The sequence below is a fragment of the Tripterygium wilfordii genome, chromosome 17 (genome assembly GCF_013401445.1).
Source record: "Tripterygium wilfordii isolate XIE 37 chromosome 17, ASM1340144v1, whole genome shotgun sequence".
Lineage (NCBI taxonomy): Eukaryota > Viridiplantae > Streptophyta > Magnoliopsida > Celastrales > Celastraceae > Tripterygium > Tripterygium wilfordii.
In genome coordinates, this window is record NC_052248.1 from 5842007 (window position 1) to 5895760 (window position 53754).

A 53754-nucleotide genomic window follows, 5' to 3' on the forward strand; every position below is an offset into this window, starting at 1 on the left:
TTTTAGATTGTCCTTGTTGGAATACAACTTTTAAGTTTTGTCCTAAGAGCATCCACATCAGATTACCTAAACATGAATCTGTCTGTAAAATAGGAAAAGATTATAGAGATTTTGTCAAAATAGAGCTCTGCATCAGATTACCTAGAGGTTCCCTATTTTACAGAATATGAACAGTAGTTCCCTACATCTAGAGAACCACTATTCACTTCCCTAAACATAAAATAACATTTTTTACTACTTTACTTTCTCCTCTCTCCTCTCTCCTCATTTTTTCCCTCCTCTCTCTCTTCACTCCTCTCTTTCTCACTCCTCTCTCTCTCTCCTCACTCTTTCTCTCTCCTCACTCTCTCCTCACTTTTTCTCTCTCTCCTCACTCCTTTCTTTCCCTCTCTTCTTTCTCTCTCATCTATTTCTCTCTCCTCTCCTCACATTTTGACTCCTTTCTCTCTCCTCACTTTCTCTCTCTCTCTCTTCTTTCTCTCTCCTCTTTCTCTCTCTTCTTTCTCACTCCTCACTCTCTCCTCTCTCTCTCCTCACTCCTTTCTTTCTCTCTCTTCTTTCTCTCTCATCACTCATCTCTTTCTCTCTCCTCTCCTCACTTTTTCACTCCTTTCTCTCTCCTCTATCTCTCCTCACTTTTTCTCTCTCTTCTTTCTCTCTCCTCAATTTTTTTCTCTAATTTTTAATAACATTAATTTATTATTTTAATTAATATATTGTTTTAAATGTAATTAATTTATTATTTTAAATAGAAGTAATTTATATGAATAGAATAAATAAAGGAAAGAGAAATAAATATTATTTTAATGCAATAGAGAATATGATAGGTAATCTGATGCAGTGTTGATTGGATAGGGAATCTGTAAAATAGGGGAAAGTGGCATTTTATCTGTATTTTAGGGAATCTGTTAAGAGAAACTGATGCAGATGCTCTAATAAATAAAAACCCCTTTTTTTACAATGTTTAGTTGTTAACTTTATAACGTGTTTCTTCATCAATGTAGCCATTTTTTCCCGTTATTACACGTTGGACCGTTTCATGAATTGAAAGGCTTTCCCATAATGATTGACATTATAATTGTTAGCTGGTAAGAAAAGCAATTGATTTGAGCAAAATTGACCATGAGAACAATTATGGTATTTTTTTTAACAATAAACAGAAGCTATATAATTAGTATTTTTTTGTGTAGTAAGGAATAATTCTGATCACATTTTCTACATTTATTACAGTTATGATCAATATAGCCTCTAAAATTAACGGAAATTGCATGTTAATCATTTAATTTAATTGGGTTATTGGGTTTATGTCCATTTGTCACTTTTTTTTTATCACATTTATTTCAGTTATGATTATGATGTCCACTAAAATTCCTTTTATAACGGAAATTGCATGTCAATCAATCATGGGAGCAATTAATTTAATTGGGTTTTTGTCCATTTGTCAATACTTTTTTGATCACATTTATTTCAGTTTTGATCATGATGGTCTCTTAAATTCCTTTTATAATGGAAATTGCATGTCAATTATGGAAGCAATTAATTTCATCTATACAAATGTCCAATTGTGAGGTTTCAAAGTCGTTGACGTGGTGGCATAGAATCACTCCAAAATTTCTCTCAGCTTCAGTAATACATTTATGTATTAGATTAGATTAGATTAGATTTAGAGCACATATGTGCTATATCCATTCTTATTATTATCAGCCAGTCAAAATATTAAGGTGACAGTCAAGCTAAAGCTTGAATGAACAAATAGGCGAGTATCTGACAAATGGAGAGAGAGTCAGAGAGAGGAGGTTTTGCATATGAAGGCCAAAAAATAATTTATTAAGTTGATTTGTCTATCACTTAAATTGTCAATATTGTTAAATTTTAAAAGTAAAACAATACTTTTGATCTATAAAAAAAATATTTTAAATTATTTGTCTTTATTAAAATATATATTATAAAGTTATGAATCTTATTAGTTAAAACAAGTTAGAGTGACTATTGCAATAAAAGTTTGTTTTAACCCTAAAAATTACCCACAAGTTCTTTTTAAATTTTTTTTTTTTGAAGATCTATAATAAATGTGGAAATGTATCTAAAAAAAGTGTGGCAATGTCTTTTCATGTTTGAGGAGAATGTAAAAGATGATTAAGCAAACAATAAATTCACAGATTCATAACAATTTTTAAAATTCACTAGTACAAACATGAACACAATAACGATCTAACTGATCAAGTATATTTTTCCAGACTGTGCAAACAGGTAATAAATTGCAAAAAAATAACTTGTCTCCATACCACCTCAGAGGGAATTCGCTAGTTATTGGTGTTAACCAGGAAAACTGGAAGTCAGGTACTATCATCACTCCATTGCCCATTCCGATGACAACTTCAAAGAAGCAAAACATTAATGAAGCCTCACTTCTTAAACAAAATCTTCCGGAACTCATCATTTGATTTTGGCTTCTCATCACTCTCTTCCTCACTTCTGGGGTTTTTTGATGTCCAACCAAGTGGCCTAACGTTTCTTGGCACAAATAGTTTGTTTTCCTTGCGCTGGATGTTGCTATCCTGCTTATTAGTCACAGATTCTTTAGATGCAGATCCCCCATCAGGAACATTGGGCTTGGTAATGCGAGCTGCACAAAATTTTATGTTTTAAATGAGAAAAGAAAGAAAGGAAAATTAGTAGCTAGAGAATGGAAACTCGGCTTTTGAGTACATAACGTGAACGTGATAAAAGAAGAGGTCACAATATAGAGGTTACGCCTTTACTATGACCTCGATTTGTTTGTTTTCTTCATATATAAGGAAGACATCATGATTTCATAAAAATAATAAATGGCATGTTCGAAAGTTTCTCGAAAAGATTTTAATATATTGCAGAACCACTAAAACTGCCATGGAACTATGCAGACATTTCACACCCACCATCTAAAGCAAGAGGAATGAAGGGGATGGGGTACCAAGCAGCAAAGTTTGCTTACCCTGTTCCTTCGGGGCATTATGGCCAACAGATTGCTTTCTCTTCTGATTTGGATTTGAACGTGCTATGCTCAGCTTCTTCCCAAGTAGCGTTTGCTTGTTCCTTGCTACTGCAGCAGCAAGGTGTTCATCATCGGAGAAGTCCACGTATGCCAGTCCCTTGTTACAAAATCAAAACACAGTATTAAACATACATCTCCAAAGTTATAGTAGATGCAGCAATAGAAAATCAAAACAAAGAAAAGGAAGCACCTATAAAAGAAAGATACTTTTTTTTTGGCAAGCAAAAGCAAGATACAAGATAATGCCATAAATATGTTGATTTAGCAGAACCGTTTTTATATGCATAGTGAATTAGGAGGCACACCAGGGTTCCTCAACCTTACCATATATGCTTTTCAGAACGCATGTTTGTCTCTAGTGTGTGTCAAATACATGTGAGGACTGAGGCACTATACCACATTAAAGTCTAGGTAATAGGAAACATTCAGTTAGAGCGCATTCAACAAGTCAAGATGCTAGGGCGATGAGACAGAAGAAAGCATAAATCACAAAAGAAAAGGGAAGGGAGGAGAGATAAACCCTTGATTTTCTTGTCAATTTATCACGGAGTATCCTTATAGAGACAACCCCACCTACATCACTGAAAAATTGACGTATATGCTCTTCATTCGCCTGCAAAATTTGGTCGACATATGCATAATTAGCCAAAAGGAAATTGTAGTAGAGATGTTTATCTTTATCTTTTTTCCCTTTCCCTTCTTTTTCGGCATCAAAACACTTGGGAAGTAAAGCATCTACCTACCTGAAGGCTAATATTTGATATAAATGCAGTACATTGGTCCGTATACACTTTTCTTCTTTGAGGTTCAGAGTTTTCAATTGGTCGCTTAGGGCTATCACCCACCTTCGCATCCACACCATTGACGTCTTCCACTTTTGATTCCTCAACTGACTTTTGCACTTCACCTTTATCTTTTTCAAGCATCTTTTCTTGGGCTTGAGTCGTATGTTTTTGGCGCTTTGCTGGGGACTGTTCATTAGCAACATTAGAAGCTGGTTTCCTCTTTTCACGGGCACTTTTCTTCACATGATTCTCTCCCTGATCAGTTGATCCAGCCATCATTTTGGATTCCTGCTGTAGCCTAACAAGCCGCAGTTCTTCCAGACGTGGCATAACCTGAGGAAGAGGAATAAAGAAAAGCATCTCTCTCTGTTAAAAGATATACACAAAATAATGCACCAAAGTTCCGTTACTTTCGCACAAAGTTATGCAGGTACAATATAGACTGCCAAATGAATCAGTAGAGAAAAGTGTATTAAAATGACTAAAGAAATACACAAATACAGGACATGCACACACGAATAGGCTGAAAGCTACAAGCAAAAACATCTATGCACATCTAGATCATCCATATTGTTGGCGCCAACAGAAGTGTGGAATTAATGGCATAAAGTATACTAATAATAAACATGAAAATAAGAGCACCAATCTGATTGCACAAATCATGGACCAACAATTAGGAAAGTAAACCCGACACCATAACACTGCACTATTGATTGACAAATAATCCAATCAACTTTTTAGCAATTGGAATCCATAACCAACATCAATTGTAACGAGTTAAAATCATCAATTAAATTTTAAACAAAAAAATTGTGCATTTGGTGGGGATGTGTACCTTTTGTGCAGCATGATCCAAATCTTCCAGTGTCCCAAATTCCCTCTCAAAGCGCAACCATGAATGCCAAATGTCCTGAATGATTCTGTTTTTTAGGAAAGGAAGGTATCATCTAATCTACAATGCATAACATAAATATTCACATCCCTCATAGTCATGTGTCCCGAGGACACCCGAGAGCCACTAGTTGAAGTGGTAAAGATGGTGTATATCACCCTGATGACCAGGGTTCGAATCCTCTCTCCCCGTTTCAAAAAAAAAAAAAAAAAAGTGTGTCCCGAGGAGTATTTGCAGCCAAAAAAATTCTACAAAAGTCTTTGACCAATTTAAATGCCTTTTGTTTTCAGCAATTTAAATGTTAAAAAGAAATAAAACCAAGCCAAATTAAAAAAAAATAATAAACAAGATGATTTGTCCTAGATTGCAGTGATAAATCTCAACTAAAGGCAGTGAAATTTGACCATAACATTTGGCAGTGAAATTCAAATTGTTTCTTATTTTTGGTGAACCAAAAAAATCAACCATGGAAATTAGTTTTAGTAGGGTCGAGATTTTTTTTTTTCAAACAGCAGCTGGTTTGGAGAGATTTTACTAGCAGCACTTATCAGATCAACTAAAGTGTTTCTGATGACACATCTGACCATTCTAGGTGACACACCTCTAATAAGAGGAATTTAGTCATGAATCTTGGTGATAACGGTAAACGTTAACAAAGTTGTGAAAGAATCACATCATTTACGTTTGAAGCAGGTTAAAATAAGCAATGGCAAGTGTGTCAAGACTTTCATTCCTATTTATGAATAATCAAGCATGGCATAGAAGTCCTTAACATCTTTCCAACACTCAATGGGCACACGCACTCATACACAAGCACAAAGCCCAAATACTCAAAAATTTATGGAGATCCTAAATTTAAAAGAAACCTTAATAGGCTATCAATATATGGTTATGAAAAGAAATCCTATGAAAAAAATGATAATCAGCACACAGAGAGAGAGAGAGAGAGAGACCTCGGAGCCTGTTCCAGGAAATCGTTTACTGTAGCATCTTTTATAAATGGATCGAGCTTCATTTATGTGACCCAATTCTATTTCCATAGCAATATAACCTAGCCAGCCTTCCAGCATAAAACCACTGCATAAAAAAGGCAGCAAGCTAAATGTTTGCATTCCTAGTAACAACAGAAGAGAGATAAATAAACAATCAGATAGTAAAGAACTAAGTTCTGTTAATTCTGGAATGGAGTTATGGTCACCATATCTTAAGGAAGCTCTCCCAAATTCCACGAGCTGCAGTTAGATCTTTTCTCAATTTTAGCTCTAAACGAGCCCAATAAGCATGCAATCGCAAAAAGCCATCCGTGTTCTTCAGGTGTGGTGAGAAGTAATCAGATGCACGCTGAAAGTTAAATTAAAGAATGTCAAAATTCAAACACTTAAGTGAATACACCTTATTGGCAACTTACTAGCTCTAGATCGAAAAACATATAATTACAATGATTAAACAGAACCCTGTCTAGAATTTATTCTTTCATGTCACTACTGATATTCAATCTATATCTCCAACTTTAAAACAACTGCATCCTATGGTCAGCTACTTTCCAGATACCAACAAATGGCACAGCTACAGTAAAACATAAATGCTTCCCATGACAAAAGATAACAAACCAGCAAAATGGGAAGTAGTACAATAGATAAGATAATGTACTTTAATGTATCATTTAAAAAGCAACTGATATACCAACATCAACAAGTAGTAAAAGCAGCTTCAATTATACCAACATCAACAAGTAGTAAGTAGTTTTTGACAGCAAGCTATAGGGCGAATAAAGATAAAACCTGGAAGGTTTCTCTTATTACTGAAAAATCCAAGAGACTGTCTGCTTCATCAGCAAATGAAATTCTTCTCCGCAAGCCATCTATTCGTGTAAAAAACAAATCTAGGTACTGAAAAAATTAAGTTCAAAAGAAACCACAAAAGTGAGGATGCAAATTATGCAGAAAATTTAAACGTCTACGATAGTAAATAAAAAAGATATATAAACTACCTCATCAAGGGTTGAAAAGGTACATTGTAGCGATTTCTCAAAAACCTGAAATTAAGGAGTCAAATGACTTAAAAGGAAGAAGAAATCTGCTAAGCTCTCAAATTCAAGGAGGTCCTTTACTTTAAATGTTACAATTCATTTACATGACATTTTCATTCATTAAGAAGACAAAACCTCATTCTTGATACCAGGAGCAAATAGAAAACAATTATCATAACATTTTCCATGTTTAAAATGTCACCACGGATACCCAATTGGAGAAGCAGTATGAAGAAATTAAACAAGGGGCTTGTTTGGGAATGCTGTGAGTTGCTGTGAGGTGTGGTGTGGTGCTGAGTTATAAAACTGTGGTGCTGTGAGGTGAGTTGGAACGCAAAAAGCTGTTTGGCGCATCACTTTTAAAACTGTGGTGCGATGCTGTGAGGTGCATTTGGCGTATCTAAATTACGGTTATATTAGATGACTAATAATATTAATATAAAATCACTTAAGGTTTACATTGTACATTAATCTAAAATAAAATAATTGACCTAATTTGATTACGTAGGACAATTCAACATATATTGTAAACGTTTGGGAGTGCTGTGAGGTGTGATGAGGTGCTGTGAGATAAAAAGCTGTGGTGCTGTAAGGTGAGTTGGAACGCAAAAGCTGTTTGGCGTGTCACAAAAAAATGTGATGCTGTGAGGTGTGTTGCAACTGTGTTGCCAAACTCATACAAGAAGTCAAGATCTACTCCAAGAACCAGAATAACAGGAAAAAATTACTACAGTCATCAAAATGTATCCATATCCATTAGAAAATATGCAAGTAACTTTTAAAAATTACGTACTGGTATAAATTTGTAATTTTTTTCCCGAATGGAAAAATAATATTATTAAAGACTGGTAAAAAAATCCTCAACATGTGGCCCATGATAAAGTTGCAGAGGTGCAACCTAGAGATCTTCCTGGAAACCGCCTCTCTACATATTATGTGGGAGTAAGATATGCGTACATTCTACCTGTCCCCGATCCCGCCCACTACGGGAGTCTTGTGCGTAAGAATTGTTTACCTTTTATCCTCAACATAGGGCACCAAGTGTCAGAAAGTACATTAGAGTTGAATGAAGATCAGAATAATCTCCTTAATGTTGAACCAATCTATGCACTTCCTCTAAACCAAAATGAAAGAGCATATAACATAGTCTTTCAATTTTACAAAATGGAGATTCCTCCCCTCTAAAAGCCTTTGTTGTTTCTCACCAACAATGGTGTCTAGTATGTGACCAGTGGCACTGGGTCAACTAGACCATTATGATTCTTTGATCTGGATAAGAGAAGACATCAATTCTGGTCTGAGTACCTGACATGATTTTCCTGATTCCCTATAATACCTCTTACAATATTCCATAGATGAACAGTCCACTCACAACGCAGATTACAGCAGTATATGATTAATACTCTCTTCCCACTTTGTTACACAAAAAACACCTATTAACTAATAATCACACCCTTTCACTGGAAGCTATCAAGTATTAAATCCCCCAGCCAAATTACTTCCGCATAAAAAAACTCTTAATGGTGCTATAGTTTTCCAGATAGAGAGAGAAAGCTATCATTAACTCATTATCACATGACTCATTTTCTTCTTACAGGCATTAAATAGCTTTTGACGGTAAATGTACCACCACCCTCCTTCCAATGAAGGCAATCCTCCCTTTTTTTCCAACAACCGCAGCTTCAACAAAACATAAATGTCATATAAAATTCAGCAAACATTTTCATTTCCCAATAATAAGCTTGTCCATTAAATTAAACATCTCAAATTACTTCTCGATTTTCCACCCATCTAAGATCAAGGACTCTTGCTTCTTTATTCCTACCCATGCTATAAGGGCCCGGAATTTTGTTTCTACACCACACATTCTCCCCAAATCTCACCTTAACCTTCCAAGCAGTATATGGTACTCATCCCATCCCTTTTTAAAGTTCCTTTTAAGCTCGGACTCCATTAGTCCCTTTAACCTCCTTTGAAGTCCACCAAATCATCTCTAAGACTCCAACCCATGTTTAGCAATTACAACTGCCTTCAAAACCTGTTAAAAAACATTTACAAATTTGATCCCCAAACCTCCATGTTTAATGTCTCCTTTCGTAATCTCCCACTTACAAAGTGGTTTTTTTTTTCTTGCATCCACATTGGCCCAAAGGTGTATTTTGAATACCTCCAATCTTCTAGACACCGATGCTGGCATTCTAAAAAGAGGACTTGATATGAAAAACCAGTAAATTAGTGAGTGCGCTTTTACAAGTGTAAAGCTCCCATTGATAAACACTTCAACTTCCACCCAGCAAGCCTATTTATAACTCTTCCAATGACATTCTCCCATAAGTTTTGCTGTCTAGACTAGGCCCCAAGTAGCAAGCGTAAATAGTTGCTTGGAAGATTCTTAACCTTACAACCCAAGAGGCTAAGACCTTGACAACATATCAATACTACCTTGAAGCCCCATTGCATAATATCAATTTTATTAAAATTCACCTCAAGTCATCACTTCAAAGCAGGAAATAACAGCCACTACATTGAGAATGTTTTGCTTTTCCCACCTTACAAAAACAGCCGTCATTATCTCAACCACATTTAAGCCCGCCAAATGAGCCTCATTCCTCCCTTTTTTCTAATTTACCTTGACACATTGGCGAGTCATAGAAGAGGGGGAAGTGGATCCCCTTGTCTAATTCCTTGGATAGATTGGAAATTTTGGTTGCCTAGCTGTTAATAAGCACAGAGAGAAAAGATGATATACATTTTGCCACCCATCTCAATCTTCCGCATGGCAACAAGTTTCTCCATATCTAGTTTGTGAATACACCAATCCCCCCCCCCCCCCGCCCCAACAACCCATTTTCTACTCCAAATATGATCCTCTACCACCTCATTTGCAATCAAAGATGCATCTAAAATTTGCCAACCTTTTTCGAAAGGCATTTTGGGATTGAAAAATTATTGTATCCACCACCCTCTTGAGGCACATATAACCAGTACCTTAGCAAAAATTTTACATATGGTTCCTATCAAACATGGACTGAAACCCCCTTATATCATAGCCCCTTTTCCTTAGGGATCAAAGTTATAAACAAAAGAATTAATGGTGCCCACCCTAACCCTAAATTTGTAGTATGTAACTGTCTCGATAATCCATGCATAAATCTTGTACAAAGATTATGTTCCCAAAGTCAACAATGGTCACCACAGATTGGATACTTTCACTACCGGCAGCAGCACAGCTCCATGTTGAAAGATATATCGAACTAAAATAAAATATAGGAATCGGATGAAAGACTCCTGTCCACATCATGCAACGAGTTTTGACATTCAAACCATGTAACTTAGGTCTATTGGCAGCACTCATTGCCATAGACCCACTTCCTCGCAGGTGCGAATCCCCTCCCCAAAAAGAGAGAAAAAAAAAAGAAGAAAAGAACTGAAAGAAGAAGATTCAAGCAGGAAAAACAAGCTTGTGCTTTTAACAAAGGGAAAGTTCAACTAAACCATACAGCAGCAATCTCCTCCTCTGAAGCACGGCCTCTTTCCATGGAAAGTAAATACCGTATCCAAAGCTCTCCAACCCATGGACAATTTCTTGAGGCCCTGGAATAAACATCTCTCAAAACTTTGCCGACCTGAAGGAGAAAGTGAGTAAAAGTCAATTAAATTTCTTCTCCGTACCCTAGAAAGCTGGACAAGAAATAAGACAGACAAACCTTCAACGTTCCATCCAGATAACGAGTATAATCAAGCCACAGATCACTTGACACAGGAAAACTGGAAATTGCACGTTCATAAAGAACTTGCACCCTGGATGGATCTCCAAAAGACTGCTCAAATTTTATGTACGTCTGCAACAAACAATAACCACCAAATATTTTCTAAATTTTGTTTTATAAATGGGAAAAAAAAAAAGAAAAAGAAAGAGGAGCCAGTAAATTGTGTCCCAGAACAGTTAGACTAAGGGTACAACCGTACAACTAAAAAAAGAGAGTTATAAACAGAAATTAATACAGTTAGTGTTTCATTTTTCAAGATAACAGCAGTAATGCCATGTACCATGAAGTGCTGAAATTTTCCCAAGTCAGCGGTATCATGTGCAGTAATCTGTTCTTCAAAATAAGCACGAGCATTATACATCTCCAGGGCCTTCTGGTAAGACAAAGCTAATTTAGAAGAGATCCCATCCACATTGTTGGATCCAACATCAAGTATATTCCCTTGTTCTGTCTCCCAAGACTTATAGGCTAGAAGAGTTGAGGTCAAGTCGGAAAGGGGAACAGACAATTGCCGGTGGAAAATATTTTGAATGCGCTGGACCTGCTTTTCTTTCACCTACAAAGTGAAAGGTACAACATACTCACATGTGAAAGCAAAAGAAAAAATTTCTTACATCTTTGACCAAACATAACAGATCTGCTAACGCACAACTTCCTAGGAAATAAAATCACATAATAATTAGGACCTAAAAACTACAGTGAACTAATGATGTTAGACATTATCATTGATTGGTATCTGACTTTTCCCTGATTTGATATTATGTTGCAAATGGTAGCAGGAAAAGTGATACAGTCTATGAGGGAAAAAAGTGTAAAAGGGGAAGACAAAGATCTAATCCTTTTGTTAGTTCAAGGATACATTCATGGAAGGAAATGTAATCAGTTATCATCTCCAACCATGGCCGTCAAGACCAATCCATTCAACAAAGTAAGGATCAAGAAAATCACTCCAAATATGAGATGAAAACCATTACAAGATGCTTTCTGCCATGCCACCATCTCTTTTCTTTTTGCTCTACCAAATAGATCATGGGAATGGGACTCACTCTCTTTTGTCATTTCCCTACCCTTACTTAAATCTTTTCCCACTATATTTAGATGGAAATATGATGTAATTGAAAATATTTACACATATTAAATTAAATAATTCAAGAACTATTAGGTTTCACATATTCAATTAAATAATTCAAGAACTATTAGGTATTACTTTCTCAACTAATACAAGTAGTGCGTATATTAAGTGATGCAGGGGCATAATTAAATGAGTTATGTGTATTTTATTTTTTATCACTTTTTTTGAAATAAATAAAAGGGTTATCTGACGAGCATGTGACATGGGGTGGTTAGGATTGCAGGATTTATTTGATTTTTTTAATAGAATGGTTAGGATCTTTGGTTGCTGGAGACTATATACACAGCCTCACTTATTATAGAGATTATTCTCATATTCTTTAAACTTATAAGCTAAGACTGGGATTTAAACTCAAGGAAGCCCTGCAGCTTTTTCTCTCCACTATAATCTGTATCATTAAGCTATATCGCTTTTTTACACCATAGAAAAATTAAAATATCCAATTATCAAGGGCACATAAACAATTTACAGGGGTGAAAAAAGATCTAACCTCAGAATCAGACCCATCAATGGTATGAAGTATAGCTTGTTCATATTCCCTATATGCTTCCCATATCTTACTTCCTTCAGCAACATGCAAACCAGCAGCATTAATAGCACGCTCAAATAGATTTCTTGCCTTCGAAATACCATCTGGTGTACGTTCACGCACAGAGGGATCATATTCTTTAATAAATTGGATGTAGTCACACCAGAGAGGAACAGACTGAAATCAAAGGTAAGATAGTCATGTCTTGCTTTTCAAAGTGAAATATGATCACCAACGCCATGATGAGCCTTGTCAAGGTTCCACAGCCAATATACACGACACAATTGTTTGCATAAAAAACTCATCGTCAATGTCAGATGCACTGGAATTTCTTCAACTCAACTTAAGCAATTCTACAAAATCATCATACATTCATACTTATTCAAGCAGATTTATCAAAATTTTGTTTCCCAAACAGAACATGTCATCCTAAATGCACGAGACTAGAATGTAGGAAGGGATTTGAAGGTGGAAACATAGTAAAACAAAGTTTCTTTTAGATTAACTAAAGGAAAATTTACCCACAATAAGCAAGGAACTCGTCTAAAGACGGTTCAAATAAGAATACCTGATGAAGGATCTAGCAATGATTACAGCAAGAAGTACAATGTCACAGCAGCATCATCACAAATGTGGTGCAAGTCTCAATAAGATATTCAAAATAATGCAAATAAACGATCATTTGAAGCGTTCAAACCGAATCTGGAATTTCTCCACCCAAATAGATATGGATGTCATTTAAGTTTTTTTATCCCAATTTGAACCCTACAGTCAGTATGAAAGCCATCATGAGCAATTCTCGGCAGCACAATGTTCATGCTGCTTGACAATATAGACAACCACTACGCAGTAACTGCAATACTTGAAGCAACTACGCATTCATCCAATAAATCAATCAAGCAAGCAAAGATTATTGGATTTTGTGATAACAAAACATACCAAGTAATCAAGCACCCCTCGGTCAAAAAGCTTCTCAATCACTGGAACTGCATCATGTCTACAAAGTCAAAAAAAGAAAAAAGAAAAAAAAAACAATCCAACAGTTAGACAGAAGGATAGAAACAATCTAACTGGTCTTAACTGCTTCAAAGAATGTACTACACTATTGTCAAGTAAAATAACAGCTCAGAAGGGGAACAAAAATAATGAACTTTTATTTTTATTATAGACCCAGGTAACTGGTGTGCACAACGGTAGTGTTTAGGTTGTTCAGAAAGTTAATCTTCTCCGATATATTTAGGGGTTCTTCCTCAACAAACAAACAATAACGTGAAACTAGCGAAAAAACCTTTTGAATTCAACTTTGTTTCCTCATGATGAAATTTTGTGAGGAACCAAACTGGGGGTCATAGTGAGAACAGGGGAAAAGAGGAAAAAAACGCTGAAATCAATTTTGTTTCCTCTGTGTGAAATTTTTAGTATGTTTCTAATGCAGTACCCGATGGAAAGTGAAGCCTCATCTTTAGCCCATTCCTGCCACATTTCTGGGGTCAATGGAAACAGTGCACTCATTGCTTCCCTTGCCTGCCTTAGCTTCTCCAGCTCTGCCATCTTCCTCAAAAGCTTTATGTACTGGAAAAACAAGCCACACAAATATGGAACGGTGTGTATAAAAAGGGAGGCCAGAGAGAAGATGTCTGGTGTATTCACATTTAAATAAACTTTTTTTCAACTGAAAACATTGCCATATATTTCTGGTTTTTATCAGCACTAGCATTAATAGAAGCATAATCTATGCATCACATATGTAAAGGAAATGTAAAGCATTAAACGCCTTATGCCATGCACTCATTGCTGCTAACAAGAGCCAAAATATAAAAATCTGTTCGTTTCACTATGATATCCCAGTTCTCCCACTAACTAGACCTAAGGTGCACAAATACATATAACACGTATGCGTTACTGCCTACAATACATAGTGAGTGTACACAAAATTGCTTTCACTTTTAATGTTTTCCCCAGTTCTGGCAGCAATAAAACGTTCAGTCATCAGCGGACGCTACATAAATACAAACGAAGTAAAAGTGTGCGATTAATTACTTGAACGTGAGTATCGTAGTTGGAGGGATTGCTTGATAGCTCGGCCTCTAAGGTTTGAAGCTGAAGCTTTTGTTGCCCCTCTTCCTCGTCCTCATCCTCATCGGAGTCGGAGAGCATGTCATCCGAGTCCGAAGACACTGCAGGGGAGGCCTCTTTTGATTTTGTACTTTGAGGACTCGCTTCCGACATGAGGTCGTCCCCTTTGATGCTCTCTTCAACCTTGAACTCTGATTTTTCTTTCGACTTGTCATCTAGGGTTTGTTCTTCCATTGTTGAACCTTTCCTTTCTGGTTTTGCTCTCTTTGGGACTGTCTACTCGGTTTCTAGCTTCTCTGTTATATTTTTTTAGGCAAAATGGTATTTTTTTCATCCCTCAATCGGATTTCATTTTCCTCCCTCAACTTTTTCTCCCTTTTTCATTCTCTAACTATGAGAAAGTATCCCATTTATCCTTCGAACAAATTTGACGACAAAAAAATCAACATAACATCCTATTGTTCGTCAAATCAAATTTTTCTGACATGTCACATAAGCATTTTCTGACTTCAATCCCACTTGAAGAACGAAAATGATATTTTCCAATAGTCGATGGACGAAAATGGGAGAAAAAAAAATCTTAAGAACGAAAATGAAACTCGTTTTATAATTGAGGGACAAAAAGTATCTTTTTGTTATTTTTTTGACAAGGTTACAATGGCTTTTATAAAATATTTGATGTACGTGGCACATCACTTTTAAAATATGATTGGGTGTTATGGTTTCACCCCATATATAGGAAAATGATAACTATACATAGTTTTTTTTGTACATAAATGTACATAACCTATGTGGCATGACAAATCATCATGCCACATAGGATTTATTTTAAATGACATGGCTGGACCACAATAAGTTTCCCGCTTCTCTTTCTTCCCTTGTTTAATATCCATTTTTATTCAGTTTTCTTTCTCTCTCCATCAAAGCTTCTTTTTGGGGCGATATGTAGGGTTTACATCACAGACCCATCATAGATCTCGCCTCCTCATTGTACGCGATCAAGTTTCTATATCCGCTAAGAGTTTCGTCCACCAGATTGAGCTTTGTTTTCGATGGCATCGGCTTCGGCTTCGGGTTCGGCTACGGCAAAAGTTGCAGGAGCAGCGCAAGGCATGCGATTCCTCTCCCAACAACATCCAGGTATGGCCATTATTCAGGTTACTTTTGGGTTTATAAAGGATGTGTTTCGGTTTATTAGATGTCTACGTAGTGTAGTTATCGTTACAATTTGTGTAGAATTACCTTGGTGGGTTATAGACTAAATTATTTCCAATTATTCAATATCCTGCAATGTCTGTTTACATTGTTCAAATTAATAACGTAATTATGAAGTTTACCCATTTCCAGTTACTCTATATACTGCAATTGGTATTTACATTGTCATTGTTGTTATTACGTATCTATTAACGCTTATTACATATATGATACTTTTTACAAGAAGTTTCTTCTACATATTTACAGAAACTTTTCAACTATCAAATACATAGTTTGTGTATGTTAAAACATTGTTCATATGTCTAATTACGTTTCAATTGTGTATGACGACGTCCTTGTATTATTTTTCTAGGGACAATAATGGATGATGTAAATCTGATGGATTTGAATAATGGGATTGATGGTAACAGAAGTAAAGATAAATATGAAGAGGGTGTTGCATCTAACGTGCCGACATATGGGATGTTGTTTGAAAGTGTGGATGACGTGTTTGAGTATGACAAGGCCTATGGTCAAGTTAAGGGGTTCTCCGTCAAGAGGAGATCACTAACGAGGGACACAAATGGGATCTACAGATATTTGGTATTTACATGCGAGCGCTCAGATAAATATATTAGCCAAGCAAAAAATCTTGTCAATCACCAATCTAATTCAAAGAACAATTGCAAGGCAAGGATAACAGCTCGTTTAACTACAGGTGGGAAATGGGAAATTACTCTATTTCATGAAGAGCACAATCACAGTTTGAGCCCTAGTCATTCCCGTTTCTTCAGTTGCAATAGAGAAATTAATCCACATGTGAAGAGGCAACTAGAAATCAATGACATTGCAGGGATTCGACCTAACAAGAGGCATAATGCTTTTGTTATAGGTGCTGGTGGACATGATAATTTAATTTTTTTGGAAAGGGATGCGCGTAATCATATTGCCAATTTGAGGCGTATGCGTCTTGGGGAGGGCGATGCAGATGCGATTCAGAGGTATTTCTTGAAAATGCAGGCCAACAATCAGGGATTTTTTTCACTCATTGATTGGGACCAGGATGGTCGACTGAGAAACGTCTTTTGGGCAGATCCTCGTAGTAGGGTAACATACCAGGAGTTTGGAGATGTAGTCACTTTTGATACTACTTATCTCACAAACAAATATGACATGCCCTTTGCTCCCTTCGTTGGAGTTAATCACCATGGTCATTCTATACTTTTAGGATGTGGACTTATTTCCAGTGAAGATACGAATACTTTTGTGTGGTTGTTCCGAACTTGGCTTGCTTGTATGGGTGGCGTTGCTCCTCAAGGTATTATCACAGACCAAGACAGGGCCATGAAGAATGCAATACAATTGGTATTTCCTACTACCAATCATAGACTATGTCTATGGCATATAATGAAGAAGTTGCCAGAGAAATTCGGATCTCACGCTGAGTATGAGAATATATCTCGTTTAATACACGAAGCTATTTACGATTCTCAGAGCATTAATGATTTTGAAGGTAATTATTACATAGACATACTTTCTTTTAATTTATAAAGTTCCATTTCTGTTCTTTTAAAATTGTGAAGTGGAACCTGTATTTACGTTTTATTAATACGTAACTAAATAGGGATACAATGTTTTAATGCATTTAGCCCATGTTTCCTGCATTACGCATAAAATTTTACATAAGTTCCATATACTGTTTTGGTATGCCCCCTTATGGAACCGCATTTATTAATCTTTTATACGTAATTAATTAAATAAACAACGTTGCAGTGCATGTTTATAATGTCATTCACATTACACGTGAATCTACCTGATGAAAATCATTGCCATTGTTTGTCTCAGGTGTTTGGAGGACATTGATCGAAATATATCATCTTGAAGGAAATGCTTGGTTGTCTTCGTTGTATTTGGATAGGGCGATGTGGGTGCCAATTTTTGTCAAAAAATACTTTTGGGCTGGGATGTCTACAATGCAACGAAGTGAGAGTATGAATTCTTTTTTTGATGGGTATGTCAACTCGAAGACCACTCTTAAGCAATTTGTTGAGCAATATGAAAATGCTCTAAGGAAAAAGGTAGAGAAGGAATGTCAGGCGGACTTTGAATCATTCAATAAGCAAATTCCTTGTGCTACATTTTACGATATGGAGAAGCAAATTCGGAATATTTACACAGCGGGAAAGTTCATTGAATTCCAAACTGAATTGACTGGTATGATGTATTGTGGCATTAAGAATGTTATTGGATCTGACTCTACGAAGCAATACATTGTGTATGAGGATGTTGTATATGGTGAAAGTGGAAAGAAGAAAGTTTTATTCAACGTCTCGTACGAAGGGCTGGAAGTCAGTTGCTCTTGTTTGAGGTTTGAATTTCGTGGTATTTTATGCAGACATGCTATTACTGTTCTTATTAGTAATGACCGATATGAATTGCCAACACAATACATATTTAATCGGTGGAGGAAGGATGTTCGAAGAAGTCATTCGCGTGTCAAAATTAGCTGTGATGGGTGGACATTGTCACCCGAACAACGCCGATATGATGACATGTGCAAATCATTTACCAAGTTGGCAGACTTGGCAGCTGATGATGAAGTCTATTATCTTAATGTGATGCAGTGGATTGATGCATCTTCGAGAACTATGGCACCTAATGCAACTCCAGTTTTAATTAGGGGCTCATGCAATTCCAATGACCCAATTACAAAGAGAGGTAAAGGACGACCCTGCAGTGTAATTAAGAAGAAGACTTATAGAAGGAAACGCAATGGGAGTTGTAGTACCTCTGCTGGAGCATCAGTGACACAAGAGGATGAGGAACATAGTCAAGCTCTTTGATTGTAATTCAATTATGATTGTTATTGTCTATTTTGTCTACATTGTTGTTTGAGGCAATTATTATGTATTTTTATAGACCAACCATTTGTTATTTCAGTAAAATGCAATGTTTGTAACGTACTATATAATTTTCTATCTCTTTGAAGAGTTCCATTTAACGTTCTTTTCAATCTTTCTAAGGTAAAACATGTATTTATGGATTCTTTATACGTAATTAAATATGAAAACAATGTTTTAGTGCATTCAGACAATGTTTCCTACATTATACATAAAATATACTTGAGTTCCATATACTGTTTTCATAGACCCCATTACGAAAACGTGTTTATCAATTATCGATACGTAATTAATTTTAAAAAAATCGTTTCTATAAGTATCGGTACGTATTTAATAGAATGATAACATAACTTATTAATACTCCAAGTATATTAGTAGGATAATAACATAACGTATTAATACCCTGAAAACACTTAATAGTCTGCATTACAGTCATAATTAGTGCCATCTAATACTTACACGGCCATCTAGTACATATACAAAAAGAGATGTCATTCTCACATCTAGATGTCATCAAGGACACTTTAACTTAGCATCTAACAAAATAGTCTAACAAACAAAGATTCATAGGTAACCCCTATGCATCATCTGAATTTCACGGTAACTTGTCATATCCCATGAATAATTCTTGTCATTCATAAAGCAATGAACCAGCCTCCCCCTGATCTTATAAATGTCCTCTTTTGTCAGCTTCTTCTCAATGTTTTTGTGGTTGAAGATGCAATCAATAATGTACATACAAATGATGCCACAGTCTACCCTGTATAGTAAAATGTTTACAATATCAAAAAAAATGATTAACAATTTCTTTATCTAAAATAGTAAATACGACTTACGAGTCTGCTGCTTGCTGAGGTGCATCCCACATTGTTCTAACATCATCACCCTCAATTTGACTTGGTATGCCAAAGAGCGTATTGTAGTAATTCTTCTGCATGAGAACATAGTTGATTATTAAGTTATAATTTAATACTATAAAAATAAACAAATCATAAGAGTTTGAAATAACCAATCTAGTTGCATCTTTCAGGTATGGATCCTCTGTATTCTTATTCCTTGGAAGAATAGAATTGAAATGTAGCCATCCTTCTTCCTTGTCACACACAAGTGTGGTCCAGTGATTGGCAGCGTTGTGATGCCCAGCAGAATGGAGTGGGAAGATTATAAATCTACAGTCAGGAGCATACTTGAGGATTTTGTCTGACATATGCTTTTGTATCAGATCTTCCCTGTTATTGCCAAGAAAGGTCATGCAGGAACTCGTTACCACAAAGGCTTTACCATCCATACCTTCATCAGTTTTGTGAGTCCTCATCATGTATTCAGAATATGCATCAATTAGCTGGTAACATGTAATAAGACATTATCATAGTGCATTACTGATCATATCCAATGTAAATTAACAACCATATATCGTAATTAATCCACTTACATTATTCGATACCATTCCATTGTTCACGAGGTTTACCATTTCACGCCAAAGTATGAAATTAGATCCAGACCACACCATTGTGCTGTCATTAGAAAATACAATAATCATAGTGTAATTACTAAATCATTATACGTGTTTACAGTAAAATAAAGTGCAATAATGTAATTGTTTAATACAATTCACTTACCTGTCTTTCCCAATATCCTCAATTTCCCTCAATTTCTTCTTGTCTTCTGGGTCAATGAACCTGTAAGTTCTTGTATTCTTTTGCAAGCGTTTTGGTTTGCTAACATCTTTGGATGCTTTATAATCCTCGACATTGCACACTACTGGGACCTTAAGCTCATCACCCTTTTTTGCTTTTTTAGTTCGATCTCTTCTATCGTAGTATACGTATTCAAAATCTGACTCCTCTATTTGTACCCTATCCTTTCCCTTGATAGCCTTAACCATTGATGTAGGCGAAACGTCTCCCCTTATAACCAATGCTTTACTATAATCATTTTCAGCAACTTTAATCACGTCTTCTTTCTCACCCACACCTGCTGCATTCTTTTCATACGATTGGTTGTCCGAATCAATCGCAAAATTTATCTCTGAGTTCAACATATTTTTCAATTCCTTTTCCCTCAATAGAGATTTCCTTAATTCTTCCAACTCACCATGCATTTGCGCTATTTGTTTTTCATGCTCAACATTATCATGTTTCAACTTTTGACTCTCTTGCTTTGCTTCATCCCTCTCTTTTTCCAAGCGATCAATTGTCAGTAAAGCTTCATTTAACTTTGTGTTTGCACTGATTGATCCTTCTGTGGGTTGGGAATTCACATTCTGGTTAGAAGAAGATGAATTGCTGGATGCACTTGGTACTTCATTAGATTCTGAACTAATGCTTGTACTATCGTCCTCCGATTCTGATTCCAAATCAAGAAGTTGCCTATCTATTGCAGCTCTTTCCTTTTCAGTCATTATCAAATTACAATCAATCACCTATAAAAAGTATACATTGTTAAATATTTAAACCACCATCATTTTCTAAGTAATAAAAATCCAGTTACACACAATTCAATAATAGTAGCATGTAATAAAAACAAAAGAAAATGTATTTATGAATTTAATAAATAGTTTATATTATGAGCATGCTATGTAATACAATTAATTCACAACAATGGGTAATAGAGTATCATTCATGTGTATTATTGCTATAACAAAACGTAAGACTGAAATACACAAAACTAAATTGACCCATTCAAATTTCAACCAGGGATATCGTTTAATAAATGAAAGACAATACTTGTTCTGTAATTGGTTTCAGATGACACATAAATAATTCACAACAATGTGTAATAACAACTCAATAACATGTATAATTAAAAAAATTTTAAAAACTAACACTAACCTGGTCAGAATGAAGGCACCTTATGTGTTTTGTCTTAAAATCATTAGGCCATCCTTTAAGATCCCATTTAAGGAACCTTGGAAACATACTGGAATGAACTGGGTTAAACACATTCGTGTGCTCACAAAACCAATACTGTCAAACAAAGAAAACTTTTTTCAATCAACACATATATACCAAATTATGGGACCAACAACAAATTATGGAATCAGACACAATAACAAATGATTTCATGTTCTTACCGATAGCACAGTCACGCATCCTGCCACTTTATCAGGGCTTTTCTTGTATTTTTTTTATGGAATCTATCAGATTGTCTGAAATTGCTTTTGACCAATTGTACATCTTCACATTATCCAAGTCATTAACAAACTTGATGAATGCCCACGGGATATGATCAGCCCTGGTCGAGAAAAATAATGATAGACATGTATGCAACATCATCAACTGAGCTACATCGTCGGCATCATCGTCACCCTCACCTTCCAATGCTTGTTGTATTGCAGCCTTTATATTTGTGGACTTCAGATTTTTGGAGTTCCCAAATCTCCTGTCAACAAAGGGTACGTCAACTGGTTTTTTATTGCGGCCAATCTTCATGGTTCTTGGTCCTGAAACCACTCCAAATATAAGGGATATGTCATTATCAGTTAGCCGGATCCTCTTTTTCCCTAGCACAAAACAACCTTTACTCTCATCATATGTAGAAACCACATCGCATATCACGTGTTCTTGCTTTCTTGTTTTCACTTCAACATGGTCATCCTTCATAAATCTTTTGTACATAAACCAAAAGGGTGTCTTCTGAAGACTGTTCTTATGCCTCCTCTTAAAATGAAGACCACTTATTAGGGACTGAATCCCCAATCTATACTGATTTGAAGTTTTCTTACTCTTGTCCTTTTTTGATGAGGTTTCCTTCTTCGATGATTTGTCACTTTCTTTCTTTTTCAGTGACCTAACTTTTGTCATCCTGCAATGAATAACCATGTATATAAACACTCAAAATGTGTAATTACAATGTAGTAGTGTGGAACTGATATTAACATTACTATATGTTTCAAAGTCGATTTTAACATTTCAGTTCGGTGTGTTTTAAACCGAAAACAAAATGTAATTGCGATTGATTTTAAGAATTACTGACTTATTTTAAGAGGATAATAATACATAGAGATAACCAGCAATTACAGTCTATTTTTATTACCTTTTATACAGAAATCATACAATCTTTTAAGCATCAGTTTCAGTTTCTTTGCTCACGATTTCAACGCAATTTATTTGCCCAAACGCGTAATAGAGGTCATATTATCACACAAACATTCTCAGTATTTGCAGAAATCATACCAAAGAAATCCATAAAACCCTAACCATCTAAAGAGAAAAAATGGTATAAAGAACGTACTTGTCGATGGTCTGGTTATGGCTTCCTTTTCTCATGTGAATCGAAGCTCAATCGTCCGAAAAAGGCCACGAACATCGACGGGAGCAACTCTTCCACAATGGATTCCCGAGACGATGCTTTTGCGTCTCAAGACCTGCCTCGTTTGTATCGTCAAATGATGTAATTAGGTTACCGCCTTTTTCTTGTTTTAATGTCGCCCACTTTTCAACCTAATTTATTTTGAATTTTAAAATTGCTTTGTCAGCTGTACATGTGGTAGCCACATGTATTATGTAAGACTATGTATACTTATATTATGTACAGCTAGCGATGTCGTATTACTTTCAATTTTATAAGGTTGGGAATGAGAATGAAAATGAAAAATGTATTTAGATAACGAAAATGTTAACCTTTCATAAAGTTGTTATCCATAAACCTCCATAACTAGGTGACACTATGACTAAGCATGCCTATATGATATTAATTCAAAAAAAAAATTATCTCTCCTTTATATCACTCACATGTCCTTTTCAAAGAGTAATACCCTCTCATCTATTTCTCTCTATAACCCTAGATCTCATTCCTTCATGTATCCAATCACCTCCTCAAACATTAGTAATGTCTCTCTAATGTTGCCTTTCATGGTCATGGTGTTTGTGTTTGTCTTTTGAAATTTTAATTTTGGTTGGTCAGATTCAGTAGGTAAAGATGGTTGTTGTTGGTGGGTAAGAAGTGGAGGAGCCCGTGTAGAAGAACAATCAACGGTTTAGGCCCCAACACATGGGAGATTAATTCAACGAGCATTTATTTGCTCTGGATCTATTGTTCCAGACACTTGAATATCGCCTTTCTCTTATTTTTTGAAAGGATGGAACCCATTTTGATATGTTTGATGCAAGAGATGTTGTTGTTGGCCATAGTCAAGTATCATATTTATGGAAGGGGATTTTGTTGTCGGCATTCTTTGTTTAAACAATGTAATAGAAGATTGGTTCGTTGATAAAATAATGTAATAAATGATTTAAACAATGTAATAAGAAACTGAAACAATGTAACACGAAGCTGAAACAATGTAATAAAGTTTTGTGCTATAAAAAATAACGTAATAAGAGGTTGAAACAATGAAGATGGTAGTTGTAGGTCGGTGAGAAGTGGAGGAGCCCGTGTAGAAGAACAACCCCATAGTCCAGGCCCCAACACATGGGGGATTATTTTAGCGAGCGCCTATTTGCTTTGGATCTACTGTTTTGGATGCTTGAACCTCGCCTTTCTTTTAGTTTTTTTAAGGGATAGAACTCATTTTGATATGTTTGGTGCAGGGGATGTTGTTGTTGGCCGTAGTTGAGTATTATATTTATGGAAGGAAATGTTGTTGTTGGGCATTATTTATTTAAACAATGTAATAGAAGACTAGTTCATTAATAAAACAACGTAATAAAGGCTTAAACAATGTAATAAGAGACTGAAACAATGTAACGAGAAGCTGAAACAATGTAATAAAGGTTTGTGTGATAAAAAACAACGTAATAAGAGGTTGAAACAATGTAATATAGATTGTTATTACATTATTTTTAGTGTTTCAGATTGTTATCACATTGTTTTCATTGTTCCAGATTTTATTACACTGTTTACGAAAACAATGTAATTAAGAACAACTTGGTAAAATATATCGACAATGGATGTTGTTAGAAAGAGTTTTACATGCTGATTTCGAATATGTAATTTTTTTACGAAATTTAACATATATTTTGAGAGATAAAACGTTTTAAAGTTTCGTTTAAGAAAAGAAAAAAATAAAAAAATAATAATTTTATGTGAGAGAAAGTGAACTCGTTGTTTTAATACTTAAGGGCATTTCTATAAAAAAAACCAACACATGACAAACTTTACATGTCATCTATCACATGTGGAATACTAAAAAAATTATGGATGATTATGGACACTAGCTTTATGTATGATAAGTTCAACTGTTTAGATTCATATTGTTTAGATAATATGGCAACAGTAATGAAGATAGTAATAATGGATTATAACATTTGGTATGCATAATATTTGTGAGAATGGAATGGGAATGAAGAATTTATTAACTTTAATACCCTTAAGAGAATTTAAAGAGTATGAGATATTTTGTTATTTGAGGGTAAAAAATAAATTTTGCTAAATGTTGACCATTCCCTAATGCACGGGAATGTACAATATTCATGGGGGAGGACCAACTACGGTGGTTACTTTTTGTTGAGGCATGTCTTTTTTGTGATTTTTGTTGGGTCATAGATCAAATGGATGTTACAATAATGTCACTTTGGTGTTTTGTTTTTGTTGGGCCAGGCATGGGGTATGAACTTTTGTTTTTGTTGGCTTATTTTATTGACATTTGGGCCCCACTTAGAGAAACACAACAAGGACAAAACAAAACCATTCATAAAAGCATGCAAGCATAGATTCACCATTGTGTGCATACATGTATGTAATTATCATTACAACATTCTTTGTAATAACTATTATGATTATCATGGCCAACTGTATTGCCAAACATATCCATTGTAACAGTCATTCTCATTCCTTGGTCAAAGGACATATCAAACATATGATATATATAATAAATAATATTATATTAGTTTTTCACTAAGTTAAATATAATGTAACACTTAGCAAGTTGGGCACACACTTGTCATTGTTGAATGATATATATTTGTGATATGCGTAAGCTAATCATTGGAGTTACACATGTTTTTTTAAATATTCTTTGTACATGTATATTTGATGTGGCCCATCACCCATCACATATCTTCTTCTTCTAAACTATTCTAATCTAGGCACCTTTGGAAGACAGTGTTGCAGCAATGCTTGGCGGAAGCGAGGGAGTCCAACTTCAAGAGATTGGGACCTTTAGAAGGCAACGACTCTTCTAAAATGTTTGAAGGCCCTTTTTCAATTTTTCTTCTACCAGTGTCTTCTTCACTTGGATCTCGTCTTAATGCGAACTTCTTCCAGTCGATTAACGAGGCGGGCACCATATCTTCAAGACCATCAAACTACAACAATGGAGGGTATAGACTATGAGGAGACTTTCTCACTTGTTGCCGTGGTTAAGTCCACCAGAATATTTCTCGCCATATTAGCTCATTTTAATTATGAGATGCGGTAGATGGACGTCAAGATAGCTTTCCTTAATGTCCATCTAAACGAAAGCCTCTATATGGTGCAATCCATCAGATTCATTGTTGAAAGGCCTGAAAATATGGTTTACAAGCTTAAAAAGTTCTCTTTTGACTTAAGGAGGCAACAAGGTCTTGGAACATATGACTTCGATTAGACGAGTAAACCCTATGGATTTAATCAAAACCCTGACAAAATATAGGGATCTCTCTAGCATTTGTGAGTCTTGTCAGTTTACTTCACTAGAACCGTCCAATGCAGGAGAGGCCATTAGCACCAAAGTTTGGGTTGAAGCTATGAAAATAAAACTATTTCATATTGAGAATGACACCTGGAACCTAGTAGATTTACCTATAGATAAAGAGACCATTGGGGTCAAGTGGGTGTACAAAACCAAGCTCAAGCCTGAAAACATAGTTTTGAAGTACAAGGTAAGACTTGTAGCAAAACGGTACTCTCAGTAGTATGGGAAAGATTACAAAGAGACTTTTACTGCAGTGGCTCGTATGGAGACTATGATACTACTCTTTGCTTTGGCATCTCATAATAAATGGAGAATATACCAATTACATGTAAAATCTACCTTCTTAAATGGCTATCTTGAAGAGGAGGTGTATGTGCAGTAACCTCTAGGATTTATAAAGAAGGGTGAGGAGTCCAAAGTTTTAAAACTCAGCAAAGCTCTCTATGGTCTCAAACAAACTCCAAGAGCCTGGTATAGTAGAATAGACAACTACTTTGCAGAGGAAGGCTTCAATAAGAGCTCCAGTGAGTCTACCCTCTATGTTAAAAAAGGAGATAGTGAGAAAAATCATTGTATCTCTGTATGTTGATTACCTCATTTGACAATGATGAGAAACTCATATCTTCTTTCAAGAGAAGTATGGAAGAGAAATTTGAAATGAATAATTTGGGTTTGATGAACTACTTTTTGGGAATTAAAGTTCAACAAGAGGAATGTCATTTTTATATTTGTCAACACATATATGTGAAGGAGTTATTGAGAAAGTTCAACATGGAGGATTGCAAAGTAGTCAACACACCTTTTGTGGCTCATGAGAAGTTTTATAAAGAGGATAATTCTCCAAAGACTAATCCAAGAGTCTACAATAGTATGATTGAGAACTTGTTGTATCTCTCACTAATAAGGCCTGAGATTCAATTTGCCACTAATTTGTTTGCTTAGTTCATGCAGTCCCCAAGTGAGACTTATCTAAGTGGACTCAAGAGGATTTTCAGATATCTGCAAGGAACATAGAATTATGGGATTCATTATCATCATAAAACTGGAGGGAAATTACAAGGATATTCTAACAATGATTGGGCTTGCTTTTCTGAAGACATGAGGAGCACTTTTGGGTATTTTTTTGTAGGGTCTAGAGCTTTTACTTGGCTCTCATGAAAGCAAAAGACAACATCTCAATCTACAGTCGAGGCTGAATATATATCTATAACCTTTGCAGTAAATCATACAACTTGGTTGAGATATGTTTTAATTGATTGTGGAGAAATTGAATAGAGGCCTACTAGCATTCTCTGTGAAAGTAAGTCCGCCATTTGCATGTCAAAGAATCTTGTGTTTCATAACCGCATCAAGCATATACTCATCAAGTATCATGTTTTGAGGGAGGTTGTTAGTAACAAGATTGTTAAGCTGGAGTTTTGTGATAGTGGAGATCAATTAGCTGACTGCTTTACAAAAGGATAGCAGAAGCTTAAATTTGCTAAGATGAGAACCAGGCTTGGAATGAAGTAGAAATAGCATCAAGGGGATGTTAAAGTTGATGTCTTTTCTCTTAATTAAATATGTCTTAACATTTCTTTATTAAAAGATCTCTTTGTTCTGCCGTTTTAGTTTTCCTCTTAGTTGTTGAAGACCATTTTGTCTAGGGTTTCTGTGTTGTAATCTTTTAGCTCTAAAATCAATATTGTCTTGTAGTTAAGCCGCCTCTAGGCTTTGGTTATCTTCGATATCTTCTGTTTATCTTATATTAATGACTCTGTAACAAAATGATCCCCCAGTTTTGGAGACATTAATATGACATCAGAACATAGCTAACCTACAAGTTGGCTCAGCTACTTCATAAATAGATTATTCTTGTGAATTGGATAGTATATAGTGTCCAAGAGAGGTGTCGATGGTTTTTGTGGGTGATACTCCATTTCTGACAGTGATGCACAAACTTCATTTGACTTGTCTGAACATCCCCAATGGGTGTCCGGACATTTTAGCATCTGTTGAGCAAAAACAATGCCTATTTATCCATTTCATGTCCGATTCTTACAAAACCAATGGAAAACACTTGTAAGTGTAAAATCACCTAAAACACATTAACTAAGTTCTAGAACACCCTAATCAAGGATATTGGAACCTCAATTTAGAGGTCCAATCAAACCCCTAACTTAGATGTTATTAGTCCCTATCAATGCAAACACATCCTAAACAAATAAAGCTTACCTAATAAAATCCTAACCACTTCCGTAGGTATCATAGTTACATTTAGCGTATGCAACAAGCCTTTAAACCCTTAGGTCACCTTAGTGGACGAGTTATAGTCACATGAGGGTTTAACAGAGCAGTACCCATAAACACCTACCAAGGGATCCACACTTTCTTTGAAAGCACAACAAACGATTCTTAAGTTATCATATGCAAGAATTAATGTCAATCTCCCTATTCTCCGCTAGTCAATACATGAAAAATTGTTGGACGACTAATCTCAACCCATTCAAAGATGATCAAGAACGTTTTATACTAAGAAAAATATAAGTGCAATCAAGCAAGACTACTCAACAAATTCACACAAGCAAAATCTTGTTATGGACCCTCTAGGTGTTCATAAATTCTCAATCCCAATTGCAAATAAAAACATGAAAGTATTGTGCTAAGTGAATGACTTACACAATTGGTGTCCAGACATGTTAGCATCTACTGAGCAAAAACAAATTTGTCCACTTCGCGTCTAGTTCACAAAACCAATGAAAAATACTTGTACTTGTAAAATCAAACTAAAACACATAAAAGCACATTAACTAAGTTCTACAACACCCTAATCAAGGACATTGGAACCTCAATTTTGAGGTCCAATCAATAGGAAAATCATATCAACCAATTCAGGGAAATATATGCTTTCTCTGCCACTATCTTTCGTACCAAGAAAAACGTAAATGCGTAAATAGTCAGGCTTTGAGTTTAAAATTGTTACCTTTATTGTTATCCCACCCTTAACATTCTTGTGTGCCTGGGGTGATAAGGATTTGCATATCCAACCCACCTTGTTTATCGCTTTTGGGTTCCTCTATCATACAAACAGTAAGAATGCTTTTCAGCTCCACCGTTTCTTTCTCACCAGCCTTGACTGTCTTTGTAGCACTATCATTAGTCTCTTCTTCATTTTCTGGCTTTCTTTTATAGACATGTTGGTGTGGAGCCTCCTAAGCAATCTAGTGACTCCTAATCTTGTCCAATTTCTGAACCATTATTGGTTCCAATTGTTGACTGAACGCATGAAGTTGGCTAAGAGTTTCAAGCATGTCACTCTTCATTTTGTCGAAGATCATCGATGCATATGAACTGCCCTTCTATTAGTTGGGCTTGACAACTAAAATGCCATAATCATGAACAATTTACGAAGCTGAACCATTGCAGTCTCATCCTAAGCCTTTGTCTCTATCGTAATTTATATTCAATCTGTCATTTTGAGCTCCCTCGTATTGTTTGAATTTATAATCTCCTATGTCTTCTTGAGCCCGATCATACCAACCATTGTGAGGATACTAGTATGAATTTTCTCTTTCATTTTCTTGGCCATACCAGTTTCCTCTACTAACTCTAGCCTGTGAGGTGAGTTCGCATGATAACCTTGAGCAATATCTTCTCTACTCGTCAATAAATTGTTGCCAATCCTATTTTATTACAGTCTTTGTAGGATCCCATATTAGTCTTCTTGTTGACTCTCGTGATAGCCTCAAGAAATATTGTGTTCCCATGATTGCCTCACGAGAAAAAAGAATTCTTGTTTTGGGTCTTCTCTTCTTGCATTAATTCCTATCTCCTAAACACTATCTCTACACTTGTTTGAGAGGAACCTTTATACTTAATGATAGGAATAGTATGCTAAAGGCAATTATTTTATGTAATATTCAAACTTGATTTATTAGAATAAAATATATTTAGCATTTAATATGAGAAAAGACATTGACATCAATGTCTTTTATTCTATATGGTATATGAATTGGTGTATAGAGTCTAAGCTTGCACACGGAAGATCAATTCATAAGTTCCTATCGAATATAAGTAAACGATCACAGTTAAGACGGAATTGGACAAACCATCGGCTTGGCTGTGGTATAGTATTTCAGTATACCTTTCTTGGTTACGGAGAGCGGCAAAACTTGAACTTACTATACCTGTACAGTCGAAGTGTATTGATCAAAACTACGTGTGAGTCAATTTTCTCAGTCTGACTATATGGAAAATTGTACACTCACACAGACGTTATAGAATTGTTCATATTCTTAATTTATTAAAGATTATTAGTACATGTGCATTTAATGTATGAGACTTTGATTTACTAAAGGGTGAGGTCTTTTTGTACAAACCAACAAACACCAAGTGAGTTGGGTCATCGCATTAAATGTACGATGGAAAATAATCTGTTAATAAAATTCTCTTCCAATTTTGGATTGATGATACCCTCTTGAGAATGCTTATAGGATTTGAGATTGTGTCAAAACCCTGCAGGTGGATTTTAATTAATCTGACACATTCAAATAAGTTAAGCGGTAAGCTCAAGGAAATATTTAAAGATGTCAATTAAATATTATATATCAATGGCATATTTAATTGACGGGTATCTATAACTTAACGTGAGGAATTTTATGAACAAGTATAACGAAAGACTCAGATTTAATTTGAGATAAAACGGGGAGTGCAATTATAATATTTTAATGGAATATATTATAATTATGTCCATGGGTTTGGGATGATAATTAAATTCATAGAAAGCCCATGTTTTATTTTTCCTAGTTGATCCCCACACTGTAGCACAGAAACCCAATACTAGAAGATACAAGAAAACCAAAATGGACCGGAATTAGGAGAGGGAGAGGGATAGGCGCCGGCCCACCTAGGGAGAAATTCCTAGGTGTGGCCAAACCCTATAAATACACACATAGTGTGTGTTTTGTTTCACAAGTTTTGAGACACCAATTGGCCTCTCTACTCTCTAATCGTTTCCACTAGTTTTTGTTTGTGTTCTTTAGGTTCTTGGAGAAAAGAGATCACCCTCTCAATCCAAGTTTTTGAGCTTAGTATCAAACTCGCTGACTCCATCCTTCGTTCCTGATTATTAGAGATCAAATAATAGAGATCTCAAGGTAAATAATCTACTTGTAATTAATTGATATATGGTTTATGCTATGGTGATTGATGAGGACTATTTGCACCCCAGAGATGACTAAGTACACCCCAAAATCACAAAAAAACACTCAATCTAATAACACCCCAACTGACCCTACCACACATATCATTTCTCTCCATCCTGTCTTTCTCCTTCTTCACTTCACTCTCCATCTCCTTACAAAACCAGACCCATCACTCTCTTGTGGAAGACGAAGAGTTCGACGGCGTCCAAACAACGCTTTCTTCTTACGCCATGTAAATCGACAAAGTTCTTCGGCCTAGTACCACATGGGCAGTGATGATTCGCCGGAAGAGGCTCTCGAGATTGTACTGCTAGTGGCCAGCGTTTACCTTTTGTTACGGTGCCCCTCCACGATGCTCTCGGCATGGTTTTGGCGGATTATATTCGTGCGCCTGACCCTTTGTCTACTTAAGCAGCTTCAATCAAGGTGAACCCTAAAAGTTTCAGTCAAGATAAACCTCTAAAAGCAAAACCCATTTTATTTTTCATTCTTCATCATGCTTTCAGAGTTGTTTTTCTTTTCTTGGAGATTGTTCTCACTGATGGAGTGTTGATCAAATTGCGGTAAAAAATCTGCGTGTTGCAGGTTGGTTATGCGATCGTTGCTTCCAATGATCCCGATGAACCCTGTGATAACTGAATGAAGAGCTGGTAATATGCTTGTACATATGGTTTTAGAGTCTAATAATGGTTATTCGGCTGGATTGTCCTTTATGAGGATGCATTGAGTTAAGTTTGTGTGCTTTTGACATGGTATTTGAGCACTTGCTGATTTCAAGTCCTGAGTTAACTCAACAATGACGAATTAAAGTAAAATATTCTACTTTTTTCCCCATATTAGTATATACTTGACTCTGTTTATTCCTCATGAGAACATATATATGGTCATGGTTCCGATTTGATTTCATGTATTGCAAATGTATACTCTGTTTTTGGAGATTTTCTATTCTGGTTCTACTATTCATCATGGGGTGCAGATTGTAAAATTTGGAAAAAACTGAAATTGAGGTGTACTCAGAAATGTTATGTTTTAGGTTGGGGTTTATTTAGAATGGGGTGCAAATAGTCCTCATCATGGTGATTAGTATTTGATAAGAAATTTTTGAAACTTGTCTAGGTATCGTTTTATGTCTATGAGGTCCTTATACGCTTTCGCGAGTTGCATATTTCCAACACTTAAACCATATTATTCTTTTGAGGGAACTTTTATGAGTTGTGAAGGTTTTGTGGTTTATCTCTAAAACCACGTGAGTAAAAACTTAGGAGGATTAAATTTATGAAAACCTCTGAGTTTGGTGGTTTACTCCGGAAAAACCATCTTGTTCCCTAATGGATTAAAAACTTAAGCGGGGTGCTTATGCGTAGGGAGTGTAGGTAGGAAAGTGTTCCGAACTACTATAAAATAATTTGTGTGCTTTAAATTTCATCAATTGCATATTTTCTATTGCTTGCTCTCAATTTTGTAATATCTAAACTCATTGCTTTCAAAACCGTTAAAAATAATTTACAAGTGTTACATAGTCGAATCACATGCTTGGTTTTTCATCATTTGATATACTCAAACATGTATTTGATTAAGATTAAGCTTCTGGTTGTGATTACTCTCTTGAGATACATTGTGGTATACACCTACTTGGTCATATTTAAAATTGGTTTGTCAGTCTTGTATGCAATCTAGGGTTCCGGATATTAGATTATTCTTGAATAGAGTTGTATTTCAAATCTGGTCCTAATTGATCTATATAGCTTAATCGTGCACTCTGGTACATATATTGACTTATGTGCTTCATTGTTTATTTTGTTTAAGACTTAAATCGTTGAATTTATAAAAGTTTGGATCTGTTTTTTTCTCAAAGTCTCCCAAAATTAAAGTTAGAAATAAGGAAAGAAAATTGGGGTCCACATGAAGATAAAAGTAAAACACAATTCACGGTTTGTTGAATTTGTGCAAAATATTAAGTCCTATTTTGTTTGTTTCTTTGACTCTTTTTTTTTTTGGTATATTCCGTGGAGAATTAAGGGTGGATCCACGACTCTTTCTTGTCTATGTAAGACAGAGATGTGAATTGCTTCAGAGGGTAGTGCCGAGGGTAGTTGGTGAGAGAGAGTCCAATATAGAGATTTGTTGGTTAGTTTTTGAGTTCAAGAACTCATCTTTTTTGTAATCTTCTTCATATTAGTGAAAATCTTCATTGTCGCTCGAGAACGTAGGCAAGTTGTGTCAAACCTCGTTAAACCTTCTGCAAGTTTTCTATATTTGATTTTGTTTCGTTAAATCCCAACAATTGATATCGGAGTTCAGGTTTAATGGCTTTTGCAAAATTCGAGATAGAAAAGTTTGATGGAGAAAAATTAGAGTATATATCATCTTGTTGGCTCAATATTTAATACTCCATCAATTCTTCACAACTTCAAGATTTCTTGCACTATGCACATAAATTTCTTTTTTTTTCAAAACAATGTTGAATCATACTAAATATTTTTCTCTTTTTTTCTTTTTCGACACATTAATGCACATGTGTTCGACATCACATTTATTCTCAACCAAATAATATCACAAAACAAATAAGAACTCCCCCACACTTAATTCTTCTCATCATCAAACTCAATATACTTGAACACTATCAACACTTGAAAAATCTCATGGTATGCTCTACTAATCCCTTAGAATTAGGTAAATAATTGTTTTTCGGATTAACGGGTCAAGTATATAAGTTTCATGAATAAAAAGGTTTATTTAGGCTCAAAGGGGCTTTTTAGTGGATAAATACATTAGGATATAGGCAATTTGGCTATGGTGGTATCATCCTAATGCCTCAATCATATTCATGTCATCACATGTATCAATATAGTTTCAAAAAGGTTTAAAACAAGTTCTAGAGAAACATATAATCATGAGAGCACACAAGAAAGAAATTGGATTGATATGCATAATGTATCAATCATATAGGCTCAAAACTCACAAGGATAATTATGCAAGTCTACATCAAGTCTAAAAATGCTTCTTTCTCAATCAACATATCATGTTAATATTAGCTCATGAAAATTGTAATTTAAACTCAATTCTAATGAAAATTCTTTTTACTAACAAACTAATTTTAGACCTAAACAATTTATGTCTCATAATCGCATTGGAAGGAACTAAAATTTTTTTCTTCAAAACAAGCTATTCTCACCCCATACTTAAATTATGCAATGTCCTCAGTGCATGGGATAATGTGAAAAATAGTTTAAAGGGAAAAAAAAAATCCTGAGAGCGACACAACCTGACTGTGAAAATTCCGAGAAGTAATTCCCGTGTAAACTTCAGCACTGCGCAGCTGTCGCAAAATAATCAATTTCTTCTTCATCTACCTCGGATGGACAAACCGTAAAATGCTGCAGAAACTAGACATCCGTATCTTTCTGCATATATGTGGCTTGCATTCTTGTTGATCCTGAGCTGCTCCAAGAAAAATTTTCAATCCAGCACACGTATGAATCACGGATGGCAGGGCAGTGTATCAAAATCAGCCCACGTACTCCCCCTTATAGCTGGTGGTCAACACCCTTCGGAAGTTAGAAGTATATAAATCAAATCATCTAGCATGAATTCAAGAATTAATTGGCTGCAGTAAAATAGAACATGTATTGCGAAGACCCAAAATTCAGTGTGGCATATGATCGAACACGTGATAGGCATGATTCAATATAACAGGTTCCTGTTCAACTAATGCCAATTTCAGACACTCAACAATGCAAGATACCTGCAGTAATCCATAGGAAACCAGAACCAATAGACAGTGAACTCAAATCGCCCTAATTCGGCATAAACCCGTGAAGCAGAACTTTGCAAATTATAAATCCAAATTATAGTTCAGATATGGGTTTAGGTAAAAGAATCGTACCTGATTTATAGAGTGAGAGAGAACCAAGAAAATCGGAGTGTGGCCATGGATGGAGGAAGACGCGAAACAGAGAGAGACGTGAAAGTGTGTGAGAGAGACTTACGTGCAAGGACACATAAAAGATTGGACCCACTTACCTGAATTGAGCGCTACTTCCGCTTGAGCTGGATGTAACTACGCTGCTGTGCCAGAAGCATGGGGACGAGCGGATCGAGCGCTGCTGACAGATCCAACGGATAACCCGGCGTTGTAGTAAAATTACACCCAGTTTTCTTTTTTTTTTGAATCAATAATACCTAATCATGCAATGTTTACATAACACACAAAAATAAGTAATGAAATTACATGCCTATGCTAGGTTGCCTCTCAACTAACGCCTTATTTAATGTCTTGACAAGATAAAGCATCTTAAAGTAGCTAAGTTAATGAACTTGGAAGCCCACTTTGAGTTCGTTGGGCTGGAGCAATCGCCTTCTTTGAACCACACCTACATCAACACCTAATGCATACTTTCTGGCCCTCATAGTTGCATGAGCATTTGGATCCTCAAGAAAATCAGAGTATCCCTTCTCCCTTTTACCAAAAATCGCTAGTCGAAAATTTTTATCCTGGGGTACATGCACTATAGGGAACAACTTGTTAGTTGATAAAGGAAAGGACTCAAAGGCAGGAGTATGTTTACCTCTCTCGTATGGCATTACTCTAAACACATTCATAGATTCAACCTCAGTTGGATGTCCTCCTTTTTTCACAATGTAATCTTTAATAGTGAGTAGCTTCTCCCTTAATTTCTCTCCTTGTGCGGTTTTGGGTTTGAAGGTCAATGTTTCTTCATTGTTAGTCATTGCTAGTGTGCCTTCATACACATCAATTGTCATCCTTGCAGTCCTCATGAATGGTCGCCCCAAAATCAACGGAAACTCTTCTCCTTGATCTTGGCAATCCCACATATCAAGCACTAGAAAGTCAGCTGGAAAAATTGGTTCATGTACCTTAACCAAAACATCTTCTAGTACTCCCTAAACCATACACATAAATTGTCATCCTTGCAGTCCTCATGAATGGTCGCCCCAAAATCAACGGAAACTCTTCTCCTTGATCTTGGCAATCCCACATATCAAGCACTAGAAAGTCAGCTGGAAAAATTAGTTCATGTACCTTAACCAAAACATCTTCTAGTACTGCCTTAGGATATCAAATAGATCGATCAGCCAATTGGATGCCCACGGAGGTCTCTTTGAGCGCTCCTACATTCAAAGATTCATAAACAAAAAGAGACATTAGATTAATTGATGCACCCAAATCCAATAAAGCATGTTCAAAAATTTTATTGGCTATGCAACAAGGTATAGTGAAACTCCCTGGATCCTTAAGCTTTGGCGGCAACTTCTGTTGTGATATGACACTACACTCTTCAGTTAGTTGAACCACCTTATTCTCATCTACTTTCTTCTTTTCTTGCACAACAGAAGGTTCCACGTTCATCTTCGGGGTTGTCTTTTGCACTGATGGTGTTTCTTCTCTATTTCTCCTAAGACGCCCTGGAAATGGGATTGGAGGGTCATAAAGTCTCACAGGTGGAGCAGGTTTATCGGGGTCAGGCAACCCATACATGATTGCACGACGCGACTGTTGAAGCGGCTGCTCTTGTGCTTGAACTTTCTACTCTTCCAACTTTATAGCAACTCGGTTTTGTTGCTCATCACAAAGTGTGATAGCCATGGCATGCTCCTTAGTGTTCGGATTGATCTCAGTTTGGCTTGGAAATTTTTCAGCCTCCCTTCAACTCAATGCCTCTGCAATTTGACCCACTTGTGCCTCCAATTTCTGTTGACTAATAGCCAATTGCCGCACCATGTCCTCCAATGTGGTGGTTCGTGGATTGGCTTAGTTTTGGGTATTCTTCCACGAAAAATTTGGATTTGCTCGAAAACCTGGATTATAGGAGTTACAATAGGGATCAAAACCTTGGATTCCGATTATAGGAGTTCAACATATTTGCTTGCTCTTGCACAAACTCTGGGAAATCCACTCCTTGAGGGCATGTAATGGTGGCATGGCCAGGAACATGACATACGGCACATAGCTCTTGTTGAATTGTACGCCCATTCATCGCTAGAAGCATGTCCAACTTACTATTAATGGCATCAACCTGCGATCTCGTTACAAAAGTGTCAGAATTATTAAGTTCAAAAACACGAGCTCGCTTACCTCTTACTTCCGAATGTTGCGTCTCAATAGCTAGTCTCTCAAATAAAATTTTACATTCAGTTGGAGTCATATTCCCAATCGATCCCCCTGCATAATTATTAACTGCAGCTTTGCTAGAAACTATCAGTGCCTTGTAAAAAATACGCATCAACACTAATAAAGGCAAAGCATGATGGGGATACTGAGTTAACAGGTTATTAAACCTCTCCCATGCCTTAGAAAATGACTCATCAAGTTGCTGTTTGAATTGCATGATTTTGTCCCTGAGAGCATTAGTTTTCTGAGTTGAGAAACATTTTTCTAAAAATTTATTCTGTACCTCAGTCCAGGTAGACAGTGAACCCGGTCTCAAACTGTTGAGTCATGTCCTTGTTTTGTCCTTCATAGTGTAAGGGAAGATCTTCGACCTCAAGTGCTCCTCAGTAACTCTTGTAGACAATGACATGCTAGAAACCATATTAAAAATTTCACGAATGTGACTAAGTGGATCCTCCGAACTTAGACCATGAAAAGAAAGCATCATATTGAAGTGAATGGTCTTAAGCTCGTAGTTTCTAGCTGCTGTCGGAATGTGATGCATGATGGAGATTTTGGAATGGTGAGGATGTCAAGATCACCCATCATTTCAGCTTGCACAACCACCACCATTGCTTACAACCTAAAAAATTAAAAATTAAAAATTAAAAAATTAAAAGAAAAGGAAAGCTAAGTACACAATTAAATTAAAACTAGTCCCCGGCAACGACACCAAAAACTTGATGTAATAAATTCTCGTAAGTGCGCAAGAGTTTATGGATAGTACAATGTATGCAAGCACGAGGTCGATCCCACAGAGACTAGTTAATCTAATTAATATTCCTAACTTGATGAATGATTGAGAAAAGATATTGAATGAGAATATGTATGATGTAATTAAACTAAACTAACAAAGGAATTAAAATTCAGATTTTTGTGATATCAATATGAGAAGAACACTAGGGCAATGATTTCACCTAGTAATCCTATCACAAGCATTCAATTAACAAACACACAATTACGGTTCCGATTCAAGGGTTGATACTTTCTTAAATATGTTGGTTCGTTCATTCGCGGTGCCAACAAATATTATTAACAATGGATTAATCCTGTTCGGTTCGCATTTTTAACCCAAGGCTAACAACTCATTACGATCTAAAGAACTATAACAACCAATCAATCCCCTAAACCTTGTTCATGGCAATCGACAATTGATTTTCTTAATTTCAGTTCCGTTAGAGCATGTGAATTCGGTTAAAGACAAGAATCATGAACCAAAATTATGCATTCAAATAATTGAAATACTTGCAACAATCATACTAGGCTACATCAAGCCCTAGCAAAGAGGTTTAGCTACTCCTGTTATAAGAATACAAGGAAACTAAATATGGGAACGCCATGAACCGAGAACAAGAACAAAGAGAAAAGCTAGAGACAAGAACAAGAACAAAAGCTAGAGAATGTGGCTCTCCAATTCGTCTCTTAATTGTGCCATGCCTCTCCCTTATATAATAACAAAGGCTTCCTTCAATTAAGTCAATTCCAAATCGTTCTCTGATTTCCTTCTCTCAATTTGATTCGGTTTTCCTTGTTTGCGTTAATTTGCGTACGATTTGCTTGCCTTTGGTCTCTTCTAATTGCTTCCTTTAATCACACAAACCGGCCCTCCTTTTGTAAAGCTTCTCTTCTTCTCTTATCTATTTCCTTTAACTTGTCTCAATTCTCTTCACGTGTAGGAAACCATGACTTTTATTATATATATTTTCTTTCTTTAATTTCTTCTTCTGTCTTGCTTGTGCTGCACGTACTCGTCTTTCCTCTTTTATTTCCTTCCAATTTTGTTGGACTCTGATGGCAGCAAGAATTAATCTACAAACCAAACCAAAGATAAAGTATGTAATATTCATGGTCATTTCAATAAATAGACACAAAAATAAGTGTAAAGTGAGGTATAAAAATATGTAAAATATCATACGATCATCAAGATGCACGCATTTTTCTGAAAACATGGTTTGACGAAGATTTTGGATACAGAAGAGGCAGCCAAGCTATCTAAAGAAAAGGCAGTAGAGATGGAGGAGAAGGCGCATAGTGCAATTCAGTTATCTCTTGCGGATGTAGTTCTTAGGGAGGTAGCAGAAGAAGAAATATCCAAGGGGATGTGGGACAAGCTAGAAAGCTTGTATATGACGAAGTCTCTCACGAATCGGTTGTATCTCAAGCAACGGTTGTATACTCTCAAGATGGATTCAGATATGTCAATACAACAACACCTTGATAATTTTAATCGAATTATCATGAATCTGAAGAACATTGAAGTCAAGGTTGACGAGGAGGACCAAGTTCTTATTCTTGTGTTTGCTACCAGTTTCGTATGATTCCTTTTTTAATTCTATGCTATATGAACGGAATTCAATCTCTTTGGTTGATGTCAAGGCATCTTTGAACTTGAAAGAGTTAAGAATCAAGTTGAATGGTAAAGGTAGTGATGATCAGACAATTGATCTATTGCTTAAAGGCAAGAAAGATTCAGGGAAAGGCCACGGTTTTTCAAAGAAGGGTGTTCAGTGTTATTATTATCATTAGTCTGGGCACTTCAAGTCAGAGTGTTCAAAGCTCAAAGATTGTGGGAAGACAGATCTAGAGGCAGATATTGGTGATGTGAATATTGAGGAAGATTCGACTTTTGCTTTATCTGTTACAGTTCCACAGGTTCACTCCAAGGAAGAGTGGATTTTAGATTTGGGTTGCACCTATCACATGTCTCCTTATAGAGATGCGTTCACTACCTATGATTCAGTCAAAGGTGGCACAATATTGGTGGGTAATGGTACTTCCTATAAAATTGTTGGGAAAGACTCAGTTTGAATTCGATTGCAAGGTGGAGCTATTAGAACTTTGACAGGTGTTTGTCATTGTACTATATTTAAAGAATAATTTGGTGTCTTTGAGCAGTCTGGATTCCAAAGGCTGCTAGTTCTCCTCAAAATGTGGAGTTTTGAAGGTGAGCAAAGGATTAGTGATCGTAATGACGGGGAAGATGATTGGTGGTCTGTATGTTCTTCAGGATGGTACAGTATGTACTACAGGTGTTTTGGAGTCTCAAAAGCAGGTGGAGTTTCAGATGAGAAAATCATATGGAGTGTTGGTTGGTACTACAATTCGGTATGTGAAAGAAATTTCTTAGAGAATACAGGGTGGTCGTTCTTGGATGAGAAGTATAGTTTCAGAAGCACTTACTAAGGCAAAGAATATGGGTGCATCAAGTGATGTTATAGAACCGATAGACAAGTTCAAAGAGATTTTGGACTTGGGCAGAGTTAATCTCTAAAGTTTGAGATTTTTTGTTGGAGAAGATAATATGAGGAAGGATGTTCGCAAGAAAGAATGAAGAAGATTTTAGGATAGATTGTTTTTCTGCGTGAAACTCAATTTTGGTAAAATGTAAGAGATTTGTTGAATTTGATCAAAGCTTGGACTCTGTTTTTTGCTCAAAGTCTCCGACAATTAAAGTTAGAAATAGGGAAAGAAAAGTGGGGTCCACGTGAAGATAAAGTTAAATACAATTCATCGTTTGTTGAATTTGTGCAAAATATTAAATCCTATTTTGTTTGTTTCTTTAACTCTCTTTTTTTTGTATATTTCATGGAGAATTAGGAGTGGGTACACAACTGTTTCTTTTCTAGATAGGAGAGAATGTGAATTGCTGCAGAGGGGAGCGTCGAGGATAGTTGATGAGAGAGAGTCCAATATAGATAGTTGTTGATTAGTTCTTGAGTTCAAGAACTTATTTCTTTTGTAATCTTAGTCATATTAGTGGAATTCATTGTTGTTCTTCGCCCGGGAACATAGTCAAGTTGTGTCGAACCCCGTTAAACCTTCTGTCTTCTCTCTCTTTTGTTTCCACAAATTTTTTATATTTGATTTTGTTTCGTTATATCCCAACATAAATCTGGTATGGATTAGCGATTATTATTTGAAATTGCTTCTCTAATACTATTGTTGTGATCTTTGTTAATATTGTTGTGACCGGTTCTTGAATTTGTAATCTGTCATACTTGTATAAGTAGTGTTTCAGATTTCTTGATTGAAATAAGAATCAAAATTTGCTTGAATTGGATTAGGGTGTCCGATTAGAGACTAAGTATTTGTGTGTTATGTGTGACAAAGTTTTTAAAGAGGATTCCTAGTAAGAATTTGGGGATACAATTCACTGTCCTCTTGTGTGGCCTAGGTCCTTCAGTCTAATCCTTCAAAAATATTCAAAAAATTTATTTGAAATTGAATTTTTTGAAATTCTATAAACTACATAGAAATTAAATTTCATTCTCAAAATCTATGCTTTATTAGGTGTTGGTAAGCTTTTATTGAAATAAGGACAATATCGTATTATCGTCCAAATTTGTTTTAGGGAGTTAGTAGAATACTGAATAGTAGAGTGTCTTTTTTGGAATGCTAGTGAGCAGTTTCACTAAAAAGGGACTTACTGAAAAATACTCCTATAGAAAATTATTTTGCTTATGATTATAATAGTTTTGGTATTTTTAATAAGAGATAATTATTAATAAGATAGGGGTATTAACCAATAGGTCCCTCATTTAAAAGTTATAATCCATTAGGTCCAAGCTCCAAACCAATATTCCAATAAATCCCTCAAATAAATTTGGACAAGAATGCCCTTATACCAATAAATCCTTGTGCTGACATCATCAGATTCTTTTATTTAATTATTTTTTAAAATTTCAATACGCTTTCACCTGAAATGCATGTCAGATTTAAAAAAAAAAATACAATTGAAATCAGCGCGAAAAATTCTTTCTAATAAGACTCATTGTTAATTTGACCTTTAAAATATTCGAATATCTAAAAATGTATCAAACACAATATATGAGTTTTTATTTCCGCGTTCTCCCGAGCAATCAGCTCCAACTGACTCCTTTATTAAACCCAACTTTCAGAAGACCATATATATTGGGTCCGTTTGGGAGTGCTTCATATTTTGACTAACCGAGGTGAGGTACTGTGAGGTAAAAAATTGTGATGCTGTGAGGTAAGTTCTGCTGACAAAAAGCGTTTGGCTTGTCATAAAAAAACTATGATGAGGTGAGTTGATTTGTAATTTAGTGTTTTGATGAACAAAAATTACTATGAGGTGAGATAATAAATTATGAAATTTATCCAAAGTTATTGTATGAAAATATAACAATGAATTTGTAATGTATAAAAATGGATGACAAATTAAATGCTAGAAAATAAAGATAATATTTTTCGCTAATATCATTTATTCTTATTACATATATTTTGTATATATTGTACCCAAAAAAATATTGATCATAAAAAAATAAAATAAGTTTCCTTCTCTCATATTCGGCTCCATGGGATCGGTTGTGCGAAGTCCCCTTTTCTTCAAGGTCAATGATGTCAATACCAAATTGCAGTGAGTAAATCCTTGTAATTGAACACAGATGTGGTGAAGAAGAGATTAAATGGAAAAACAACTGAGACGTGAAGAGAAAAGTTCACCTCTAGGATGCTTCTTTGCAGATTGAAGCAGCCAAGATGGAGAACGATTTAGGTTGAAATCAGAACTGTCGGGGATAGTGGCAAAAATGAAAATACATGTGCTTCTTTTGACGCCGATTCAAATGAGCTCCGTATTTTTTTAAGTGAAAGAAAGTTCTAAAAAGCTCCGATTTGAGAGGAAGTAGCTCTCGCGAGCTTCCACTGAAAACATGAATCTTGCGGTTTCAATTGCAACGAAACTATTCGTCAAACATGTGAGGCAACACGAACGGCATGTTTTTGATGCAAAACGGAACCCCAAACAGACCTATTAAACCGACACAATCTTATGAGAGACATTTTCCGGATGCGTATTTTCATGAATTTGAGTTAAATTTTAGATATCGATATATAATATTGAATATTTCTAATTATTGGTTGTATCTGCCTATTTGGTGGGCCATTTTTTGGGGCGAGCTTGCTAGCGGACCCGCCTTCACAACACGTCCCATCAAACATCTAAAAAACTGGGCAAAAAAAAAACCTCCATTATCTAGCTTTTTAAACAATGACTGCAAGGCTTGGGTTTAATATTTTTTGGATGTGGGTCCCACTATTATATTTTTAAATATTATTTTGTAATTTAAAATTTTCTACATTAATTATTTATATATAAATATTGTAAAATTTTAATAAAAATTAGTTTACTTATTAGCATTTTTTTATTTAAATAAACATTATAACAAAAAACTCACTATAATATTATAAAAATATTTATAATAAAATAAAAGAACATAAAAATCATGATAGAAAATTATTTATGGAGTTTATACTTAAATCATTTTAATAATAAAATTTATTATAAAAATCACAAAATTTAATATTATAAAATTGAAAATAATATTTTATTCCACGACTTTTCCGTTAACATTTGCTTTTCATTCGTCAAACACTTCATAGCATATTACACAACTTTAAACTTAATTTTTTTCTACAACTTTTATGTTTCATTGAAAATCAATTAAACCGCTCTACCAAATAGAGTCTATAACTTCAACTCATGTACTCATTTTGTTGGTTAATGTACGTTTTGCCATACAAAGAAAAATTATTTTAGAACGATCTTGTTATAGAGCGTAATTATAATATCTCAAGAAACACCTAAGAATTAGCCAAGTTTACATAATTAATTATTTAGGAAAACCAATAGGGAACATTTTTATTACATATAAATCACATTACAATTTATAGTTCATTTTATCATTAGACTCCGGATCCGTACAAGGAAAACAAGATCCCGTCAAATACAAGAACCAAACATACACACACACACTGATCAAAAGCCCTCAAATTACTTTTCACATTTCAGCTTTGGTGGCCTTAATATCCTGAGCAGAAGAGCCTTCCTCCCCAGCAATGTTGATCACTTTAGGCTGCCTCTTCTTCTGCTCTGCAAATTTAGGAACAGTAATCCTCAAAACCCCATCCTCCAGATGTGCCTTGATTTGATCCAAATCTGCATTTGCAGGCAACCTGAACTGCCTCCAAAACTTCCCATTCGTCCTCTCAACTCTGTGCCATTTCTCTCCTTCAATCTCCTCCTCATCTTTCCTCTCCCCACTTATCCTCAACACTCTGTTCTCCTCAACCTCAATCTTCACATCATCCTTCTTCATCCCCGGAATGTCAAGTGTGATTACATGTGATGTGGGTGTCTCCTTCCAGTCTGCCCTTGCCAATGCCAATGGTGTCTCCATTGATTTTGGGATTGTTAGAGGGGTTTGCTCAAGGATTCTAAAAGGATCCTCTGTTGGGAGCATCATGTCCCACAGTGACCTAGTGTAGGGCACCAAGGCATTCCCCTGTGAGGCCATTAGGCACAGCACAAGCAGCGCCAACATTTGTGGAATCAGCACCCTCATCCTGATTGCCAAATTGGGCGTTGCCATGTGTTTGAGAAAATGACTAACAGAGAGTTTTGCTTTGTGGTGTTGTGGGTGTTGGAGAAATTGTTGCTTGTGAGATGGGTTTTGCTTGCGAGTTTGTTGGGTTTATATAGGTGTGTTGATGGGCACTGTCTTGTCTAGAGACTTCTTCAGAATTCTTAGATGTACATGGATAGTCTAGACTAGAGAGAGATTTCCAGGAGAGTCTAGAGGAGAGAGATGTTTTGGGATCTAAAAAATGAGTTGACACGTGGCATATGAACAAGATACCTTTTGACAATTCTTCCTTCCGAACCTCCGCGTGGTTCCAAAAATTCACTTGCAGGTTTGTTTTTTTATTATTTTTTTTAGAAGTTTTTCTTTTATCAAATTTTCTGTTATCTACAGAATTTCAATCAAAGTAGAAGGGAAAAAAATAAGAACTTTTTTTTATGTGATTATTTATGCCATCAAGAATTTTATAATTATGCTGAATTGTTTCATTTCTCCTTCGTATGGTTCTTCGTCCGGTCCGACTTCTAGTCCAGTCAATCAATAACTTTTATCGTTAACAGTATTTTTCAGTAATTTGATCACACTGTTGATGCAGAGATTAGTAGTCTTCACAAGAAGTAGCTACCACAGTTTCAGCATCTGCTACTGATTCGAGCGGTTGCTTGCCACCCAACCACGTTTGCTTAAACCACTATTGCAACGGAACTAAACTTTGTTTTCAGGCTCGTTCTTTGCAAAGTGGACTTTTGTCGATCCTTTTGTCTTTACGCGATGGGGTCTTGCCTTGTTTCCATCACAACCGTCATTTATTTGTTAAATTTTAAAAAGAAACTTACCTTGTTCGAGAACTGTCCCCCACTCTTTACTCTTTACGAAAACATTGACATTGACATTGACATTGACATTGAGCTGGTTCCTTGATAATTTGGAAATCCAAAAATGGGGAAGAGCAAATAGGAAGGAAATCATACACCACTGTACAACCATTCAGGTGAAGTGGTGCAACCTTCAACTTCTTGCACCACTTCGCCTCCTTGAGGGGTCACCATTTGGATTGACCTACGGATGGTTCAGTGTTTCTTCGATTTACCACCTGGAGGGGAAACACCGCGGGAAAGACCTCCCGCTCCATCGCCGTCAACCGGGGCGCTGGGTTTAGGGATGAGAAGTTGAGAACGCGCGTATATACCCCGGCCCACTTCCCCCAGATACGACACGTGGACTTGAGTTTTCGCTTATTAAAACTCACATTCTTGTCCGGATGAAAACGATGTGGGACAAACAATAATTTATATCTAAGTGGCAGTGGTGATTGAATGGGCTGAATTTATAAGAAAATAAATGGGATTTTCTTTTAATCTTATTGGCTCACTAACTCTGAGAATAAATTGTCTAAACCAAGTAGAACACAATGTGAATTCCTTCAAAGTGGTTCTTTTTAAATCCAATCAAATTTCCAAACAAGAAGTGGGTAGGACAAATGTTATTTTACGAAATAATTGAAAGTGATTGTTATATATTGTTGTCTATTATTTAATTGTACAGACAATGTTATTTCTAGAAAACATGGTTATAATATGGAGAATTTTTCGAATCCTAGTTGTAGTCGATGCTGCTACTTTGTTCCCATATTTATGAACTCTGGTCCCGATCTAGAGTTTCGTGGTCCCAAGGGTTGTTTACCTTTGTTGTAAGATTTCGAAAAGTACATGTTTTGAGGTTTTTGGATCACAAGTTTGTGCCACTTTTGATCGACACCAAAAAGTATATGCACTTACCTCAAGTGCAATTTACAATTGATTAAACATATCAAGTCATCGAATTATCGATGAAAGCTTATAACATGACACACTAAATATTATTAATTAATATTCCTAACAAGCAAGGGCAGAGTCAGGATTTGAGATTGGGGGATTACAAAAAGTTGATGAGGTCCAGGGGTAGAGATCCTTTTTAGGGCTATTTACAACATTATATCTATTTAATTGATAGCACGTGTTACTTATATGAGCTTATTATGCATTTAGTCTTATTGAGAGTTGAGAGTCTTGAGACGAACTTACGAAGTAACATGAACACGGTTACACACTTGCACAGTTGGCACTAGCGAAGGAGAGTAGGAGACGAAGCAGTTCGTTGTCAATCAGGCAAATAGAGGTTTCCCTCACCCGAGAAGACAATGAAAACTTAGACGATGACTTAGCCAATTAAGGCCTTAGATATTTTGGTATGTGCCTATATAAAATGTGATTTTTATTTAGGCCTATATATTTAGATGTAGGCATGTATATAATTGTATATAATTGTATATAAGTGTATTTTTTTATTTATTTATATGTAAATGTATAAGTATATATAATTTTTTACCAAAACATTAGGGGCTACAGCCTAGTGTAGTTCCCCATATCCGCCCTTGCTAACAAGGCTTAGCTTAGTCATCGACTAGTTTAACACTCCAAACCCTTAACTCATAACTTTGACATGCTCATGATATATTACCCAAATCAAATCAATCAATGAATCCCATAAAATCATACTTATGTTAAGAACTACAAAACATACTTTGAACAATCGAACATCATATCCACCAATCGGGATTAGAGACTAGATAAACAAACTAGTCACTCATGATTGTTGTAATAAATATCCAATTTATTGTCAACTAAATTAGTGTTTACACAAAATCAATAAGAAAAGCAAGAAAGAACAAAGAAATCTAGAGAGAGAAAGTGCCTCTACACTACCCTACTCCTATGAGAATGAGGGGAAACATTTACATAAAGATTTTAACCCCTTTCTTATATCTTAAAATATCTATCTATCATTACAAACTCGTTTCCCATTTGTTACAAACGTTTAGTGCCCAAAAACACTTTAAAAAAATCTATTTTGGACTGCAGGCTGCGATCACCTATCCGGATAGCTTAGGTGGTTGTCCAAATATATTTAAATCTGTTTGAATTGTGAAGCTGACCAAGGTGTTCGGACAACTTGTACATATGTACGAATGCCTTCTGCCCGGATACCTAGTAGGGGTGTTCGGACACCTCTCCTCTTTGCGTTTTTTCTGTAGTGCTATGCTACTTCTGGAGATAACTATTGTCCCGATATCAAAAGAGGGTGTCCAGACATATTTGCTTTGCCTTGAATTCTTGGAATGCCTAGCCTTTCCGAAAAAACTTAGTTGATGTTCAGACAGGTGCTTCTCTGACCTACTACAAAATTAGCTCCAAACGCTCCAACTTGTTCGAATTAGGTTCAATGTCTACAAAACCAATGGGAGACACTTGTAAGTGAATAATTTAAACTAAAACACACATTATAACATCCTAATTAAAGGATACTAGAATCTCAATTTAGAGGTCCAATCACAACCCCCAACTTAGACGTTGGTAGTCCCTAATAATACAAACACAATCTAAACAAATAAAACCTAACCCATTTTTGTAGGAATCATAGTTGCATTTAGCACATGCAACAAGCCTTTAAACTCCTAGATTACCCTAGTGGACAAGTTGTAGTATCGTGAGGATTTATCAGAGTGATACGCACAAACACTTGCCAAGGGATCCACACTTTCTTTGAAAGCACAACTAAAAATTATTGAGTTCAAATAAGTAAGAGATAAAACTAATCCCCAAATTCTCCACTAGTCAATGCATGTAAAATCCTTGGACTACTAATCTTAATCCATTCAAACATGACCAAGAACATTTTATACTATGAAAAATTTAAGCGCAATCAAACAAGCCAATTTAACAAATTCACACAAGCACCACCTTGTGATGGACCCCTTTGGTGTTCATAAGTCCCAACCCCATGTTGCAAACACAAACATGAAAATATTGTGATAGGCGAATGACCTAGACAATTGAATTGAATACACAAGTTCATGAAAGACAGTTTAGGATGGACATGCTTTGAGAAAGAAATCACCTACAAGAGCAACTTAAGCATTCATCAACTCACTTGCTCACCTTCAAATCAAATTCATCACTAGAAAAATGGGTTGTAACATGGTTAGGGACAAGGTAGAAAGAATTTGGAACTATGTAACATGTCACAAAGTCGAGTTCTAACATGGGCTATATTCCCATTTATTAGCACTTTCAATGCACACACATAAACATGTTACTTCTCCCACTTTAAACACACTAGGACTAAGCTATATTGATTTTTTTTCTATTTCTTTCTTTTTTTCTTGTCATTCTCTTTTCTTTTTCACAAAATCACATCACAGCTAAGTCACTTTTCATTAGATAGAGAAATATCAATCGACACCAAATCATTTTCAAGTCCCTATTGTGACAAAATGTGAGAAAATTTTAGGAACTAGCTCACACAAGGTTCATCAATAACCACTCACAAAAAGAATAGGCTAGGCTCAAAAATTCTCTCCTAGTGAATCATTTGAATCTAGGTTCACAAGTAAGAGACAAATGCCAAAAGTCACATTTTTCGGTAGTCAAATGTAGTGTTTCAAAGCTATTAAAAGAGAACGCTCCAAGAATAATCATGAAGAACATTAAAAAAAATCACCCAAATCCCAAGATATGTCAATAACGAATGGCTCAAAGATAAAGTAGAGTAAATGGCGATTTTTAAGCGGAAGAGAACACAACTCAATGATGCAAGTGCTTCAATGCTAAGAAACTTGTCTAACCACACACATGTTATCAATATATGTCTCAATCCAAGAAAGATCAATCAAAGTCTTCCCATTCATCAAAGTTTCCACCACGGTCACATTTCTCATCTCCCTTACTGACTTGATCGTTGGAACCTCTTCAACCGGCATCTCCCCAGTATGGTCTAAGAGATTCTAATGACCTCGTTCATTGAAGTGTTGCAGGATCCAAAGATTGCATACGACCCTACGTCATCAAAGTTGACTTGCAATAATTATAGTTTCAATCACCTACAATTGACATGTCACATTGGTAGAAAAATAGTTAAATTTGATTTTTTAATGTTACATCTACAAGTTAACTGTCCGAGAGGGTCAAAATCTGCTCGAATTATCAACTAAGAAAAAATTCAAAATTTGAGTTACTTAATTATAACGTTTGTATTTTCAATGAATAAATTGAATTTTTGAAAATCTTCTAGTGTCCAGAAATTATATTAACCCTTCAAATATAACTATTTGGAACCGAGCTGTAACTTATGGCATATTAGCATGCCACTTCCTTATCACATTTCACGGCTCCATCCACGTCCTCAATATCATTGAAACTTGTAAAATCGGATGATTATAGATCAATCATCTCCACCATCATACATTTGTTGACCTCTTTTTACATATATCCAATACATGGATAATCGCTTATATAATATGCTTAGAGATTCAAGAACCAACAATATGAAATCTAAACTACTTATGTCGTGCCACGTATACAAATCTTAGAATCCTAGAGCTCTTAGTGGGGCTACAATTTTTAGGAACAATTTCTACTGATTTTTTTGGTTTGAAAATAACATTAGAATTTAGGAGTTAGAAATTAGTATTTAGGGTTTATGGTTTAAGATTTAGATTTTAGTCTTTAAGGTTTAGAATTTAGGAAACCAAAGGGCGTTAGCCTGGTTGGTAATACCATTGGTCTTTGTGTACATGAGTGCATGAGGTCGAATGTTCGAGCTACACTAGGCGCAATAATTCTGGAGGTTTACCCGCACGGGCTTTGACCCGGTCTTAAGCGTCTACAGTCATGGTGTGGGCTGTGGCAGTCAGGCCCGGGTTTAGAACCGGCCCAGGGGTTCCGAAGGGGTAGTTGAGTCGGGGGTTTTCCCCGATATCCACAAAAAAAAAGTTTAGAATTTAGGAGTTCGAATTTTTTTTTTCAAATCTATTACATTCCACATTATGAACACCAAAATACTTAAAAAATACATTTTATTTCATAATTTAACATAGTTTTATGGGAGAATTGTAACTACAATCGTAATAAAAAATTGGAGCCTCTAACCCTACTACTATACTCTTTATTTGCCAAAAGACTCCTAGAAGCCACCAAGTATACAAGGAGTAAAATCCCCAGCATATATACATATAGAATGTGTTTGGACTGATTTTCAATATTAGTGAAAAAGCTGTGGAAGAAAAATTTGAGTGTTTGGCGAATTAACGCTAACGCTAGAGGAAAAGCGATTGAATTAAAATATTATAATATTAGATTTGTTATTAAATTTAATCTAATTAATAAAATTTTTATTAAAATTAATTTTAAGTATAAATTACTAAATATTTTCCTATCAAAGTTAAAACGATTATCTTAAAATATTAATAAAATGATTTATTAATAATATATTAATAATTTTTATAAGAATATTAATGATTTCTTAATGAAATGACTTATTTTGTATAATTATTAAGTATAATAATAATAATATAAATTATTTTTTATTTACTAAAAATTGCAAATAAGATATTTATAACTTGATAAATTGAAATAATTAAGTTTAAGCAAAAAAAATTTAAAATTTTTTCATAATGTTTACATATAAATAATATGTATAATATTAATATAAAATAGTGTGGAAAACTTTAAATCACAAAATTAAGTTTTAAATATAATAATTAATAAACTTTAATTTTTGACGTGGAACCCACGTCAATTGAAAATTTTAGTCAAATTATTTCAGAATATAAATTACGAAATTATTATAGAAACAATTTAAAAGCCACCCTGACTCAAAAATGTGCAAAAGATCCAGGTTAATCCGGCTGCGATTCTCCTCCCAAATACCGGATCTGGACGAGGGAAGACTCATTGCCACCTTGTGGGGCTGCGTCAGAAGGCGAGTCTTTTATTTCCCTTCAGCACCCCTTCCTTGCGGTTAAGGTAACGACTTCGGGCATGATAGCTCTCGTAGTATGACGGACGGTGTGTACCAGGCCCGAGAACGAATTCACCATCGTATGATTGATCAGTGATTACTAGCGATTCTGATTTTATGCAAGTGGGTTGAAATCTACAATCCGACAGAACATGCGAGATAAATGACTACAACTGAAGAAACATATGACACTGATGACTTGAAAGACCCTGCTTTTAGATGCTCGAAAACCAGGAATTCAAAAGCATATACAGAAGGAAGACTCGGATAGGAGATTAAACAAATAGATGACGGAACCAGATCAGTGACAATAAGAAGAGAGTCCGGTAGGAACATCATATGTTCCGAGAAAACTCTATAACCAAGGAAATGAAGTTTTTGAATGGAAGACCAGAGGAGGGCACTTGGCTTTCATGTGTGAGGGACTACGGTAATGGAATGGTTGATGTTGTTCATCAAGTCTAACCGGAAGAACTTGTTAGGACCTTAGATTTAATACAAGAGGGGGTGAATTGTATAAAGTCAGTCTTTTTAGAACTCCTTTTGGTTCCTTTGATTACTAGACTAGGTTTTCTTCTGGAAACTAATTAGTCTAGGATTAGAATAGAATTCCACAAACAAGATGCTAAATTTATTCTAACAGAGAATATTCAAATAATGTTCACACAATTTGATCAAACAAGTAAGCATAGGAAGAGTAGAGCAATAACAGATAATAAGACACAATCAAACAATGTAAAGACTGTAAAAAGTAAGGGTAGAGAGAGTGCAAACGATTTTAGAGTGGTTCAACCAGAAATGGACCTACTCCACTACTCAAGGCTCCTCCTTGAGATTTGAAAATCCATTATGACAGCTTGTTGATGCAGAGACGAGCCCACCTCTTTACACAGCTGGTTTTTGGCTCAAGTACCAGCCACACTTTTACAAATATGTATTTTTGATATGGCTAGAGTCTTGGAAACTAAATTTTGAGTGTAAAGAACCTATAACAAAGAGTAGGAAACAGTAGGCTAAAGATATGAATAACAAGAATTGCTTGAAAGCTAGTATGAAGTTTCTGTATTCTTTTAGGCAACCTCTGAGAAGATTATATAGGACTAGGGTTTCTCTCTTGATTGTTTGAATCATGCCCTTGATCGTAGGAGTTGAAATCATCCTAATTTATCTCCATTCCCTTTCTATCATTTATTCTTTCCTTTCTTGTCTTCAAGGAATCAAATTTTCTTTCTTTACTTGTCTTCCAAGAATCTTCTTTCCTTTTTTTCTAGGAAATCATCTTTGATTTACAATTTCTTCTTTGACTTACGGAAAATATTTTTTTGATTGCTCAATCAGCTCATATCTTCCAATTTGCTTTGATATTGCCATAATCAGTGTTTCCAGCTTTCACACTTCTCAAATCTACGCCAATTTCGTGACCTATTACTTGAGCCTAGTCAGCAAGTGTTGAGGTCAGCAAAGATCTTCCACATCATGTGCTGTCATAGTAGATTTATATAGTCCTGAAACTTGACAGCTTGTAAGCTTATAATTAAGCTTCATGTCTTTGATAGAAGTTAGTCAAAACTATGAATGGAGTATGCAAGGAAGCATTAGACATTATGAACACATAATAAACTTAATCATATAGCATTAACAACCATAGAAATTTGATCATAGATACATACTAAACACAACAAACACAACAAGCATAATTTGTATCAAAACATACCTGAACAAAAGTAAGATTTAGTATGAACCAATGAGCCAAAGGGTTATGCTTGCCACAAGAAGCAGGTATTCGCTTGCCAGGTCTAGCCTTCCCCTTATATTTCCAATTCTTGAAATGAAGTTAATTAATTTTAACAAATGTGAAACTATAAGAGTGTGTTTGGATTAAAAGAATTGGGGAGAAGGAAAGGTATAATAATGTTCCCTCTATTTGTTATTTCTCTTGTTTGGATAGTCATCATAGAAGAAAATAAAGGAATTAAAATTGATTTTTAAGTTATAGATAATCTAAACTTCAAATGACCTCATTTGGAGAAGGAAGTATTTTGACATACCCTAAATAAATAAAAACTGCAAAATTCCAAGCCATTATCACTGAGTCAACCTCTCAACTCCCATCTTCAAAACCATTGGAGAGGAGAGATCCGTCTCTTCTTCTCTTCCCTACCTCTTTCTCCTCCTCCCATGGGTTTGATCTACCCTTCAATCTAGATCTGTTTAATTTTTTACA

The 53754-nt window shown here is 35.5% G+C and overlaps 4 protein-coding genes, 1 long non-coding RNA gene and 1 other non-coding gene across 7 annotated transcripts; 2 read left to right on the forward strand and 4 right to left on the reverse strand.

Annotated features, from left to right (window-relative positions):
• Positions 1–2133: 2133 nt before the first annotated feature.
• On the reverse strand, positions 2134–14557 carry LOC119982528 (squamous cell carcinoma antigen recognized by T-cells 3). Its single transcript, XM_038825968.1, has 16 exons — positions 14212–14557; positions 13610–13743; positions 13111–13168; positions 12133–12348; positions 10791–11066; positions 10448–10582; positions 10241–10366; positions 6702–6746; positions 6493–6600; positions 5910–6052; positions 5665–5788; positions 4655–4729; positions 3778–4152; positions 3555–3647; positions 2975–3131; positions 2134–2626 (listed from the first exon to the last, which is right to left on the reverse strand). The coding sequence occupies exons 1-16, from the start codon at positions 14479–14481 to the stop codon at positions 2406–2408; spliced, it is 2556 nt and encodes an 851-aa protein (XP_038681896.1). The 5' UTR covers positions 14482–14557; the 3' UTR covers positions 2134–2405.
• Positions 14558–16583: 2026 nt separating this feature from the next.
• Positions 16584–18373, forward strand: LOC119981630 (protein FAR1-RELATED SEQUENCE 5-like). The gene is made up of 2 exons (XM_038824704.1): positions 16584–16954; positions 17287–18373. The coding sequence occupies exons 1-2, from the start codon at positions 16615–16617 to the stop codon at positions 18282–18284; spliced, it is 1338 nt and encodes a 445-aa protein (XP_038680632.1). The 5' UTR covers positions 16584–16614; the 3' UTR covers positions 18285–18373.
• Positions 18374–18688: 315 nt separating this feature from the next.
• LOC119982759 lies at positions 18689–21554 on the reverse strand. Of its 2 annotated transcripts, none has more exons than XM_038826298.1 (7): positions 21415–21550; positions 21173–21307; positions 19961–20763; positions 19774–19855; positions 19351–19683; positions 19178–19272; positions 18689–19101 (listed from the first exon to the last, which is right to left on the reverse strand). In XM_038826298.1, exons 2-7 carry the CDS (start codon positions 21257–21259, stop codon positions 18906–18908), a joined length of 1596 nt encoding a protein of 531 aa, XP_038682226.1. In that variant the 5' UTR covers positions 21260–21307; positions 21415–21550; the 3' UTR covers positions 18689–18905. The 2 variants fall into 2 exon arrangements, with proteins under 2 accessions (XP_038682226.1, XP_038682227.1); XM_038826299.1 differs by having other exon boundaries at positions 18925–19096; positions 21415–21554.
• Positions 21555–22080: 526 nt separating this feature from the next.
• Positions 22081–22746, reverse strand: LOC119982760. Its single transcript, XR_005464449.1, has 2 exons — positions 22575–22746; positions 22081–22145 (listed from the first exon to the last, which is right to left on the reverse strand). It is a non-coding gene; the product is annotated as an uncharacterized LOC119982760 (long non-coding RNA).
• A 14654-nt stretch (positions 22747–37400) lies between these two features.
• LOC119983222 lies at positions 37401–37507 on the forward strand. The gene has a single exon (XR_005464571.1). It is a non-coding gene; the product is annotated as a small nucleolar RNA R71 (small nucleolar RNA).
• A 6436-nt stretch (positions 37508–43943) lies between these two features.
• Positions 43944–44794, reverse strand: LOC119982768 (22.0 kDa class IV heat shock protein-like). Its single transcript, XM_038826321.1, has one exon. It carries the CDS (start codon positions 44700–44702, stop codon positions 44112–44114), a length of 591 nt encoding a protein of 196 aa, XP_038682249.1. The 5' UTR covers positions 44703–44794; the 3' UTR covers positions 43944–44111.
• Between the last annotated feature and the right edge of the window lie 8960 nt (positions 44795–53754).

Coding starts and splice junctions, on each gene's coding strand:
- LOC119982528 (XM_038825968.1), bottom strand. CDS start 14,481: ATGGAAGAACAAACCCTAGATGACAAGTCGAAAGAAAAATCAGAGTTC. Junction 13,169..13,609: donor GAGGCTTCACTTTCCATCGG/GTACTGCATTAG, acceptor TTGACTTTGTAG/ACATGATGCAGTTCCAGTGA. Junction 3,132..3,554: donor AATTGACAAGAAAATCAAGG/GTTTATCTCTCC, acceptor TTTTGTAACAAG/GGACTGGCATACGTGGACTT.
- LOC119981630 (XM_038824704.1), top strand. CDS start 16,615: ATGCCCTTTGCTCCCTTCGTTGGAGTTAATCACCATGGTCATTCTATA. Junction 16,955..17,286: donor GAGCATTAATGATTTTGAAG/GTAATTATTACA, acceptor TGTTTGTCTCAG/GTGTTTGGAGGACATTGATC.
- LOC119982759 (XM_038826298.1), bottom strand. CDS start 21,259: ATGTTTCCAAGGTTCCTTAAATGGGATCTTAAAGGATGGCCTAATGAT. Junction 20,764..21,172: donor GGTGCCTTCATTCTGACCAG/GTTAGTGTTAGT, acceptor TACTTTTTATAG/GTGATTGATTGTAATTTGAT. Junction 19,102..19,177: donor CCTCAGCAAGCAGCAGACTC/GTAAGTCGTATT, acceptor TTTACTATACAG/GGTAGACTGTGGCATCATTT.
- LOC119982768 (XM_038826321.1), bottom strand. CDS start 44,702: ATGGCAACGCCCAATTTGGCAATCAGGATGAGGGTGCTGATTCCACAA.